Source organism: Xenopus laevis, chromosome 4L (assembly GCF_017654675.1).
Source record: "Xenopus laevis strain J_2021 chromosome 4L, Xenopus_laevis_v10.1, whole genome shotgun sequence".
Taxonomy (NCBI): Eukaryota; Metazoa; Chordata; class Amphibia; order Anura; family Pipidae; genus Xenopus; species Xenopus laevis.
This window is the reverse complement of record NC_054377.1, coordinates 1-72,089: the sequence shown is the minus strand read 5'-3', so window position 1 is coordinate 72,089 and position 72,089 is coordinate 1. Positions and strand designations below refer to the sequence as shown.

General features: G+C 41.7%; 2 protein-coding genes and 1 long non-coding RNA gene across 6 annotated transcripts; 2 read left to right on the top strand and 1 right to left on the bottom strand.

Moving 5' to 3' along the window:
- Positions 1 to 10,197: 10,197 nt before the first annotated feature.
- On the top strand, positions 10,198 to 11,937 carry phlda2.L (pleckstrin homology-like domain, family A, member 2 L homeolog). The gene is given in 2 exon segments (NM_001097737.1): positions 10,198 to 10,672; positions 11,546 to 11,937. A coding segment is annotated over 1 exon segment (378 nt). The 5' UTR covers positions 10,198 to 10,289; the 3' UTR covers positions 10,668 to 10,672; positions 11,546 to 11,937.
- Positions 11,938 to 14,409: 2,472 nt separating this feature from the next.
- slc22a18.L (solute carrier family 22 member 18 L homeolog) lies at positions 14,410 to 31,363 on the bottom strand. 4 transcript variants are annotated; one of them, XM_041589619.1, is made up of 10 exons: positions 31,081 to 31,355; positions 30,157 to 30,254; positions 28,542 to 28,687; positions 24,718 to 24,850; positions 22,035 to 22,150; positions 21,844 to 21,954; positions 20,211 to 20,311; positions 18,614 to 18,715; positions 15,083 to 15,221; positions 14,410 to 14,687 (listed from the first exon to the last, which is right to left on the bottom strand). In XM_041589619.1, exons 1-10 carry the CDS (start codon positions 31,168 to 31,170, stop codon positions 14,506 to 14,508), a joined length of 1,218 nt encoding a protein of 405 aa, XP_041445553.1. In that variant the 5' UTR covers positions 31,171 to 31,355; the 3' UTR covers positions 14,410 to 14,505. The 4 variants fall into 4 exon arrangements, with proteins under 4 accessions (XP_041445553.1, XP_018112691.1, XP_041445555.1 ...); XM_018257202.2 differs by having other exon boundaries at positions 15,101 to 15,221; positions 31,081 to 31,346; XM_041589621.1 differs by lacking the exon at positions 28,542 to 28,687 and having other exon boundaries at positions 31,081 to 31,363.
- Positions 31,364 to 35,001: 3,638 nt separating this feature from the next.
- On the top strand, positions 35,002 to 56,480 carry LOC108710553. Its single transcript, XR_005966836.1, has 4 exons — positions 35,002 to 35,797; positions 53,998 to 54,047; positions 55,952 to 56,034; positions 56,337 to 56,480. It is a non-coding gene; the product is annotated as an uncharacterized LOC108710553 (long non-coding RNA).
- The last annotated feature ends 15,609 nt before the right edge of the window (positions 56,481 to 72,089 follow it).

Sequence of the window (72,089 nt, the reverse complement as noted above, 5' to 3'; positions counted from 1 at the left end):
TAACAAGGGGGCACCTCTGGGACAGGAATTGAATATAATGTGTGACACTTGGGCAGATAAGAGGCATGACCATGCATCCTCACTTTTTTCCTTTCAGGTCTCCATTCTGCTTCATTGCAGAGCCCTCCACTCAGGTAGGGGTGCCACCTTTTCTGGAAACAAATAGGAACCTTCCCATATGTTTATCTTTCTGACTTAACATATGCATCAAGCATTATTTTTACAGCCAGGCCAGTAAACCCTACACCCAGGTGACTGACTAATGAGTTAATAATTATACCCCCCTCTGTTGGAATTGCCTGGCTAACTTAGTAGTATGGGGCCCTGTAATTCCTGATGATGGGCCTGCCTCTGGATATGAAATAGGATGACGACATCTCGCTCTTATAGGAGCATGGGGCAACACAGGTAATGAAGGTGCAAGGCTTTTAGCCACATTTATTGTACAAAAAGAAAAGTACACGGCTCGGGGTACTAACCCCTCCGCTTACAAAAAGTAAAAGTGTTATTCTGGATACGGTTGGACTGGAAGGCCCAGAGAGGAATTTTTATGGAAGGTCAGTTATTATATATGCTGCCATATTGCTACCTCTAACCCACTAGTATGCCCTACATATTTGTAGTTAGTTATTTGTTGTAGTGTAAACACCACCTGTGGGTGAGCCATGGCCAGACATGGGGCTCAGAACCATGTGTATCAGGGCAGCCAATTAGAGGAGCCCTATTTGGGCACACGAGAGAGAGAAATGTAAGGGGTGCAGCTAGTTCACTATACAGTGCAATTGTGTGCTCAGACCTATAAACTGACACAAAGTTGGCTTTTAGGAATATTGAGTGGAACTAGGCAGTTACTTATTTAATTTGGGTGGAACCTCCAAGTGAACCCCAGTGCATATGTATCACAAAATAAATAGACCCATCTATATGGAGTCCGGAATATCCCTAGATGCAGGCCAAGATTTGTGGAAAGCCCACCAAGGCCCGGGCCTAGGGCAGCAGGATTTTAGGGGGGCTGCATGCTGCTCAACCACACCCACATTTTTCAGAAACACTGGGAAATTGTTGGGAAATGAGGAGAGCACTCGGCAAGCATATCAATGCTGTGGTTTTCCTTTCATTAGCCGACTACTTGTACACAACATGTTTCGGGCCTGTGTGACCTTTATCAAGTGTGTAATACCACCTGGTCTGTTTATTCAGTGTGCAAACCCTCTCTATTTTGATTCAATAAGGGACAGCCTGCACTCCTCATGCCAAGTTGCCAACTGGTTATCCCTTCACACGTTCACTACATTCTACAGTTTGCAGGTTATTGTGCACGACCAAAATACTTTTTTTCGGGTGTTTTGCCACATGTATGAGAGGAAAGTTTGTTGCATGAAAAAGTGGCCCACATGTCACTGCCCAAAGGCTAATATCATATGTGCCTTTTTGTCCATGGGCAGAGGCAGTTGGCAATGATGGCCGCAAGTTACAGTCTAAAATACATGTGAAATGACTGTAGGGGCCAGTGGCGTAAATACATATCACTGGGCCCCACAGCAAATTATTTTTTAGGCCCCCAAAATGTCCTGTTTTACCAATATTTATTGAAATTGTATATAAATGAAAGACTCATGGGGCCCCTATACCTCTTGGGCCCCCCTGCAGCTGCAGGGTCTGCTTCCTCTGTAGTTACACCCCTGGTAGGGGCCCATAGGGGGTAAATTTGCCCCTATGGGTTTAAGGCCCTACCCTTTTCTTTAGTTAATAGGCAAAAGCCTATGTCTATCTGGGGTGTAGATATCCCAGATTGGCGTTACATAACTCCGAAAGAAAGTAAGATATTTCTTTATTCTTTTTATTTCTTTGATATATTCATTCTATATTTATTTATGGCTCGTGGGATGAACACTCACGGGACAATGTTGCTCCAGGGACTGCCCCACTTGCCATTATGGGATCAGGCAATTTGGATACAGCCTCTGCTTTTCTTTTGTTTTCCTGGATCAAGTAGAAGCTAGCTGGGAGTTATATTGGCTGGGAGTTATCTGAGCAAATCGATCAATATTTCCTCTCAGACCTTTTCGTTAAAGTTTGTGCTAGAGATCCTGCTTTGTTTCCCTGTGGCAACTATTTGTGACCCTGGACAAATCCCAGCTAATTAGTTTGTCAGTAACTTGTTGCCCCACAGCTATATTCATATCATTATTTTCCCCATCATGTTATGTTACTGCCTCACCAAGAGAGTGTAGTGTTGCAACTCTGCCAGTAGTAGGCAACAGAGGGAACATCATCACATACTGAATGTTATGTCCAAGTGTAGTGTAGTGTTATATCCAAGTACTACTATTTCATATTCACTTATCCCACACGTGTCATACTTCATTTATACCACTGAAATATGCACACACAATTAAACCATTCCCTACCTGGTACCTGCACAAGTTACTTACAGTCCCACACTACAGTACACACTACTCACCTAAACTACTCATACGCAGCTGAACTACCCGTGCCATATTAATAGGGTTTTGGTCCGGAATAGGACTAACCATTCTGCCAGTTGTTCTGCATTATATTAATAGAGTTCTGTTCTATTAAAGGAACCTTCTTATTAACGTAGATCTATTTAATAATGTATTGGTGTAGTATTTTATGTTTGTATTGTATTATATAAATAGGTTTATAGTTATTTATTATATAGCCAGCAGGTTATTCAGCACTTTAGGTTCTGTTTATTTCACAGTCAGGTCCATCAAGGAGACTCTGGCGCCAGTTCTCTGTTGTTGATCTCAGTAAGTATATTTAGCTGGGAGGGAGAAGTTCCCCTTTGTTTTTAACTCCTTTGCACATTTCTTTGTGTAAGTGAGAAAATAGCGTGACTAATTCTTCCTTTTCTCACCCATGTGGAACAAATAACGTTCAAAGACTTCCAATTCTCCATGAACTGTAACCTGCTCATTCTTGTGTCTGAGAGCCTCAAGCAAAAGCTCTTCATATGTCGCAAATGGGTCACTTTGATGCTTAGCGAGAACTGTGACACAAGTTGGAGCAGAACCTTAATATGAGGTCTCAGTCTGAAGTAAGTCCTCCGCACCTCCTAAATATGAAGTAAGGCCTTTGTACCAGCCTAAATATGAAGGGGGGCCTCAGAGCAATCCTTTGGTACTATAAGACGAAGTCCTTAGTATGGATTAGGGATTTGCCGAATGAAGGATTCGGTTAGGTATTTGGCTAAATCCTTGTGTCTGGCCAACTGAATCTGAATCTTTAAAATCATGCAAATGTGTTGTATTTCTACATATGGGAGGGAGCTGCCATACAGCACATGACAGTGTAATGGTATAGGGAATTTCATAGTAACCATATACCAATGTTCATTGACAGACCTCCTTATGACTGGACTTACTCTGATGATAGTGGTTACTTTTGCTCATGTTCTCTATGTGACCCTTAAACAATTGACAAATGAGTTAAAAGTAACTATACAGAGATTTCTGTACTTTCCCAGGGGTGAGACACACCTTTCTCCAGCCGGTATGATTGTTACACAGGCCTTACCTCATGCACATTCCTCCCTTTGCTTCCTCATTCCTCTCTGACCCAACTCCTATCAGTTCCAGACCGGGTGCTGGGCTTCATTACAATGCCGGGAAGCCCCAATTTGACATGTTGAATCTCAGATTCCTTTAGGGCTCTTACTGACGAGCGTTTTTACCTGCACTCCCCTGCGTTTCGTTCTTCTGCGTTCATCCGCAGGGGAGCGCAGGAATAGACGCATTACATTTTTTCCAATGGGGCTGTACTCACACAGGCGCGTGTAGGTGCCTACACGCGCCTGTGTGAGTACAGCCCCATTGGAAAAAATGTAATGCGTCTATTTCTGCGCTCCCCTGCGGCTGAACGCAGAAAAACGGAACGCAGGGGAGCGCAGGTAAGTAAGAGACCTTACAGATCCAGTCTCTCAATTTGTCTTGGTTTTTTCATAACCAGATCAGCCTGGCCTTATTAGTATAAAAAGATGGGAAACTCCGCAAACACCACCTGTCCCTTTTTTATACACTGCAGGTTCTGGTGCTTTAAAAGTAGCAGGAGTCGGGGAATAAACACAAAGCATCACCTGTGTAAACTGGAGATGTGACTTCAGGAGATCTGGGCTACATTGTTTTGATAATCAGAACCAGCAGTGTTCAGAAAGGAACAGACAAATGTAGCGGTCAATTTCAATTACAAGTAATTAAAAACCCTCTGAGGATGAAGAATGAAGGAATATTAGGAAGTTGTTTAGAATTATATTTTCATTAGTTGTGGAAAAAAACACTTATTAAGTGGAGTTCCCCTTTAAACTGCCAAAGTAAAAGTAAAGCTCACAGGGCAGAGTTCTTCCTTGACGTATTTTGGGTTTGAGGTAAAAGGGAACAGGACAAGGAAGTGTGGCCCCGTGATTATATCACAGCTGAGCCCCGTTTCCTTCACTCTCTAAGGAAAGAATATTTTCTCTCTCTGGAGCAAAAGCCCCAACTTGCCAGTGAGGTCCTTTGTCCCTTATAGAGAATTGGATCCTCTGCCACAGACAAAATGTTCAACTGTCAGGAGTATAAATGGGGGGTGGAGGGGAAGAATTGGGAAAGTGTGGGATAAAAACACATTTCTCTCTCCCCTGTATGGAAAGTTATATATACACTGAGCGCTGAGTCTGTATCAAGTATAAACAGGGATAAACATCCGCAGGAAACATTTGGTGTTTGTAGCAATAATACAGAAACAACGTCATCGCTGGGACTGGGCCCCTTTTCCTTTTGACTATGTATAAGCACCCCGGAATGACACCCTATAACAAGGACACGCGCCCCTTTGCTCTTTATTCACTCTTAGTCATTTTGCTGCAATTTCCCTGGAAATGACTTCACACCCAGTAACTCCCTGTAACCCTTTCATTTTAATATCACATGGGCCTTGCTGTTTTCTTATTGGTTGCTATGGTTTACTGCACCTGGGCAAACTTAGTGCCTTTTATTAAATACAGGGTTAATCAATGGTAAAACAATATTCTGTATTTTTCATGTGACCCTGAAGCAGCGTTGAAGATTCTTACTGGATAAAATGGCCAGTAGCTGAGGTTCTCTCCCTGGTTTGTTTCATGTTTCCCAACTCCATGGGTTGCTGACTTAATAAAGTTACAGCCAAGTCAATCGCTGACATGAGAATATCATAGACACTGATGTGTCCCCAGTCACAATGTAGATTGGGGCCTTGTCTGCTCTTTCATTTGGAGACTTCCCAGTGCCCAATTGATCTTTGCTTTTTCTTGCCATTCTGGGGCAGGGGGGCAGCTGGTTCTCATGGAGGCAGAACCAGCACATTGACACTAACCCTTACCTAACAAAGTCACGTGACATTTTGGGTGTGTCGCTGGGTATTGGGTCTTGTTTTATTTTCCAGTGGTGACCAGAGTGAAGGGGCGACAATAGATTAGTGAGGGAAGCCCCCCCCAGCTAAGAGATTTTATCATATATGATGGGTAGGTGGAGGTGATGGGACACTTATAAAGCGGATGGGTTGGAAAACAGGAGCTGATAATTATATATCCACTTATATTGCCTGAAAACAAATACCAAAGATATTCCAGTTACTCATCTGCTGAATAAACGTCATGGTTTAGTTTAATCTTTTCCCCTCCTGTCCCACTGAACCCACAGTATATGCACTGGATGTGCCATAATGTTCATCCAAGTAGTTCTCCCAACATTAGTAACATATATGTATGTGTTTGTTGTGGGACACAGAGCTGATTATTAATGAGTTAGGGTTATAGGTAACTAGAGAGTTGGGCGGGCTCAGTAGATTTGGCACATCTCTATGGAAGGTTAAAAGTCAGATCCCTTTGTATTGTTGTAATTAGTGTAACTAGTGTATTTACTATACCATGAATATATGTAGCAAATCTTGGCCCCCTTCTACCCCATTACCCAACTCTATTGTACCTGGCTGTAAGGAATACTTACCTCCGCCGTTCGTTTGGCGCTGCTACTGCCGCTTCCTCCTGCCTTAACATGGCGGTGCCTAGGAAGTCTATGCGGCCTGATCGGACACCAGCATCAGAATGGAGGCGGTGTTGTGACGCCAGTGTCGGAATGGACGCACAAAATGTCTCTGTCTGAAATATATTGATAATGGGTTGAGTGCAGAGGACTCTTGTATTTGTCTATATGTATTTTGTGGTCACAGCCTCATTGCACCGCCGCCTAATGGTTTTAAAAATGAGTGGTGAGCAACTTTCCCTTGTTTGTTATAGAATGGACGCATCGTCATAACGACAGCGTCATGACGTCATCACGCTTATTTAAGGTGCCAGAACACTACAGTCATTGCCTTAAATATACTGTAGGTTCTACCTTGTGTGTTCCTGGGTACGCTTAACTGAATATTACTACTGATTCCTGTGTTTGACCTCGGCCCGTTTAATCATCTTTCAACCTTCTCTGCCTGCATTGACCCATCTGCCTGGACTTGACTATTCTTCTTCTTGACTATTCTATCAATCCCACTACTTGCAGCACTTTTGAGGCAGAAGAACAATCTTGATGACTAACAAACCTTTCCAGAGATTTCCATAAGATCTTTTCGATCAAAGGGTGTTGCCGTCATGAGCTTTCAAAGTCCAACTGCCCCGTGAGTCAGAGACTTATCTAGTTAGTGATTATCTTATTCACACACACTGCTCACATCCTGCCAGTCAATCATTCACCCATCAAACACATTCGATTTCTACAAAGGGAATATTCCTGATGTCATTTGCTGCAACAGAAAGGACACCATTTTCATGGCATTTTTTCTTTATGACATCAACCAACATTTCTATAGGAGTCAGATTAGCCGAGGAAGAGGCTGGTATGAATGCGGGGATGGTATGGGCCTACTGTATAAATGTGTGTGTATATATATATATATATATATATATATATATATATATATATATATATATATATATCATTCTGTATTCTGCTTATTAATAATAAGTTAGGTATTTAGTTTTTGACCCTCCTGCAGGACAAATCAGAGGTTAAGGGGACACAGGGTTAGGGTTGGTGGTAAGTGGAGTTATTGTTGTTTCCATCCATCAATGTATAGGATAATATTTAGTCAAATTGTCATACAATCTGTTATCTTAATTAACCAATAAAATGATTTATAGTTCTTGCTGGAAGCTCCAATGTAACCAATGTTCGGCATTTGAAGGAGCATATTGGGGCATCACTCGGTGCATCTATATGAGAGTCATTTTGAGGACCCCTGCCCCCTCTGCACAAAATTTTGTGGGACCCACGACAGGAAACATTTGCAGTTGACCTGCGATCTTCCCCCAAAATCTTTTCCCCCCACACTCCTGCCCCCTACTATGTCTGCTTCCTCTGTAGTTACACCCCTGAACCATTTTGTGATCCCCACAGCTTTAAACAGAAATGGCAGTGAGAATTGAGATTCCTCTAGCTACTGGCAATGACCGACACAAACATTTCTTGGGTTCCATTTAGTGCAGAAATAAAATTCAAATTTCAGAGGAGAAGAGAGAAGGCGTGGGAGAAGGAAGAAAATTCCTGCAGGGGACATGTCCTTACATGCACAGGCTGACGGATCCCATAGCCCATTACAATCAATAGGAAGTATTGTGTCTTTGTTTGGGCTCACGCTGGGGAATCTCTCAAATTCCTCATTCACTGTCCCTTCAGCCTGTACCACCATGCCCCCCACACAATGAAATAGCCTCATAAACAACATTACTAATGCCTATATGTGTGTGTATGTCTCTGTGCATAAATACCACTCTCATCCTAACCCTGTAATGCTTCATTGTTCTCATATTTTTCTGGCAGAGCCATTTCAGGTATTCGGTCTCCCTTCCTCCAGTTTGTGCTGGACTAGTGCTGGTTTCCAGTTTGGGCAGTGCCTGTATAAAAAAATGATAAATTGAAGCGGGGGGGGGGGTTGTATTTTATTTAAAGAATTTTCCTGATCAAGTGCGTCTTTCAGTTGGTCTGTGATAAGCTCATGAAATCCACAACAACTGATATCAATATTTGTGTGATACAGATCATTATCCCCAAGGTTTGGGGGTGCAGGAGGGACAGTGGGGTTCCTGACTGATGTACAATATCAATATATGTGTGAGATACAGATCATTATCCCAAGGTTTGGAGGTGCAGGAGTATAGAGGGACAGTGGGGTTTATGACTGATGTACAATATCAATATATGTGTGAGATACAGATCATTATCCCAAGGTTTGTGGGTGCAGGAGTATAGAGGGACAGTGGGGTTTATGACTGATGTACAATATCAATATATATGTTTGAGATACAGATCATTATCCCCAAGGTTTGGGGGTGCAGGAGTATAGAGGGACAGTGGGGTTCATGACTGATGTACAATATCAATATATGTGTGAGATACAGTTCATTATCCCAAGGTTTGGGGGTGCAGGTGTATAGAGGGACAGTGGGGTTCCTGACTGATGTACAATATCAATATATGTGTGAGATACAGAGCATTATCCCAAGGTTTGGGGGTGCAGGAGTATAGAGGGACAGTGGGGTTCATGACTGATGTACAATATCAATATATACTGTATGTGTGAGATACAGATCAGTATCCCCAAGGTTTGGGGGTGCAGGAGTATAGAGGGACAGTGGGGTTCATGACTGATGTACAATATCAATATATGTGTGAGATACAGTTCATTATCCCAAGGTTTGGGGGTGCAGGTGTATAGAGGGACAGTGGGGTTCCTGACTGATGTACAATATCAATATATGTGTGAGATACAGAGCATTATCCCAAGGTTTGGGGGTGCAGGAGTATAGAGGGACAGTGGGGTTCATGACTGATGTACAATATCAATATATACTGTATGTGTGAGATACAGATCATTATCCCCAAGGTTTGGGGGTGCAGGAGTATAGAGGGACAGTGGGGTTCATGACTGATGTACAATATCAATATATGTGTGAGATACAGTTCATTATCCAAAGGTTTGGGGATGCAGGTGTATGGAGGGACAGTGGGGTTCCTGACTGATGTACAATATCAATATATGTGTGAGATACAGATCATTATCCCAAGGTTTGGGGGTGCAGGAGTATAGAGGGACAGTGGGGTTCATGACTGATGTACAATATCAATATATGTGTGAGATACAGATCATTATCCCAAGGTTTGGGGGTGCAGGAGTATAGAGGGGACAGTGGGGTTCCTGACTGATGTACAATATCAATATATGTGTGAGATACAGATCATTATCCTCAAGGTTTGGGGGTGCAGGAGTATAGAGGGATATTGGGGTTCTTGACTGATGTACAATATCAATATATGTGTGAGATACAGATCATTATCCCAAGGTTTGGGGGTGCAGGAGTATAGAGGGACAGTGGGGTTACTGACTGATGAACAATATCAATATATGTGTGAGATACAGAGCATTATCCCAAGGTTTGGGGGTGCAGGAGTATAGAGGGACAGTGGGGTTCCTGACTGATGTACAATATCAATATATATGTGTGAGATACAGATCATTATCCCAAGGTTTGGGGGTGCAGGAGTATAGAGGGACAGTGGGTTCCTGACTGATGTACAATATCAATGTATGTGTGAGATACAGTTCATTATCCCAAGGTTTGGGGGTGCAGGAGTATAGAGGGACAGTGGGGTTCCTGACTGATGTACAATATCAATATATGTGTGAGATACCGATCATTATATACAAGGTTTGGGGGTGCAGGAGTATAGAGGGGACAGTGGGGTTCCTGACTGATGTACAATATCAATATATGTGTGAGATACAGATCATTATCCCAAGGTTTGGGGGTGCAGGAGTATAGGGGGGCCAATTATACAGGTTTATATTATATTATCCAGTCACTATAATATAATATCCAGTCATGGGGCCCCAGACAGATATAGAAGGGCAGTAAGGGCAGTGCGTGTGAATGAATGAGCAGAAGGGGTAAATTTGCTGTTAGGAGGGGCCCCAGTGTGTCTGTCGTTCCAGTTCTAGTGAATGGATGAAAGGCTGTGGGACAGTGAGTGGGTGAGTCAGCGAGTCACCGCATTCCTGAGGCGTCACCAGGGGAAGGGAGTGGGTTGGGAGCGGCAGGAGGTGAAATAAATTCTAACTTATATTTCCATTCTGCCCAGTCACACGGGAGGAGGCAGCGGCAGCTCCAGGCAGTGGAAGGAGAGGGTTTAGCCCTCCACTAGCAGCACCTAGATCCCACAAGGCACCTAGAACCTTAAGCAGAGCCCAGAATGAAAATGCAGCCAGGGCAGGCGGTGATCATGGAGGGGGAGCTGGAAAAGCGCAGTGACAATTTGCTTCAGTTCTGGAGAAAGAAGTTGTGTGTCCTGACCAAAGAAAGTCTCAGTCTGTTCCCGGACGCACAGAAAAAGTCCAAGTGCAAAGAGCTCAAGTTCCAGAGCATCAAGAAAGTGGACTGCGTGGAGCGGACCGGCAAGTACATCTACTTCACCATCGTCACCACCGACAACAAAGAGATCGATTTCCGCTGCCTGGACCAGAGCGCTTGGAACGCAGCGATCACTTTGGCGCTGATAGAGTTTCAGAACAAGGCGGCCGTGCAGAGCTTCAGGTCCCAGCAGGGCACTAACACCAGGGTGGCACCGTGTGTGTGAGGCAGGTGAGGGCACCCTCTTGTCTTTTACCCCAGGCAGGTGAGCCTGGAGCCATAGTATGAGCTAGGGAGCAGCACCCACAAACAGACGTGTATTGGACCTTATTCTAATTATTTCAGCTTATCTGCTCTTGTCATACAAAGTGGGCTCTGATGTGACATTAGAGATTTTATTCTAAATCTATATCTCCTACACAAACTGACCTTACAGGGACCATATGGCAGCTCCTACTGCTACAATGGTGCCTTTCTATATAAATGCCCTCAGAGGTTTCATTTTAAATCTCTTACCTGCTATGCAAAGTGCCCCCCCCTGGAGTCCTGAGTCACAGCCCCATTGTATAAGCTGCATTAAAGCTCAGAAACAATCCCTTTAAGGTTGCAGGGAATAGTTAGGGTTACACTACCTCTCATTCAGATAGACTTTGCCCCTCAGCCACAATTTATTCAGTTTTAAATGTCATTCAGATCATGCTGCAGACTGCACAGATTTCTCCGTTGCTGTGTACTAATTGGCACATACAATCCGGACTGGACTGAGAATCAAAATAGACCCTGGCATTTGAGGTATACAGAGGCTCAAACAGCCCCCACTAGCCCAATACATAGTGAGTGTCTATGGCATCTTACAGCAGCCCCTCTGGCATGTGCCAGAACCCACACATTAGCCAGCCCAGGCCTGCATGCATTTATTGCTCGTTAGTTCTCAGCATAGGGATTTGATTTGTGTTAAAGGGGTGAGTAGAAAGCCCTAAGCTAATTGCCACCTGCCCCTTTACTTTACTCTTTCTGCTGATTGTGTGACATTAGACTAAAGACACTGACTACATTCCATGCCAAGTTGGAGTTACTAAATCAGTCCTTCTGTCTGTCCTTCAGGTTGAACTACTTTGCTATGGACCAAATGAGAAAAGGCTCTGGGTAGCAGTATGGCAGCACACGCAGTTTCTGCTCAAGGAAAACAGGAGGAGTAAGTGAAGCATTTGCACTTGGTTGGCCGGAATGTGCTCTTATGGCTGCAGACTGGAACAACAGGCCAAACATTGGCCAAACCTGCTATCGGACTATTTCATTTATTTATTAGTGGGAAGCATTCCGCAATTGAGACTGGATTTGTCCAGATAATTTATTATATGAAGCCTTATTGATGCATCTGTATTTATTCCTATGGCTTTCTCCTTTCAGATATATATATTTTTATGCTATATTAAATAATTATAAATACGTGTTATATTAATTAATTTATTAAAGTGATATTTTTATAAACTTTTCCCACATGTCCTGTGTGTTTTACATGAGCAGATAGTTGTACCATGTTAGCCAATGGTCAGAAAAATAAACAAAATGGAATATTTTTTGTGGAATGGTGACATTGTTTCTTGGCCAGTGATATATGTGACTTATACATAGAAAATTACAACTTTTTATCCTGTAGCATACAAGATGGATAATATACTATATTATAAATAGTATACGCATACTCTAATTATACTGTAAACATACACTTAATACATGCATTCCATATACTGTACACATACCCTCCATACACTGTACACATACCAATTCTATACTGTACATATACATTCCATATACTGTACACATACATTCCATATACTGTACACATATATTCCATATACTGTACACATACCCTCCATATACTGTACACATACCATTAATATACTGTACATATACATTCCATATACTGAGTGTAAGCTCTTGTAACCCAAGACTAAAAAGAAACAAGTCAGTCATATTGAGACCTACCAGATGAGGGTGCAATTTGTGCCCTGGCACTAACAGACCTATTGGAGGAAATTATGGGGAGAGAAAGGTTTGTATGTTCTAATGGTGAAAGTTACTCTCTCTGGGGGAATAACAATCAATGAAAATAGAAAGAGAACACGTATCCAGTGTCCAAATTAATGGTGCTGAACTGTTCTTTGAGCTCAGTTGTGGCCATTTTGTAAGAGTTAAGTGCAGTTGTATAAGAACCAAGGGCTGCGAGTGCTGTCAGAGCGGTCGGGTGCAAGGAAGCCCTGTACTTAACACTTGCCATTGTATTAAATGATATGCACGTTAGGAGCGTTCTAGGGGTACAACAAAATGCGACCATTGTCCCACATTGTCTGACTAACCACTACTAATCAAGTAGCCCCCCAGAACCACAGGGGGCTCCATCTTGGGGGACATGGCAGCTCCCTTCCTGTTCCTGCAGCCACTTTTTACTCTCATACAACATACTCCGTTTTGAACATAATTTTTTCAAGGTGGGGGTTGCTTACACACTCAGCACAGCAGACAATTTGAGAAGGCTCGTTCGCAAATATACAATTCTTTCACATTTTTGCCCTAAGGGCAACATAACCCTAAAAGTGTTTGACTAACCTGTCTGCAACCCGAACCCTATGCACATTGAATACAACCAGTGTGGAAGACCCTCTGGAGTCAACTTACTTTTAGGGTAACCCTATTGTCACAAAAACAGGACTCTCAACCACACATAACTCTTGGGTTTAGCTATAAGGGGTTACACTCAGTCTCTCAATCACCTTACACACAGGTTAGACTAACATCAGACACCCCAAAACATACCAACACCCAGAAAATGAATTCGCTGCCACCATCTATCATTAACAGGCAATAGAAACCAAATGTGACTATTCCCCTGCTTTCTATCACAGTATCACACTACAACAATGCATCAAACACTCTCTCCTTTGGTAGATAGTCAGGGTTAGATCCTACTAATTCAACAAGCACTCCAGCAGCCAAGGGGTTAATTTACACTCAAGCACACTCTCCTGCTAGCCGTACTAGTTATTCAACATATAAATAGGCAACTTTCCCTTTCCACACATATTAAGAGTTAATACACTTAGGCACAAGCATTTATATGGGCGATGAGTTTGGTAGAGCACAAGGACAAAAGTTATTTAAATGTTATATTTTAATATTACCGCAGTAACAGTGCATGTATATAAAAAAATATGTAATTCAAGGAAGACATACATAAAAAAATTGCAAAAACAGTAAATAAAATAAAAGGGAGTAAAAATAGAGAAAAACCTTTGTACTTCACCAAGTTTAGAAATTGCTGTTGTGTCCTCTGATGCAAGAGTTAAGAAACACTGGGCATACAATCCAAGGATATGGAGCCTCCTTGCATCTCATTGGGTACTGGGTCTGTCACCTTTTTATTGCCTGCTGGGACATTCTCCTCATTACCTTATGCACGAGGGAGGAGTGCCCAGGAACTTGTCATTTACAAGGCCAGATTGGTACTTGCCAGTGCCCAATATTGTAGTGAAAATATGGGCATGACATCATCCATACGTGGGCGATCAGAATGATACCAAACATGAGGGTTGTCTCATGTTCCAGTCCTCCAGGAACCATCCCTCCTAACTGGTGGGTATAGGCTGGCCCTGTTTGGTATCATTAGGAAGCAGGACACCTCCCAAATGGTGTGACTCCAAATTGTCTCAGAAGGCAGATATGGATGTCACCTTTTCACAGCACCTTGGTGGGATATCCAAACAAGGGTCTCTTTGTGAGCCTAAGACCAAATATTTCCCGTGTTAACTCTTATGATGCCAGAGCAATACTGCCCTGGCATGACACTTATAAACATTCGCATCCAACTGTACACAAGTAACAGTATTTAACACAATGTGCCACCAATCCCAAATGAAAGACCAGGGCTCATTTAGGTCTACGTTGGAAAGAAAAAATAAACAAACCCACTTATTTAAATTTTTATTCTAAATTTCATTTCAGATGTTTATCACTTCTGCAAGGAAAATTGTCCAAAGCGGTTACTGTTCATTCCTGCTCAACTTTTATTTCTTCTTTCTTTGGTTAACTTGATCTCTTAAAAGGTAGATGACTAAAATCAGGCTAATTATAACATTTACACACCCAAAAGATGGGACTCCGTAGTGTTTATATAAATATCCTCCAATGGTTGGTCCAATGGTGCGTGTGAAAGGCTGGACAGAGGCACAAATACCCAGTATTGCACCTGAAATAGAGAGAAAATAAGATTAAGATGATATTTGCTTATTTTCAAGTATTGAAATTCCTGGGTATCTATACAAAACATTACAAATTCTTTATACAATACACTGTACAGCCCCATTAGCACATGGTGCCCCACAGTACACTCTAAGCCAGGAGCTCAGTGTCTGCGTGGGGGGGGGGTTAATGGGTTCCTGCCCTGGAGCAGTACAGAAGGCTATGGATATGGTTACACGGGGCAACCGTATTGAACTGTTAACATAGTGAGGCCACATTTATGACAAGTTTCAGTCCCCCTTTTACAAGAAAGGTGGTTATTACTGTATCACATTAGTCCCAACATAATCATGTCCCTGTCTTCCTATCCAGAAATGATAAAGCTGAGGCCAACACCATTACCTGGGCAGGATGACTGACCTGTGTCAGAGGGTGGAACTGCTTTGGTTAAGATGCTGTCGGTGATAACCCCAGCCATACACAGGGTAAATACCATTGGGATGGCGATAAGGCAGAAATCAAACACGCCTGTCATTAGTATCTGGAAAAAAAAACATTTTCATTTCAAAGTTGCCGTGGCCCCTAAATGGGACTTTCTCCCTAAAACCTTACACTTCTGTGACTTGCCAAGACTGCAAATAAATGGATTTAGCACCAATTAAATGGCTGTTATTACTATTTTTATTATAGTGGCCTCTGAAGGCCCTTTGAATTGAACCACATGGTTCTTGTAGCTTTATCGTGCACATTTGCAATATAACTTACTATATATATTATTATACAGCCAATTCCATGTGCTGTGTTTCATAACTTAATAGCTGCTGCTGAGGGAAATGGATTTCAAATTTATATCAGGGCAGTGCTGAGTGCCAGACAGTGACTACAGAGGGCAATAGCTCAATAGTATTAGGGTTCACCTTGATAAAAATCATAGATTAAAACAAACTTTGAGTTTTGGATATAACTCTTTGCACCTATCTACAAAAATGCCATGGAATTCCCTAATTCCACTGCTTTTACTGTAACACAACAGCACCAGCGAGTTAACCCCATGGCAGTTGTTGGGGTGAGAGGAAAGAAAGAAAGGTTTTTCTACGGTAAGGTTTGGCTTCGACCTGAAAACAGTGAAGATGTTTAGTGCATTGGTACATAATGTGATTTTCATTCTGAAAAGGTTCTAATCGGGTTTCTGATTCTCTATTTCTTGGTTAACATGAGCCTAGCTACTGAATGATGTTATTCTCAGTCTCTCTCAAATTCAGTCCAGCAGTCAGTGGATCTTTCAGTGGACAAATCTGCAGCCTGACGTATTGCTTGCTTGAAAATGTGGGAATATAATGGAATGAACTGAGATGTATGACTGTGGGTTTCCTTTTATCTTACATGCCTGTAAAGCAATCATAAGGGTCAACATTCATTCCTAACTATCTTCTATAGAGACAGCAAGAATACTCTAACTGGAAATATGTCAAAAGAAAAACATCATCAAGTGACTTTATTTAAAGCAAATGAAATGAAAGCTACATTGGCTCCAAGCTGGATATTGCTGGTCACCCTGCAGCCATTATAAAGAAGAATGTTTAGAATGTTACATGGTTTGGTGCTTGTTGTGTTGCACTAATCCTTTGTTACAGTAGCACAGGTTTCTTATTATTATTGTTACTCTGTTTCTAGTCAAAGAAACGTCACTGAGATTCTATTTCTCAATTCATAACAATAATATGAAGAGAATTCTTCTATAGTCCTGGTTATATGGGTATCTCTTTAATTCAAATCAGTTATCCATGGCAGCTCTTTCCTTCCCACTCCCCTGCGTCCTCTCCCTCTAACTGCACCCACATTCCTCTCTGTCCGTCTCACTATACAACATCCAATGGAATAGGGGGCTTACATAAACTGAATTCAAGTTGAAGACTCCCCAATCCTAATGCCAGCTGGCACCTATTCCAATATGATAACAAGGATGAAAACTGCAAATCAGAGGTGTCATGAAAATAACCTAACTGAAGCATGTAGAACACATAGGAGAGTAACCACGTGGCAGTTTGCAATTTATTTTGTAAGGTCCAATGGCAAAACAGCAGATACAAATCCTCCTATACAAAACAACAAATGCAGTTCCGGAATCTCACACAAGTCCATTCAAACTCCAAAGAAGACTCCAAGTATATAATAGTGAAGAGTAGTATAGTAGTAGGTCTAATGTGCAGGAGTCTTTTCCGCTGTCCCTGAAGACTGTCTCCCAAGTCTCTCCTGGTGGCTCCTTTTATGCCCCTATTGGCCCAACCTCCCAAGTAAGCCCCTATTGTTCCAAAAGAGATGAGTGTAGACATATTGGAGCCTAGGTGACAAGATTATCTTCCCCAGCCAACTCTGCCTATTGTTCTTTTGGTGATATGCACAGACATGTTGAAGCCACTAGGGTTTAAGAATTTATTGCCATTTCTTTATAGAAACTCAAGTTTTTGTTTAGAAAGAGATCAAATCATTAGTAGTGTTCACATATCCATCACAAGTGGCTCTGTTGTGGGTGCAAGAAAGGTAAAATATTGAGGAGACAGTGAATGAGAGGATTAATCTGGTCATAGCCGTGCAGAATATAGCCTATGTCAGACGAATGATTGTAGTCAAGGAATTTCGGTTAACCGCACACCAACACCACCCTTCAAGTAATAATCACCTGGTGCACAACGATAGAGGTTTCGGCCACCTCAAAATTCCATAGAAAAGACTTTCACTGGCACACAGGATTTTTAGCTGCAGGGCAAGCCCTTGCAATTTTTTAATGCAGTGCAGGTGCAACGTTTCAGGGCCACGCCCCTTTGTCAAGCCTCCTGCACTGCATTAAAAAATTGCAAGGGCTTGCCCTGCAGCTAAAAATCCTGTGTGCCAGCGAAAGTCTTTTCCAGACGAATGATTGCCCATTCCAATCTTCTGACCTGCAACTTACCATTCAGATTAAGATAAAGTAGTAACATGAACAAATCACACAATGCTAGGGTCATGAATCGACAAACAGCAATCGTGGGAACGTTATGTCTAACAAATAATATTGAGAGTCTGCCATTGATATTGTCAGATACAGGCAATTCGTGCAGAGATAGTATTGTTAGCCAATATACTGTAAATCATTTAACTTGTCTGATGAACTAAATGACCAATCGCCATGGTATGAAAAATGTCAGGACCCTCTACATGTGGTCCAAAAACGTATGAACCTTTGTTTCATACGATGGTATCTTTGCGTCTATGGCAAGCTTAAGAAACCATTTTGTGGGTGGGACTTTGTCTCCCTAACCCTAATACTCCTGTGTCTGGAACTCCCCACCATTTGCATCCCACGTCACACTCAACTCACCCTAACCTTAATAGGGTGCTGACTGGAGGGTGAAGCAAAGGAGTTTCATTGGTGAGACTGTACCTCATCCATCCTAACTGAAATTCTATGGTCCCTTTGCACCTTATGCCAAACAGACAAAGCCAGGCCTGACCCAACACATCCACAACTGTGAACTTACTACTGAAAGCAGAAGTGAATGCCAGAACCCTTGCACCCACTCAGTGGCTAGATTACACAGTTCTGTCAAACTGGACTCAGCTCTTGGTAAGTTGTCTGTAAGATTTAAGTTACAACATGCGTGTGTGCGTGCAGGGGGGGGCAGTCGTACTTGCAAGTGTGGGCGGACTGCCACAAGCATCCTGTGGCCTGGGGGTGCCCAAGGCAGAAAACTGGGCTTGTGTATAATAGGGACCTTGGACTCTTCATTGGGGCAGGGACTGATGGGAATGATGTATGATCTCTGTACAACGCTAAGGGATATGCTGGCATTATATAAAGAATAATAATAATGAGATGGAAAATGTGATCTGGGACTTTACCATTCTGACTTGGAGACTATAGTGACAAAATATTATTACATCTCAGACTCTTACCATTCCAAATCCAACTCCCACAGAGATGATCATGCTCAATAAAAGCAGAGTTTGTTCTGAATATCGACTAGTAAGTATTCCAACCAAGAAGCCCTGAACAACCTGAAAAATAAGTTACCAAAATAAAAAATCTTCTTAAATATTTAGCCCCACCACTGCCCAGATATCTTTTTCAGCAAGAACGGCTTTAAGTAAGTAGGCACCAGATCTGGATACTTTTTAAGCAAGATGCCCACTCTCTGTTAATGAGATACAACCCTACAGCATCATGTCACGACTAACATACTCCACCAATATACTTACTAATTGTACCGACATAGTTATAAAATCTCAGTACAGTACTATTACCTTCCATTTTTACCGTCTTTTGGTGCAAGTACTTTAAATGAATGGCTACAATACACATGCAACAACTGGGTCAGACTGCTTCATAAACGCTAAAGCTGATGCCACATGGAGGCTTTCTCCACTAGTGGTCGAAAAAGCAACCAAAACAGAATACCAAAGTGACTTCAGTAAGAACAGCTTGAAACTGCTGGTAAACTCCAATGCTGAGTTTTAAAGTGAGGGAGTTTAAAGTGTTTTGAAAACTCGAAGGCTCCCTATAAAGGAAGATATGCATGCTGTGGCCCTTCAGTTAGGGTTAGCAGAATTGTAACTCAGTAGCAAGCATAGGCATCTGCAGTGGATTTTCCAGGGGGTTAAAATCAAAAGCCAATACATTTTACCAGTGCAGCATTGCCTTCCTGGACTGTCAGTTTAATCCAGCTCCATTTTAAGAAAGTTTTCCACTATATATATATATATATATATCTGTATCGTTATTCACAGGGCCCACAATCCTTTCCTGTGTCAGGCCCTTCATTGCTCATTGAATCAAATATTCTGTACCTTTTCTGAAATAACCAAGTTACTCTTCACTATCCCCATCTCAGCATCTGTCTCTCTTCATACTGGTGTCAGGAGTTTAATTTTGATTGACAGATCCAATATATATTCTAATACGCCAACCTAGCTGATGTATTAGAGGTCACTCAAACACCACACAAAAATATCTCTCAAAATAACTGACTCAAAATCCTGCACATAGAGAGACAAGATTTCTGGTGATTTTAAGAGTGATCTCTAATATATCTTCTAGGCTTTAGAAACCTGCCCTCTTTTGAGTTAAACAGAGCTCAGAGGAGCTCCTGGCAGTGTTCTTCCTGACTGATAGCCACACATTTTATGCTCAGAGGAGCTCCTGGCAGTGTTCTTCTGTAAGGCTGATGTGCATAGGGTAGGATAATAGCTTCAGCCAGATTCCTGACTGATAGCCACACATTTTATGCTCAGAGGAGCTCCTGGCAGTGTTCTTCTGTAAGGCTGATGTGCATAGGGTAGGATAATAGCTTCAGCCATGAAACCAAAGTTCAAACACATTTGGCACTAAATATCTCCTAAAGGCTATGTAATACAAATAAACTGCATTTGGAGTTGTTTTTTTTCAGTGTTTAACTCAAAAGAGGGCAGGTTTCTAAATCATTGCTTTGTGACTACATAACCAGCTGCTTATTGTGGCTTTCATTAAGATACATTTCATTTGAGATTTTCTTACCAACTGCAGAATTCCAAAATATGACATTAAGTACCCAGAGGAGGCTGCATTCAACCCAAAGAAATCCACTGAGATTACGGAGAACATTATCATGAAAATCCCTGTGAGATAAATGTGAGTGGATCAGAATAAGGCCCGGCTCCAAGTTATGCACGAATCTTGTATGAAAGGATTGGAGGACAACTTAAGTCAAATAATAATAACAATAAAAACATTCTGCACAAAAAAAATTCCAATACACCTTCATTCAAAAATTGAAATTGTAATCTGTGCAAGGGAATATCTTTTCAGCCTTAGGGGTAAATTTATCAAAGAGTGAAGTTCCGCCAATAGAGTGAAAATCCGCTCTCAATTCATTTCTATGGGATTTTGAAAGGCGTATTTATCAATGGGTGAAAGTGAAAGTTCACCCTTTGATAAATACCCCTATAAAAATCCCATAGAAATTAATTGAGAAATGCGGAATTTCACTCTATCTCACTCTAGTGGCGGAACTTCACTAGTAACTTCACTCTTTGATAAATATACCCCATAGTTGTGTGTTATCTCTCTGTACAGACTATGAGCAAACTTAGGGACTGTTCCTGCTGAATTGTGCTTAGTACAGGGAATACCTATGCTGCCATAGTTTTATGGGATCTCTCTGTACAGACTATGAGCAAACTTAGGGACTGTTCCTGCTGAATTGTGCTTAGTACAGGGAATACATATGCAGCCATAGTTTTATGGGATCTCTCTGTACAGACTATGAGCAAATTTAGGGGACTGTTCCTGCTGAATTGTGCTTAGTACAGAGGAATACCTATACTGCCATAGTTTTATGGGATCTCTCTGTACAGACTATGAGCAAACATATGGACTGTACCTGCTGAATTGTGGTTACTACAGGGAAATACCTATGCTGCCATAGTTATATGGGATCTCTCTGTAGAGGCTATGAGCAAACTTAGGGGCTGTTCCTGCTGAATTGTGGTTACTAAAAGGAAAATACCTATGCTGCCATAGTTTTATGGGATCTCTCTGTACAGACTATGAGCAAACTTAGGGGCTGTTCCTGCTGAATTGTGCTTAGTACAGGGAATACCTATGCTGCAATAGTTTTATGGGATCTCTCTGTACAGGCTATGAGCAAACTTGGGGGACTGTTCCTGCTTAATTGTGCTTATTACAGGGAAATACCTATGTTTCCATTGTTGTATGAGAACTCTCTGTACAGACTATGAGCAAACGTAGGGGACTGTTCCTGCTGAATTGTGCTTAGTACAGAAAACATCATGCAGCAAATGCCAAACAGCTAGGGGTTTCAAAAGATTATATAAATGACTAAATCACATGAAAATGTTACACAAAAATACAATAATGTATTTGTTGCCCCTGAGAAAGACCCAATCAATTCAAAATATGTTGGACCATTCACTAATATGTAGTTAAAATAATTTTTTATAATTTTATTAGTGTGCAGACATTCTACTTTCTCCAGTACTATCAGGTATTCTCCATTCCACTTCGATAGTTCGAAGAGCAGGAAGGGCCCACACAATCTGCAGATGACACTTGCCGTTTTTCTACGAAAAAACATGTTGCTGATAAAAGCCCTCCCTTAATCAGGAACAGCCTCAAATATCGACTTTACCTATTGGAAATCCAGAAAGGACTTTCATCATGAAAACTGGCATGACGTTTGGAATGCTGAGCAGGCGCTTGAGTTCCGTTAAGCTAAACACCCCAGAGGACTCAGATGTGTCTAAAAAACAAAGCTGTTGTTTTTGTCATGTTAATAAAACAAAGAGATATGAAACAGGTGAGTTGCAATGAGGCCCCTACCTGGCCGAGCGCTTGGTCTGTCCTGTCTCCTCTTTGTCTCTGCAGGAATTGAGACCATCACAATCACACAGCACAGGAGATTGGCTGCCAGGGCCACCCAAGTAGGGGTATAAATCCTGCCACAGGAAACCCAAGTCAAGCAAAGAATTGCCAGAGATAGACACCAAACTGCATATCCACCAGCAGTCTGCAACCATTGCTACTTACAAGTTCATACACAGCCACACTCACTCACACAAAAGCTCACAGACTAATACTGATAATAATGATACTAAATTGTGCAGAACTATAGGTTCCATGCAGGATGCTGCCACTTTGCAAAGTGATCTGTCTAAACTGGAAAACTGGGCAGCAAACTGGAAAATGAGGTTCAACGTTGATAAATGCAAGGTTATGCACTGTGGCAAAAATAATATAAATGCAAGTTATACACTAAATGGCAATGTGTTGGGAGTTTCCTTAAATGAAAAGGATCTAGGGGTCTTTGTAGATAACACGTTGTCTAATTCTGGGCAGTGTCATTCTGTGACTACTAAAGCAAATAAAGTTCTGTCTTGCATAAAAAAGGGCATTAACTCAAGGGATGAAAACATAATTATGCCTTTTTATAGGTCCTTGGTGAGGCCTCATCTGGAGTATGCAGTTCAGTTTTGGACTCCAGTCCTTAAGAGGGATATAAATGAGCTGGAGAGAGTGCAGAGACGTGCAACTAAATTGGTTAGAGGGACGGAAGACTTAAATTATGAGGGTAGACTGTCATGGTTGGGGTTGTTTTCTCTGGAAAAAAGGCGCTTGCGAGGGGACATGATTACATGTACATGTACATTAGAGGACATTATAGACAAATAGCAGGGGACCTTTTTACCCATAAAGTGGATCACCGTACCAGAGGCCACCCCTTTAGACTAGAAGAAAAGAACTTTCATTTGAAGCAACGTAGAGGGTTCTTCACAGTCAGGACAGTGAGGTTGTGGAATGCACTGCCGGGTGATGTTGTGATGGCTGATTCAGTTATTGCCTTTAAGAATGGCTTGGATGATTTTTTGGACAGACATAATATCAAAGGCTATTGTGATACTAAACTCTATAGTTAGTATAGGTATGGGTATATAGAATTTTAATTAAAAGTAGGGAGGGGTGTGTGTATGGATGCTGGGTTTTCATTTGGAGGGGTTGAACTTGATGGACTTTGTCTTTTTTCAACCCAATTTAACTATGTAACTATGTAACTATATAAATGGCTTATTGTGTTTAGTGCAGTTGCAATCACACAAAGTTTGTTGCAATAATCACATCAAAGACTAATTGCATTTTTGCATAATTTACATCCCATACCCTCTTATAAATAAAGCACACGGTGACCATTGGAGCAGGGAAACCCTACAAAGGTGTACAATAACCTGCTGTATAATAAACAACAGCCTGATGCAACAAGCTTGTGTTTTGATGGGGTGTTTTGGAAATGATAACATCTGAACCCCAAAGATTTTCAACACCATTATGTCTAACTCGTGTCAAAGTGCATGCACAGCTCTGCATGTTTTAACGCATAGCTGCAACAAGGGCACAGGCAATATTGCTCTGGATTCCATATTTCTCTAACCCCAACCCTAGAACCATGATGGTGCCATGTGCCAAAATTGCACTTTGCAAACACAAAAAGTAGTGCTACACAATCAATCTCACCGCTTTTTGTAGCGTCAGGTGCTGACTGGGACACTGTCTGCTCAGGTCCAATCTGAATTCCAAAACATATTTCAGCAGCACTCCAGTCCAGTGAAAATATAATTTATTTGTGCAACAGGTGAAGCAACGTTTTATGCATAACCAGCCCTTTATCAACCTTCTAAAGGGCTGGTTATGCTCCAAACGTTGCTTCACCTGTTGCACAAATAAATTATATTTTCACTGGACTGGAGTGCTGCTGAAATATGTTTTGGAATTCAAAATTGCACTTTGCCCACTGAGGTTATAGTTGTAAATGACCCCGTAGATTTGTGCACTCACAGATACTAACATATTCATCCAAAAATGTTGCTCTCTGCCGTAAATACACCAGCAGAGAGCAACTCATCTGCCATTAGCCTTAAGGTGGCCATAAACACACAGATATTATCATGCAAAACAACATTTCATATATTCAGTATGTGTATGGCGGGAGACGAGGCAACTGATCAGCCAAGATGGGAAATTTTGAAAATCGGCAAGGGGATACTGCTGAATTGTCAGATAAAGGTAGATTTCTATTGTTTATACCTGTATATCCGACAATTCAGCTCTTAATGTTTGTAATGAAAACAAATGATATTTCCTGCGACCAATGGTACTTTAACGTGTATGGCCACATTAGAGACAGATCAAGCAAATAGAAGAATAACCAAGCTACAAATCCTAATCAGAGAGGGTAATTTCTCCTGTTCTGCCCCAAAAGTGATGTGCTGATGTAACTTGTTGGTTTGGGAGGGTGAGTTAAAGGCGCAATGAATCAGGCAAAGAGGCAAGAGGTCACAGATAAGAAAAGAACCCTCTCAGGCTGGTCAGGCGATTCTGTTTGTAGCAGCAATAGAGCTTGTGAAACAATAGTGTTAGCACATAGAAACAGGGATGAGAAGGACTAGGTTAGTGACTATTCATGTGAATGTAAAGACCCAGTCCATGAGTTTTTCAGGCCAGTATAACTCACCCAAATCGGGAAGCAAGAAATCCACCCAGAGAGGATCCAGTGATTATTCCTAAACCAAAACAAAGCCCAAGCTTTCCCAAGGCACTGGCTCGTTCCTCCACTGGGGTCAGGTCAGTTACGACCATCTGAGCACCTACAAAACAAGAACATTATTGAATGGCAAACATTAAGTAAAGACTCACAGTCTGCATGGTAATGAATCAGTGTATAAACCATATGAAATAGTGGGCAACAGGATCTCGTGGAGGGTCTCTAAATGACATACCATCATTTGTACAGCTCTGAGGCACATCTAGCAGCTTCCTTCTTTATAATACAGATACAATGCCTCTTGCAAAAACAAGAAAGGGATGTAAAAACTAAAAGGGAAAAAAATATCTGACTGTATAAGCAAAAGAATGGGAAAAGATAGAAATTCTGGACTGGGCAACATCATGGGGCAATTGGGATTTTTTGCTTCCCACAGGTGCAGTGTGAAAAGTAAATTTAGGTGTGAGGGGAAGATCCAACGGACACAATTGCAGACAAAGAACTGAAATTTGTGCAACTGTGCTTGTGTTTTGATGTGAATCATATGCAACTGATGCGGGTTGCTATGGGAATTCTGAACCTTCAGAGGTTGCAGTAGCTGAAAGTCCCCTCTGTATCAATAGGTGCCCTGCGCTCAGTTTGGAACATGAGGGGGGACAGTCCAAGTGGAGACTATATAGAAGGGCAAGGAGCACATTTTGATACAAGTACCTTTAATTAGTGGATTTATATCTGAGTAATAACTGTTGGAAAATTGCAGGGTTACAACTGCACCTGTGATTGTAAATAACTCTTAATAAATTTGGCATTAATGTAGCCGTCTTTAAGGCAGGTCTAACAGAGACAAACAGAGGGAAAAGGTTACTGAAAGTGTATATCTTTAGTTATGGCTGAAAGACCTACATTCTGTAGTGCAACAATGATCTGCATACATCCCTATAACAGAGATAGCAAAGAAAGGGGTTTTTGGTAAATATGAATTACTGCGCTGACTTAGTTGTTGGGTTCCATGCCTAATGGCATAGGACTGCCACTGTCTCAGCTTTTCAATTTTTATCTTCCCATTTTATACAAAACAAGCTTTTCCTCTGTAATTCTCTTGCTGGGTGCTATTCTCACATCTACCTCTAGAAGTGCATATTTAGCACAGAAGATTTATGAAGCAATTTTCACTTGAAGAATACTGACACCTTAGCCAGCATTCAGGTTGTCTGCTTTTTGGAAGGGTAAGGGGGTGTCTGGGGAATCAGGATCCATTATTGAATATATTTTGTTTAATGTACAAGCTTGTTTTGAGAGACTGAAGCCTCAAACATCCTTTCCACTTCATATTAATGTAAATTGATCAGGCCTGACACGGCAGGTATAGTGGCTCTTGATCTAAAATTTTACATTACAGCATTTTAAGAACCATCTGTGGCATACAGGGACTTTTGTCATCTGGTGGTCAATGGCTGCTAAATTTCCCCTGTGACCACTCCACATGGACAGGTGCATAACTACAGATGCGGGAGGGGTGGGTGAGGGGCTGAGAGGGCGGGGGGCTGAACCACAGGATCGGCTGCAGTGAAATTGCTGCTCCCCAGTCACAGTCCTGGAGTAAAATGTCTATACACGCTCCAGCAGGCAGGTGGAGAGGGGGCTGTGTGTGTGCAGGGCTCCTCCAAAGTTTTTGTGGTAGGCAGGGATGAAAGTTTGTGCCAACATGCTCACTGATTTACTTATTGTGTTAAAATGTAAGAAGCAGTCTATACACTTTTAAATAATTTATATGTACCACATTCTTGTGTTGGCCCCAGAACAAGTGGGGGTTTTATAACATGTGACATGTTGGGCTATTTTATTTGCTGCAGTATTCAGATTGGGCCAAAAGTATTATGTAAGTGTTTAGTAGGAACATAGCTATATACATAAGCTCATCTACTATAAAGCTCTGGACAACTGAAAACCACATTTTTTTCTTCACAAGTGATGCAACTTGAATATGTAAATTAGGGTTTGAATTTGGTTCTGTATTCTGGAGGGTTCTAAGAATGATGTACACTGATGAGCGGCACCACCAGATTTGTAAGGTCAAATATAAAATGTATCTTTCTAAAAGGTAAACTACACCACTTACACTTTTTATATCATACTTAAAGTTCATAGTTACATAGTTACATAGTTATATTGGGTTGAAAAAAGACAAAGTCCATCAAGTTCAACCCCTCCAAATGAAAACCCAGCATCCATACACACACCCCTCCCTACTTTTAATTAAATTCTATATACCCATACCTATACTAACTATAGAGCTTAGTATCAGAATAGCCTTTGATATTATGTCTGTCCAAAAAATCATCCAAGCCATTCTTAAAGGCATTAAAGGCATTAACTGAATCAGCCATCACAACATCACCCAGCAGTGCATTCCCCAACCTCACTGTCCTGACTGTGAAGAACCCCCTACGTTGCTTCAAATGAAAGTTCTTTTCTTCTAGTCTAAAGGGGTGGCCTCTGGTACGGTGAACCACTTTATGGGTAAAAAGGTCCCCTGCCATTTGTCTATAATGTCCTCTAATGTACTTGTAAAGTGTAATCATGTCCCCTCGCAAGCGCCTTTTTTCCAGAGAAACAACCCCAACCTTGACAGTCTACCCTCATAATCCAACCAATTTAGTTGCACGTCTCTGCACTCTCTCCAGCTCATTTATATCCCTCTTAAGGACTGGAGTCCAAAACTGAACTGCATACTCCAGATGAGGCCTCACCAAGGACCTATAAAGAGGCATAATTATGTTTTCATCCCTTGAGTTAATGCCCTTTTTTATGCAAGAACTTTATTTGCTTTAGTAGCCACAGAATGACACTGCCCAGAATTAGACAACGTGTTATCTACAAAGACCCCTAGATCCTTCTCATTTAAGGAAACTCCCAACACACTGCCATTTAGTGTATAACTTGCATTTATATTATTTTTGCCAAAGTGCATAACCTGCATTTATCAAAATTGAACCTCATTTTCCAGTTTGCTGCCCAGTTTTCCAGTTTAGACAAATCACTGTGCAAAGTGGCAGCATCCTGCATGGGACCTATAGTTCTGCACAATTTAGTATCATCTGCAAAAATAGAAACAGTACTTTCAATGGCCACCTCCATGTCATTAATAAACAAGTTGAAAAGCAAGGGACCTAGTACAGAGCCCTGCGGTACTCCACTAACAACACTGGTCCAATTAGAAAATGTTCCATTTACCACCACTCTTTGTAGTCTATCTTTTAGCCAGTTCTCTATCCAGGTACAAATACTATGTTCCAGGCCAACATTCCTTCATTTAACCAGTAACCTTCTGTGTGACACTGTATCAAATGCTTTAGCAAAGTCTAAGTAAATCACATCCACTGCCATCCCAGAATCGAGGTCTCTACTTACATTCTCATAAAAAGAAATTAAGTTAGTCTGGCAAGATCTATTACGCATAAAACCATGCTGGCACAAACTCATAGTATTATGATTTGCTATGAAGTCCAGTATCTTATCCTTTATTAACCCTTCGAAAAGCTTTCCTACCACTGACGTCAGACTAACTGGCATATAGTTTTGAGGCTGAGAACGGGATCCTTTTTTGAATAGAGGCACCACATTAGCAATTCGCCAGTCTCTCGGCAATATGCCAGTTCTCAATGAATCCTGAAAAATTAAGTAAAGAGGTTTGGCAATCACAGAGCTAATACCATCTGGCCCTGGACCTTTGTTAATCTTAACATGTTCTAGTCTCTTTTGAATTTCTTCATGTGTAGAGGCCCCTGTTTTACCTGGTAGACCGTGCATGAAGACAGACGGGAGGCGGGATAAGAACAGGACTGGTATGTTGTTTGCAAAGATGAGGATGAAAAAGTGCAGTGAGCCAGACAAAAAGGAAAGGACAAGAGCAGCTCGTGCACCATACTGATCGGAAAACCTGCAAGGGAAAAGCTTCCTGTTAATGCGCACTCCCTGGAGATGTAGTGAGTCCCACCAAATCTTCTTTCATAATAGCATATGGAAAAGCCTGAACTTAAGTCATTCATCTTTTGTCAAGTTTTTTTTTGCACCTACAGGCACATCCCATAGTCCCTCTATGAATAAAAGGATGAAATTTAGGGGCGTATTTGTCAAAAACTGAGGTTAAAAAAATATCACAACACTTTTTCCTCATTTGCTTTTTTTTTACCGTGATTTCGGGCACATTTATGAAAAATCCTATCCGTTAATGTTAAAGGTGAACAACCCCTTTAAAGTAATATTGACTAATCAAACTTCCCACAGCTCTTTCAAGCAAGTAGCTATATTAAAATCCAAAACAAATACCACCTACATATGCCAAGAATGCAGGCATCTATGTATTTGTTTCTACAACTGGAACTGACAACATTAAAGGAAAAGTAACACCAAAAAAATTAAAGTGTTTAAATTAATGACAATATAATGTAGTGTTGTGCTGCACTGGTACAACTGGTGTGTTTGCTTCAGAAACTCTACTATAGTTTATATAAACAAGCTGCTGTGTAGCCATGGGGGCAGCCATTCAAGCACAGGATACACATTAGATAACAGATAAGTACTTCTATAGTTTATATAAACAAGATGCAGAGTCGGACTGGGACGACGGGACACCAGGAAAAAAACAGGAGGGCTCCCGGCTCTTGTGGACCCTGCCCTCCAGACCCTCTCCCTGCACTAATCTTCCTGCGCATGTGCGGCGCAGCTGGGGAACTAGCGTTGTAGCCAATCATGGCCTTCGGGCAGCCATACAAAGCTGAAAAAGGAGAAAAGGCACAGGATACATAGCAGATAACAGATATGCTCTGTAGTATACATTGGGATTCTTCAGACCTTATCTGTTTACTGTGCTTGAATGGCTGCCCCCATGGCTACACAGCAGCTTGTTTATATAAACTATAGTAGTACTTATCTGTTATCTACTGTGTATCCTGTGCTTGAATGGCTGCCCCCATGGCTACACAGCAGCTTGTTTATATAAACTATAGTAGTACTTATCTGTTATCTACTGTGTATCCTGTGCTTGAATGGCTGCCCCCATGGCTACACAGCAGCTTGTTTATATAAACTATAGTAGTACTTATCTGTTATCTACTGTGTATCCTGTGCTTGAATGGCTGCCCCCATGGCTACACAGCAGCTTGTTTATATAAACTATAATACAACGTATCTGTTATCTACTATGCATCCTGCTTGAATGCCTAACCCCATGGCAGTAAGTAACTAGGGTGTAGAAGGAACCAGAACTTGGGGAGGGGTGATAGAGTAACATATGGGGGTGCAAGTTAATGTAACAGGAAGAGCAGGGCAGGCAATGAAACCACCATAACCCTAACTCATTGCTTCCTGTTTGAGGATTGAAGTGGTCTAATAAAATAATGAATCTACCTGCCAAAAACTGGTCCTCCAACAAGCTGCAGAATCCCAAAAACAGTCTGCAGGTAACCAAACCCAACGGTGTCCAAGCCGAGACTCTTTGCCAGATACTGAAATGATAAAAACAATGATGTCTTTAACCAAGACGTAACTCATTTTAATCACTAGCCCCTCACCTACCTGCACACCAACCACCCACCTACTGTAAGTACACAATAACCCTAACCCACTAAACAAATCACTAACTTCTCTCAAGCAAATATTCTCTTAGCCACACAATAACACCTCACTAACTGCCCCAACACTCATGGAATTGTATCTCTTGGAATTGTATCTCTTATTTCTATAGTGCTGACAAATTACACTGCGCTGTACAGACATTGCACATCATTCCCATCAGTCCCTGTCCCAGTGAGCTTACAATATAAGGGCCCTATCAGATTCCCATCAGTCCCTGCCCCTGTGAGCATACAATCTTTGGGACCTATCACATTCCCATCATTCCCTACCCCAGTGGAGCTTACAATCTAAGGTCCCTATCAAATATACACTAGGGGCAATTTTGTAAAGAGCCAATTAACCTACTGGTAAGTTTTGGGGTGTGGGAGGAACATGGTGCCCTGGGGAGAACATCCATACGTGGGAGAACATTCAAACTTTTTTCAGTGCAAAAATATACATTCACTCACCTCCTACTAAGCACACCCCAGCTATGCATATACAGGCAACTACGTTGTTAGTTCATGGAAAGACACACATACAGCACTACAATTACATGCAGTGGCTTCATTTATTCCCCTACCCCACATGTATCATTTTCTATATTACTGGTGACCCCACTGGTGCGATGTCAGGGTGATATTGATATTGGGTGTGGCCCAGGGAGACCAAAGATGGGTGGGCCCAAAGCAGATTGTGTTGGGAGGGTACACTCACCGGGGTGACAGTAAACTGCATGAACAAACAGGAGACATCCAAGGCTGCCAGGAGATAAACTGGCCTCAAAGTTACAGGAGCCATTGCCATTGGTCCCAAGCCAAGTCCTCACCCGTCCCTGAGTAACAAACAATCACCCTCTGTCGGGTCTGAATAGGGAAAAATTCAGAAGCACACCAAAAAATTGTTGCTTTAGTGCAATAGGTGATTTATTTAACCCATAAGCCCTCTGTCGGGTCTGATCTGCCCTCAGGGGCAAAGTCCATGATGTGGGTGGCTCAATGCCTGAATTCCAGCCCTCCCTCTTACAGTGCCGGATACAGGCCATCCCACACATTGCCACAGCCCTCTGTATAACCCCCACTGCTGCCATTGAGCTGCAGACTCAGGTAGGGAGGTGACAGTTGGGCTGCCGGCATATTCTTTCCATACACAGCATTCTGTACTGCTCCTCTTGTCACAGGTAAAAGCTGCATAGCGACTGGATGGCCTGGGGGCAAAGTGCAAACATTACTGTCAATACTTCTAATCCCTGTGCAGCTGGACTGGGGCTTACACTTTTATACACTTAGGGTGTTATTGATCAAAGGTCGAGTTAATTTTTATCCCAAAAATTCCAGTTTTCAAGGGTATTTTTCAGTCAAAACTCAAATTTAAAGGAAAAAACACTTGAATTTTTCGATATTTATTATACCCTGAACATGGAAACAGCTTGAATCCGAAAATACTACAGCTAAAACCTGTTGAAGTCATGTAGAAGTCAATGGCAGAGGGCCCTTCAAACATTTGAAGATGTTTGTAGCCTTCACGATGTTAGGAGTTTTTTCAGTTGGTTTGCCTAAAAACTTGATTAATTCAAGTTATTTTTCCCGCAAATTTGATTAATTTGTGTTTTCAGGTTTTTCTCCCCAAATTAAATGATTTGAATTTTTTCTTAAATTAGGAACTATTCAAGTTTTGAGTTCATTCAAGGTATAAAAAGGCTCACAAACCTCTAAAACTCAACCTTTGATAAATAACCCCCTCAGTCCTTAGGTTATCAGGTTTGGAGACTTTCTGGCTAGGAGTTTTCTGGCTACATACTTGGAAACCACTTGGCCTCAATAGTTGATGTGACCTGTTTTTTCACCTAACAATATGCCCTAACTCTATAGCCCTTGTTAAGTTTAAGACAAATAAATCATCACATTTCTCAAATAAGCTCTTCTATTCTACATCCATTTATTACTATAACCTTAGCAAGTATTCTTCTGCTTCTAACTAAAAAAAAAAAAAGCTCCAAAAGGATCAGTGCATCTCCCATGACTTCTATGGGACTTCAACTACTTTTACTTACAGACCACATGCAGGCACAGCATAAAGAACACCCTAAACCCTGTTTCACTCCTGGTTCAGTAGTCAAACTGTGCACAGGGAAAGGAGGATGATGGGAAAGTGGGTGGAGCCTGTATACAGTGCCGGGCCACGCTGGGCGAATTTGCGCTCACGTGCGCATGTGCGAATTTGTGCATGCAAGAAGCAAGAAGAAATGCAAAGTCGGGCAGAGAAGGGAACCGGACTTGGGGTAGGCGAGAGGAGGTACATGCCTGGCGCCCTCCCAGCTTTGCACCCTAGGCACGTGCCTACTCTGCTTACCCCTAGTTCCTGCCTGAATAATAGGTGGGGCAAGATAATAAAGGACATGATAAAGAATTCTTTATATCTATTATATAAACAAAAAAACTAAGTAGGGGGTCTGGTAGGGGGAATCTGGCTTACAGAAGCAGCACAGGGTAGAAGGGAGGGTATGGTATGGAGGGAGAGGAGAAGGGGGTTAAACATGTGTCATTGCTGCGTGTGGACCAGCTTGGATATGGAATGTGCCAGAGCTTCTTGCAGAGAGGAAAAAGAAGGTATAATATATGAGTGTGTGCCCCCCATATTCTTGGGGAAATGATGGAAATTGTGTAAAGCAGCTCATATCATATAGATAAGCCCCATGAATATTTCTGTGGGTGCCCATGATCAGTCCCACCTACCAGGTGCTGTTGGCAGTGAAAGTGGGTGTCCTTGTAGGTTAAAAGAATGGGGTGACAGTGAATGTCCTGTTGGTTGGGAGAATGGTGTGAGAATGAGGTTCTGGTTGAGAGAATGGTAGAGAGAGGAATTAAACCTTCATGGGCATGGGAGGGATGGCTAACAAAGTAGTCAGCTACAAGGGAAAGGCAAATTTCTAGGTAACAGGTTGGCATGTTTCAGCCAATGACTGTCAGCGCTGTGGTTGTTGAGGGGCTTTTGGCTTAGAGCTACAAACAGAGTAGTATGTTGTGGCAGGCTAGGAGAGAGGCTATAAAGGATAATTGTAGAAAATGGAATAAACAGCTTCAAGGCAGTGATTTCAAACTTTTAAGTTTTGATTTATTATTAGCAGTGTAAAGCATTACATGTTTCGGTTAAAACCCTTTTTCAAGTGTGCAGAGCGCAGGATATTAAGGGAATAAATACCCTCTCCAAAACCAGGAACCTCCTTCATTCACCTCTTGAAGTGACAGACAAAGTCTATACATTGTAGTACAAAATGTTGTGGAAATTACTGAAATGTTCCAAAAATTTCCACATGTTCATAGTAATTTAGTTCAATCCGATTTGGTATGTCCATGTGATGACATATATATATATAGTTATTACTATAATATATATATATATATATATATATATATATATATATATATATATATATATATATATATATATATATATATATATATATATGTAACCATCTTGTTAAGATGTAGCTCCTGTATCATTTATTTACACAATATTTATTTATTTACTTACACAGCAGGAGTTTGTGAAATCAAGGGCCAGCTGGTTCTTAGTACCTTTTGGTTTTACACATATGTAACCCTTAATTAGGCTTTCTCTAGGGATAGGCCAAGAAAGGCAATTTCTCTGTTATGGACTTAAAAGACTTGTAATTACACACATTATAACGGATGGATCAAATTGACATACCAAATTGAACTCAATTACTATGAACATGTGGAAAGTGTTGTTTGGATTTTTTTTAGTAATTTCCACAACATTTTGTACTACAATGTATAAAGTTTGTCTGTCACTTTAAGAGGTGAATGGGGGAGGTTCCTGTTTTATTCCCATAATATCCTGCTCACCTAAAAACGGGTTTTACCCGAAACATGTAGTGTTTTACACTGCTAATGATAAATGAAAACTTGCAGTTTGAAATCACTTGAAGCTGTTTGTTCCATTTTCTACAATTATCCTGATGACTTTAGGGGTTACACAGACTCCTGGAATTTTTTTTTTACAGCTGCACAAACTTTCTATTGGTTACTTCTGAGCCAACATGTTGTTTCTGAGAGGCTATATAAAGACAGGCTGCAGGAAGCCTCTTCATCTTGCCATGACCCACCCACTCTTCAGATATATATTATATATTATATGTGTGTGTGTATATATATATATATATATATATATATATATATATATACATTTTTTTTTTTTAACATAACTGTCACAGTGAATGTTGGTGTTGATGATGTGATCTAAATAACGCACTTGAAAAAGAGCTACCTAGCTTGAAACATGTCGTGTGATAGTGAATACAGCTTTACAGCTTTAAGCGCTTTTTGGTATTCTTTCCCCACCTCGTTTGCTTTATGTAAATAATGCTCTTGGCCAGGCTGTTCAAGGCAGAGTAAATACAATAAGGCTGCTGTGACATGGTCATACTTGGGCTAGAGAACTATGCTGGTGCTATATAAATAAATGTTAATAATAATAATAATATTAATAATAGCTTGCAAAGCCTCTGTGTAATGGTTTGTCCTCATCCACATACAATAAAACAGCCCCTTGCGGATCTTGATCTCCTGTGAGTTCTCGAGCAGGGACAGAGAAGCAGATCAGAGAAAGAATTGACAAACTACAGCTCCCAGCAACCCTTTGCCACCTCGATAGCAAGAAATGTAACAGTTCTTTCAGTGCAACTGAACTCCAAGCTATTAAACTAGAGTTGCCAGAGAGTATGAAACTTGTCAGTGTTACTGCCCCCTGCTGACAGGAAAGCGCATGGGATGGAAGGTCGCAAGCAGAAAGCCCTGGGCAGTGCCGGAGGGAGGGGATCATTGCATCGCCTCCTACATAAACAATTCCAGGCATTTCCCGGGAGTAACCCGGGACCCATCAAGTCACTCCGTCTCTCTCGCTCACTCTGAGTTACTTCCGCAGTTTGCACAGAGCCCGGTCCGGAATCTTCTTATTCTACTCCCCGCCAATCTCTAGGCAAAAGCATCGCAGCGTCCCTAGAAACCATCTTTTCCGCCCCGCCTCCTCCTGTCCCACGTGTTGGTTTCGGAAGCCAATGCGCCCACTGATGACGTCATAACAATACCATGTCCGCGCGCTCAGCAATATTTGCTACAATTGTCCCATCATGCGTTCCATAAACACACTGCCGGTTAGTTCGGGCGCGCAGAGAGTGTTGTCCCACCTGCAGGAGGTGGAGCATGTGCGGGGGGACCGGCGGCAGCTGCGGGCACAACTTGGGGTGGGATTAGAGGGTCACGTAGGAACTTGAGCTTCTGCTGAGAAGTGAAGGCTTAATGGGGGCGCAGTGCTGTGTATACACGTGTGTCATTCCGCCTCATTGTGGATGTGAAGAGGAATGAGAAAAGAGAAGCCCCGAGGTCCCTCAGCAATGGCCGCTGTCCAACAGGTAAGTGACAGTAAAGGGAAGGGGGAGACAGCAGGTAAGTGACAGTAAAGGGACGGGGGAGACAACAGGTAAGTGACAGTAAAGGGAAGGGGGAGACAGCAGGTAAGTGACAGTAAAGGGACGGGGGAGACAACAGGTAAGTGACAGTAAAGGGACGGGGGAGACAGCAGGTAAGTGACAGTAAAGGGACGGGGGAGACAGCAGGTAAGTGACAGTAAAGGGACGGGGGAGACAGCAGGTAAGTGACAGTAAAGGGAAGGGGGAGACAACAGGTAAGTGACAGTAAAGGGACGGGGGAGATAACAGGTAAGTGACAGTAAAGGGACGGGGGAGACAACAGGTAAGTGACAGTAAAGGGAAGGGGGAGACAGCAGGTAAGTGACAGTAAAGGGACGGGGGAGACAGCAGGTAAGTGACAGTAAAGGGACGGGGGAGACAGCAGGTAAGTGACAGTAAAGGGACGGGGGAGACAGCAGGTAAGTGACAGTAAAGGGACGGGGGAGACAACAGGTAAGTGACAGTAAAGGGACGGGGGAGACAACAGGTAAGTGACAGTAAAGGGACTGGGGAGACAACAGGTAAGTGACAGTAAAGGGACGGGGGAGACAGCAGGTAAGTGACAGTAAAGGGACGGGGGAGACAGCAGGTAAGTGACAGTAAAGGGACGGGGGAGACAGCAGGTAAGTGACAGTAAAGGGATGGGGGAGACAGCAGGTAAGTGACAGTAAAGGGACGGGGGAGACAGCAGGTAAGTGACAGTAAAGGGACGGGGGAGACAGCAGGTAAGTGACAGTAAAGGGACGGGGGAGACAACAGGTAAGTGACAGTAAAGGGACGGGGGAGACAACAGGTAAGTGACAGTAAAGGGACTGGGGAGACAGAAGGTAAGTGACAGTAAAGGGACAGGGGAGACAGCAGGTAAGTGACAGTAAAGGGACAGGGGAGACAGCAGGTAAGTGACAGTAAAGGGACAGGGGAGACAGCAGGTAAGTGACAGTAAAGGGACAGGGGAGACAGCAGGTAAGTGACAGTAAAGTCACGGGGGAGACAACAGGTAAGTGACAGTAAAGGGACTGGGGAGACAACAGGTAAGTGACAGTAAAGGGACGGGGGAGACAGCAGGTAAGTGACAGTAAAGGGACAGGGGAGACAGAAGGGAAGTGACAGTAAAGGGACAGGGGAGACAGAAGGGAAGTGACAGTAAAGGGACAGGGGAGACAGCAGGTAAGTGACAGTAAAGGGAAGGCGGAGACAGCAGGTAAGTGACAGTAAAGTCACGGGGAGACAACAGGTAAGTGACAGTAAAGGGAAGGGGGAGACAACAGTTAAGTGATAGTAAAGGGACGGGTGAGACAGCAAGTAAGTGACAGTAAAGGGACAGGGGAGACAGCAGGTAAGTGACAGTAAAGGGACAGAGGAGACAGCAGGTAAGTGACAGTAAAGGGAAGGGGGAGACAGCAGGTAAGTGACAGTAAAGTCACGGGGAGACAACAGGTAAGTGACAGTAAAGGGAGGGGGGAGACAACAGGTAAGTGACAGTAAAGGGAGGGAGAGACAACAGGTAAGTGACAGTAAAGGGACTGGGGAGACCGCAGGTAAGTGACAGTAAAGGGACGGGGGAGACAGCAGGTAAGTGGCAGTAAAGGGACGGGGGAGACAGCAGGTAAGTAGCAGCGCATGACCCTATGTCATGGGACTGGCCCACTGATAGCAAAGAGGGACAGGGGAGTGAACAGGTAGAACACAAGTGTCTGCCTGAGGATCAAATTCCAGGGATAAAGCCAGTCCTATAGAAATGACTGATGCCCGTAGCACTACACTCTATTGACCACAGCCAAGTTGTGTCTGGAGCCTAAAGCAAGGCCACTGCTGGAGACAAGAAGGCTACCTATGATTAAGGGATCTAATCCCACAGCAGTTCACTAAAATAAATATTGTCCAGAAGTGCCGTCTGCCTGTGGAGTGTTTTGATGCACTTACAGTGGGGACAGAGCACCTGGCCAAGGGGAAGAGCCAGTGAGTTTGAGCGGTCGTTTTTTTGATTCTCTACAGACAGTATATTACAGACCAACTTCATTTTCTACTGGATAATTAGTGATGACCCCTAAGCTTAGCTGAGGGGTCTGAGCATGTGAGTGTCACAGACGCTTTCCAAATTTATGCAGTTTGTTGTAAACAGTCCAATTTGTATAAATTCTTGGTTATACACTAAATTATACGGCATGCTGGGAAATGTTGTCACATTTGTACCACTATTTCCTAATATCACTTGGCTTATGTACCCATATAACCGCTCACTTTTCAGTATCAGCTGTAGATCACTGACATTGCTTCTGTTGATAAATAATCATGTATGCAAAAACTTGCATTAAAGAGAATGTTGGGAAATGCTATCCAATTTGATACAGCATTTCCTATTATACTTTGCTTTATGGAGCTTTCTGGGAAACATATCAAATGTTTATTAGCTCTTCCAGTTATATACTGTTTATAGAGCATGCTGGGAATTGTAGTCCAATGTGTATGCTCATCCCATGATCATTTGGTTTATGGGGCTTGCTGGAAAGCGAACCCAACTTTTATTAGCTCCTTCAGTTATATACTGTTTATAGAGCATGCTGGGAATTGTAGTGCAATGTGTACACTCATATACCATGATCATTTGGTTTATGGGACTTGCTGGGAAGCAAAGCCAACTTTTATTAGCTCCTCCAGTTATGTACTGTTTATAGAGCATGATGGGAAATGTAGAATTTGTTCAGCCATTTCCCATTCTACTTTGGTTTATGGAGTTTGCTGGGAAATACAGCCAACTTGTACTTGTTCTTCCAGTTGTGTACTGATCTATAGAGGGTGCTGGGAAATGTAGTCCATTGCTAGTGACGTTGCTTTGGTTGATAAATAGCCATGATTACAAAAAAAATAAATAAAGTAAAACCCATATTGTACTACCATTTCCCATTAATCCCTGGTGTATAAAGTTTGCTGGAATGGCTAGCCCAATTTTATCAGCACTTGCAGTTATGATCTGGCTTGTTGAGCCTGCTGGAGAATGTAGCTCAATTTCTACCATCATTTCTTAACATACTTTGTGTTTTACTATTTGCTGGGAAACAGAGGCCAACTTGTATTATTTCTTCCAGTGATATATGGAATAAGAGAGCATGCTGGAAAGAGCAGTCCAAGTTGTACCACATTTTACCATTATCCACTGCTTACTGTGTTTACTAGGATGTCTTGCTCAATCTTACCAGCACTTCCTATTGTCAAATGTCTTGTTTAGCATGCTGGGAAGTCTATTTTAATTAGTACCATTTCTCACTAAGCTTTGGCTTATTTACTCAAGTTGATCACCTCACATGCTGGGAAAAATGCTGGGCATGCTGGGAAAAACAACCTATGTTCATTTATATTGCTTAAAAATAAAATCATGCCTGCATTCTTCCTGTCAGTGTAACTTGTGCCCCTGTGACAGAGAATACTCACTGCTTTTATTTCTTATTTATCTTTTTGTACTAAGCACCACTCATTTGCTATGTGTATAATGCATAATACAGTGTGTCTCACCCCACTTGTACTATACTGGCTCAAGTTATACTAACTGCCTTTATTATACTGAGCACCCTCATATTATATGTGTATTATCCATGCTACAGTGTGTCTCACCCCACTTGTACTGTACTCGCTCAAGTAATACTAACTGCCTTTATTATACTTAGCACCCCCATATTATGGGTGTATAATACATTCTACAGTGCGTCTCAACCCAGTTGTACTGTACTGGCTCAAGTAATACTAACTGCCTTTATTATACTTAGCACCCCCATATTATGGGTGTATAATACATTCTACAGTGTGTCTCACCCCACTTGTACTGTACTGGCTCAAGTAGGGCCGCCATCAGGTGTCACAGGGGGGATAGTTGTCCCGGGCCCGCAGGATTTTGTGTCTTAGCGGGGCCCGACCATGCTTCACTTTAGCCAGGCCCCCCTGTCTTCCACGTGTTGCACAGCAGCTCTGTGCACAAAGCGTTTCTCCTATTAAAATTTCCTGTAACCTCATTGGTCCTTTAAGAATAAATCCTGGTAAATCTGCATTGGGATTGAATCCCTTTATCTAATCCCTGTACAGCTTTACTGGGACTTATTCTTAAAGGACCACAAGGGTACAGGAAATCTTAATAGGAGAAACGCTTTGTGCACACTGTGCAGCACACCGAACACGGGGGACCGGCTAATCAAGTAAGTGAAGCATGGCTGGGCCCTTAGACACAAAATCCTGGCAAGCAATTTTTTTAAAAAAAAGGGGGGATCTGGACAATTTTTTTTTATACTTGCAGGGGGGCCCCTGATCACCAATGGCTTTTTATAACTTGGGGGGGCAGGACATCAATTTGTTTTTTACTTGCAGGAGGGCCCCTGATCACCAATGTTTTTTTTTTTTTTTAACTTTTATGGGGGGCCCTGGCGCCCAATGTTGTTGTTTTTTAACTTATAGGGTGGCCCTGATCACCAAATTTTTTTTTTAGCCTGTAGGGGGGCCCGACCACCAATTTTTTTAAAAAAAATTTGGGGGGATCTGGCCAATTTTTTTCTTTATACTTGCAGGGGGGCCCTGATCACCAAAGGCTTTTTATAACTTTGGGGGGGCAGGCAGGCCATCAATTTTTTTTACTTGCAGGGGGGCCTCTGATCACCAATGTTTTAAAAAAAAAACAACTTTTATGGGGGGGGCCCTGGTCAACAATTATTATTTTTTTTTAAATTGCAGGGGGGGGCCCTGATCAACAATGTTTTTTTAAAAAAAAACTTTTATGGGGGGGCCCCTGGCACCAATTTTTTTTGTTTTTTTTTAACTTATAGGGGGCCCTGATCACCAATTATTATTTTTTTAAATTTCAGGGGGGCCCCTGATCACCAATTTTTTTAAAAAAAATTGGGGGGATCTGGCCAATTTTTTTCTTTATACTTGCAGGGGGGCCCTAATCACCAAAGGCTTTTTATAACTTGGGGGGGCAGGCAGGCCATCAATTTTTTTTACTTGCAGGGGGGCCTCTGATCACCAATGTTTTTAAAAAAAAAAACTTATGGGGGGCCCTGGTGCCAATGTTTTTTTAACTTATAGGGGGGCCCTGCTCACCAATGTTTTTGTTTTTTTTTAAAAAAAAACTTTTATGGGGGGGGCCCTGGCGCCAAGGTTTTTTTGTTTTTTTTAACTTATAGGGGGCCCTGATCACCAATTCTTTTTTTTAAAATTGCAGGGGGGCCCCTGATCACCAATTTTTAAAAAATTTGGGGGGATCTGGTCAGTTTTTTTTATACTTGCAGGGGGCAAGTTCCAATGGCCAATGACTTTTTATAACTTATGGGGGGGCGGCCATCAATCTTTTTTTACTTGCAGGGGGGCCCCTGATCACCAATGTTTTTTTAAAAAAACTTTTATGGGAGACCCTGGCACCAATGTTTTTTTGTTTTTTTAACTTGTAGCGGGCTCTGACCACCAATTTCTTTAAAAAAAAATTATGGGGGGCCCTGGCTCCACAGTTTTTTTTAATTTATAAGGGGGCCTGACCATCAATAGCTTTTTATAACTTTTGTGTGTGGGGAGGGGCTACCTTTTTTAGCACTGATGTCTGTGTGTTCTTTTAACTGTAGTGTGGAGTGGGCTGGATCTGGGGTGGGTGGGGCCCAGGATGCCTTGAACATTTTGTTGTACGGGGCCCCGTGATTTCTAATGGCGGCCCTGGGCTCAAGTAATGCTAACTGTCTTTATTATACTGAGCACCCCCCTATATTATATGTGTTTTATGCATGCTACAGTGTCTCTCACACCTACTTGTACTGTACTGGCTCAAGTAATACTAACTGCCGTTATTGTACTGAGCACCCCCCATATTACAGGTGTTTAATACATGCTACCGTTCGTTTCACCCCCACTTGTACTCCACTGGGTCAGGTGATACTAACTCCATTTATTGTACTGCACACCCCAATATTATGGGTGCATAATGCATGATAAATTAGGGGTGCATAATGCATGTCTTGCCCCCTCCTTGGGTCATTTAGTATTAATATTTTTTATTCTTCTCATTGCTACAGTGTCTCATCCCCTCCTTGGGTCAGGTAGTAGTAATTATTTTTATTGTTTTGAGAACCCCATTATTATGGGTCCATGATGCATACTATAGCATGCCTCATCCCCACTCACACTCTACAGGGTCAAATAATGCCAATGCCTGTATTGTACTGAGCACCCCTATATTATGGACACATAATACATGCTACAGTGTGTCTCATCCCCTCATACTCTACTGAGTAAAATAACAAGTGAGTTTGTACTGAGCACCCCAATGTTATTGGTGTATTATGCATGCTACAGTGTGCGTCACCCCCACTTGTACTCTACTTGGTCAAGTAACACTAACTTCTTTTATTGTACTGAGAACCCCCTTATTATGCGTGTATAATACATTCTACAGCTTATCTTACCCCCACTCTACTGGGTATAGTAATCAGAAATGGCTTTCATTGTACTGGGCTCCCCCATATTATTGGTATATAATACATACTACAGTGTGTCTCATCCTCATTTGTACTCTACTGGGTCAATTTGTACTAACTGTTTTAATTGTACTAGGCACCCCCATGTTATGGGTGTATGATGCATGCTGAAGTGGGTCTCACCCTTACTTGTACATTAACCCTAATATACATGCTACAGCGTGTCTTAACCCACTTGTACTCTACTGGGGCAAGTAATACTAACTCCATTTATTGTACTGCTCGACCCAATATTACGGAGGCATAATGCATGATATAGTTGGTCTCACCTCCCACTTGTACTCTTCTGTTTAATGTCATGCTAGCTGCTTTTAATGCATTGATCACCCCCATATTATGTATGTATTATGCTACAATATGTCTCACCCCCTCCTTGGGTCAAGTAGTACTAATTATTTTTAGTTAATTGCTAGATTGGTTTATTTTACTCAAATTTTATTGGTTTAGAATTTATACTGCAGCATCTCACCCCCACTTGTACTCTACTCTGTCAAGTAATGCTAACTGCCTTTATTATATTGAGCACCCCCCATATTTTGGGTGTATATATTACATGCTGCAGTGTGTCTCACTCCCACTTGTACTCTAATACCTTTATTGTACTGGACACCCCATCATTTGGGTGTATAATACATGACGCAGTGTTTCTCACCCTATTTGTACTCTACAGGGTAATTTAATAATAAAGTGGCTTTGCTTGTAGTGGGTACCCCTTATTATTGGTGTTTTGTGCAAGCTACAATGTGTCTTACCCCCTACTTGGGTCAATTAATACTAATTGCTTTACTGAGTTCCCTGATATTATGGGGGTATATTATATGCTATGGCATGTCTTATCCCTACTTACTGTTTGAATTCTTTATACTAAAGTGTTGCTCACTTGTTTTCTTATTCCAGTTTATTTATGATATAACACCCATAATAAATACAAGGTATAATGAGGACCCTGCCCTCATTTGATTTTGGATTTAATGCAGATGGGTTCCCACACTAAGCCACAAAGTAATTTTTTAAGTTGCCTTGTGGCACACCCTTAAACCTGTGTAAACAACAATAAATAATAATAATAAATAGACATGCTTGCAACAACTGCTGCCCTTACAAACATCTCAGATTAAGTGACAGGATGAAGTTAGCAAACCCAGCCTCCCCGCCCACTTTGCAGCACACCAATGAGCTCATTCCAGCTGACATCATTTCTGTGTGCCATTAACAGAGCCAGTAAGCTGTAAGGGAGGCGGGGCAGGCTTTAGCTCACTAACCACACCTCCTCCAATCAGTGCCATTCCATCCTTTTTATTTGAATTCATCAGCCAATGTTATTGCTGCCTGTGTGTATTCTGTGCATGTAGAGATACTTCCCAGTCACATGTAGCCCAGTCTGTAGCAGCACTTTCCATTTTCTACCAGCTATAGCCCAACTTGTACTAATATTACAGTCCATTGAATAGCAGAGCATGTTGGGAAAAGCAGTCCAATTTGGTCCAGCATTTCCTATTATACTTTGGTTGATGGAGCTTTGCTGGGAAACATATCAAATGTTTATTAGCTCCTCCAGTTACGTGCTGTGTGTATAGAGCATGCTAGAATATATAAACCAGTATGTACCAAAATTGCTCATCATCCTCTAAGTTATGGAGTTTGCTGGGAAACATATTCAACTTGCATTCATTTATATAGTGATTTATAGAGCATGCTGGGAAATGTGATTCAATTTGTACCACCATGTCTCATTATCCTTCCAATAATAAAGGTTGCTTGGAAACACAGCCAACTTGTAGAAATTCTTCCATTTGTGTACTGATTTATAGAGCATGCTGGGAAATGTGGTCCAATTTCTTCCACCATTTCACTTCTGATTATGAGTGAATTGTCCTTAATGGTTGTGGTCGTCCAGTCACAGCACACTCGCCCCACTCCATTCTCTGTGCTCCTATAGGCGACTGTTCTGTGACTCCTCCACCCCAACCACACACGGGCATGTCTCCATAATGCAGTTATGTAGCAACATATACCTTTGCATTATAGCATGTTTGGTTAAAACAAACTCCCATTTGACTTAAATCATTATAAATCCAAACAATAAAATGCATGTTTAAAGTACCACTTATGGGACAGAGCTGTCCCTATCACTACATAAAATATTTATATATATTTATCTATTGATATGAATAGAGTTAGTCATGCCAAATCAAAGCTTGCCATTCAGTGACAAGATTAGTAATATTTTTGTGTAAAGTTATTGTTTACTGTGAATCTGTATTATGAGGAAAATGTCATTAATGGCTGTGGTCATCCAAGGCCAGTACACTCACCTGACTCCATCCTCTGTGACTCCTCCACCCAAATCACTTACCAGCGTACCTCCATAATCCAGTTCTTTACTAATGTATACATTTGCATTCAAGTACTCCTAAGTTGTTCTGAATCAAGAACAAATCTTTTGAAAGCAAAAATAAAATGCATTGTAAAAATATCAATCATGGGACAGATGTCCCTATCCATACTTTAAAATATGGTAAAGTAAATAGTGAAGTTTTTGCCATAAAGGTTGCAGGGAGTTCAAGGGTTTAGGTTCTGTTGGCTCTTTTGGCAGACGAATAGGGTAACATAGTTTTTAAGTTTCAACGAGTTTAGCATATAGGTTTTGTGTATCTTATTTTTTTTTCTACCTTTCCAAGTGCTGGAGTAGTTTTACTAGAACAAACAGTATTCTCGTCACTATCGGCGCTGATCCAGGACACGGCACACAGACAACGGCATCAATGCAAAAAGGTTGGCTTTATTTGAACACACACATGCGGTTGTGGATTACAGCGGTGGAAGGCTGTCTGACTTACGCGTTTCTTGCCGGATCACCCGGCACTTCCTCAGAGTCAGTATAGATCACATGACTCGAGACTTAAATAGCTAAAGTGATTAACATCCGTGTTAAAAATACAGGTGCATTTAAATTATCAGTATATAAAAATTATAAACAGTGCATATTACTTTTATGTATTTGTATGATATCTTTAAGCAAACAATTAAATTATTGTTATATTATTAAAACAAATGAATTTAATAAAAGGTGACCAAAAAAACAAGTGATATGAATTAATTATTAAAAATAAAAATAAAAATAATAGAATTATCCGTGTTTCTCAATCTCCTTGTTCAGATCAATGATATTGTAATAAACTGTGTGTTTAAACATTTAAAAACACTAAATGCACTTCGGCATGATTATAAAAACATATACACATGACTATAAAAAATAATTATGTTTCCTATGAGGACTAATTTTGTTACTATATTGAATAGAGTTACATTTTTCGTTAATATTAGTGTATCAATTTAATCTAATTGCTGTCAGTCATATTGAGCAATAGGAAACAATTGTAACTTCTTAGCTATTTTTTTAGTATCTAAAGTCATTCTATTATTTTTATTTTTATTTTTAATAATTAATTCATATCACTTGTTTTTTTGGTCACCTTTTATTAAATTCATTTGTTTTAATAATATAACAATAATTTAATTGTTTGCTTAAAGATATCATACAAATACATAAAAGTAATATGCACTGTTTATAATTTTTATATACTGATAATTTAAATGCACCTGTATTTTTAACACGGATGTTAATCACTTTAGCTATTTAAGTCTCGAGTCATGTGATCTATACTGACTCTGAGGAAGTGCCGGGTGATCCGGCAAGAAACGCGTAAGTCAGACAGCCTTCCACCGCTGTAATCCACAACCGCATGTGTGTGTTCAAATAAAGCCAACCTTTTTGCATTGATGCCGTTGTCTGTGTGCCGTGTCCTGGATCAGCGCCGATAGTGACGAGAATACTGTTTGCTCTACACTGAATACCGGCAGGAAGTGGCCGGCGTCTCGCACGGGCTGCGACCGGGAAAACACAGCGCTACTGGGTGAGCTCCGATGCGGATCGCATCATTCTTTGTATTATTACTTGTATTGAATGACTTCAAGGGTGCGATTTACTTAGAGGGAGACCCCTGTATACACTGGAGTATCTGCATATGCCGACCTAATGTTTTATAATTGAAAACGCTATACGGCAATGAACATTTGAAAGACTCCAGTCATTATGGCTAATAACACACACGGGAGTGGAGCGGTGGGGGCTGTACCAACTACACAACTCGAGCAGGAAAATTTACAACAGGCTAAGACAGCTAGATGGGAAAAAGCACGGTCCATTTTTGCAGAACAATGTGCTCCAGATCCCAATGGAGAACCCCGGTTATTACATGAGAAGGGGAAATCTTCCACGGATATGCATATGCTCTTCAAAAAATTACAAAAATTAAAAATTAAAGAGCTGAAATTAGGCTGGGAACAAATTACTTTGCAGAATTACATTGATGTTAAACGGATCCCGAGGGGATTGCGTATAAAAAAATTCCCAGCCTTTGAAATACAAGACAATATATTAATGGAAACCTGGTATAACACTTTAGCAGATTGTTCTTTCAAATTGATGGACATACTGATTAACAAATATGATAAAGAACAGGATAGAATACATTTGGAAATTACAGAACTATGGAAAAATTTGGAATCTCACAAAGATTCATTGGATTATGAAAAATACATTATAAGAATTAATAGTGATGTCGAAAATCTGGAGAAAAAAATTATGGACATTAAACAAAAAAAATTTCTCAGAGATAAAGCAGATTATGAACAAAACAGAGTGTTCTCTTGGGGAATGAAACTGAATCCGCAAAAAGGCAGATGGGAGAGATTGAAACCAGCAATAAAAACCCGTGGTCCTTACAAATCTCCCTTCAGGGGCAACCAGAAAGACTATGCAAATTTAAATGATGATTCAGATAATACTTCTGTCAGTGTTTCTTTTTTAGCGACATCCGGCAGCGATTTGGAAGACACCCCAGAAGAGGAACCCCAGAAGAAAATTCAGATAACTTCGAAGAAAAAATCAAGAGAAGAAAGAGAGGACAGAGAGGAGGAAGGAAAACCAACAATGAATATAAAAGGAACAAGATCAAAGACCAACAAGAAATACAGATAGAAGATGATCGAAAAGAACAAGAAAAACAAGAGGACTTGGTAATTAATCTATCTGACTATGAACTGTCTAATGATGAAAGGACTGTGCTGAATAAGGGTTTGACTTTTTGCCCATCTAACCATTTCTCTTTAACGGAATCTATTATGGATGTAAATATGCTAGTTAGATGTTTAGCGCTAAAAAGATTTTTTCATATACGTAGTAAGGATAAAGAATTACAACCTGTGGGTCCAGATAGTAATTTCTTAACTCAGGATGTGTTAGAAGCTATTGACCAATTAGATCTATCAAACAGTGTTGAGAATACATATATACCTGTTGAGACAGGGGTTGTAGAAAATATTAAAATAATACATACAGATTTAAAGGTAAGATCTCACTTCAATCCCACAACACAACAGGGACCGTTTGTGGAGAGATTTTATGACTTGGTGACCTCGGATTTGAAAAAATTATCTGAGAAACGTGTGACTATAAATAAGAATAATTTAAAAAAACGAGAATACCAAGCAATAAATTCCCTCAAAACGAATAACAATATAGTTATAAGGAATTCGGACAAAGGGGGCTCCATAGTTGTTTTGAATCGTGAATATTATGAAACAGACATCAAGGAACAACTTAGTGATACTAATAACTATGTCAAATTAGAAGGAGACCCCACGTCAATATTTCAAAAAAAATTAAATGATTTCTTACACTATGGTAGAACTGAATGTATATTAAATGATAACGAATTTCAATACTTACAAGTGGAATATCCTAAAATTCCTATTTTTCATACCTTTCCTAAGGTACATAAAGATCAATATAGACCTAAAGGACGTCCCATAATTGCAGGGATTGGATCCCTAAATGAAAAATTAAGTGAATACGTTGATAAATTGATACAACCAATAGTACTCACATTGCCCTCATATTTGAGAGATAGCGGGGATGCAATCAGCAAATTAACTGACATGGAATGGAATGAGGGATATACCTGGGTCACAATGGACGTCTCAGCCCTATATTCATCCATATTACATCAAGATGGCTTACATGCTTTATATTTTTGGTTAAATGAAGCAAAATTGTACAACCCACAACAAAACCAATATATACTTGATGCAGTAGATTATCTACTAAAACATAATTATTTCATGTTCGATGGGCAGCACTATTTACAGAGACGTGGCACAGCGATGGGGGCAAAATTTGCCCCATCCTATGCCAACCTCTTTATGGGGTGGTTTGAGACACATTATATATATGCTGAGAATAATCCCTACATAAAACATATTAAAAGATATTATCGTTATATCGATGATTTGATCATCATTTGGGATGGAGATGAACAACAACTAATAAGTTTTGTAGATTATTGCAATAATAATAATAATAACATACAGTTTACCTATAAGAGTGATCAACTAACGATGGATTTTCTTGATATACAATTTACCACTAACGAGTCACACATTCTTACTGATGTTTATAGGAAAACTATAAGTAGGAATTCATTATTACACAGACAGAGCAGCCATCCAGAACCACTGCTGAGAGGTGTACCGACTGGTCAGTTCATCCGATTAAGAAGGAACTGTACCACTTGGGACACCTTTCACCAGAGATCAATGGAACTCTGGGACAGACTTATATCAAGGGGCTATGAAACAGACTGTGTAAAAAAAGCCTATGAAAATGCAATAACAAAAAATAGAACAGATTTGTTAAAAACATCAAAAAATAGTAGAAATGAACAAAAAAACCCAAGGGTAAGATTTATAACAACATTTAGTACAGAGGCAAAACAAATACAGAAAATAATTTACAAACATTGGTCCATACTTGAAAGAGACCCTATACTATCCAATCTGGACCTCAAAAGACCACAGATAGTATATCGACGTAGCCCCAATCTTAGGGACAAAGTGGCACCTAGTATGCTACCAGATATTAACAAGGTAGATAACAGTAATTGGATGAAAGTAGTGGGCACCTACAGGTGTGGAGCGAACATATGTAAGTGTTGCCGCTTTATTAACAAATCTGATCAATTTCAGAGCACCAATACAAAAAAATATTATAAAAATAAGATGTATGTAAATTGCAAAACTATGAATGTCATATATCTGGCCACGTGTAAGTGTGGACAACAATATGTAGGTAAAACTACTAGGAGATTGAAAGATCGTATATTAGAACATCTGGCCTGCATAAATAGAAGGGATATTTCATCAGCAATAGCTGAGCATGTAATAGAAAAACATCAGGCAAATGAGCAATACATAACCTTTCAAGCAATTGAGTGCATTAAACTAGGTAAAAGGAAAGGAGATTTAGAGGAAAAACTCTCTAAGAGAGAATTCCATTGGGTACTGACCCTGAACACTGTGAAACCGAAAGGACTTAACAAAGAAGGAGACATTAAGTATTTCATAAGACAGTGAGATAGTAGTGTTTACTTAACTCTTATATACAGATTACTCTCTAGAAAGAATCGGTGTGTAATGGGTTTCTTTCACATATTATTATCCCATTGTGAACAACACCATATTCCCCAGATATTTTGATTAATCCAAATGAAATAATAAAACATTAATTAATTTTTTAAAAAACAATTCTCTATATTTTTCATTATATTTTCTATCATATTGCAATATCATTGGGTTCAATTTATTGTAATAGTGTGACTGATTAAAAACATACTTAAATATTGGAAATGGACTGAATGATACACAATATGATATATATTAGATCCCCAATTCTGGCCTACTATTTACTATTTGCTGAGATATATAGATGTGTATGTGGATATGTGCATATATACATATATATAGGGATATGTACAGTTACCAATTAACAAAGATATCACAGCAGAATAAAAAATAAAAAATAAAAAATAAATAAAAGATATAAAGACATTTCATTTAAATAAATAAAATATTTTCCTGCTCTACAAATGACTTTAGATACTAAAAAAATAGCTAAGAAGTTACAATTGTTTCCTATTGCTCAATATGACTGACAGCAATTAGATTAAATTGATACACTAATATTAACGAAAAATGTAACTCTATTCAATATAGTAACAAAATTAGTCCTCATAGGAAACATAATTATTTTTTATAGTCATGTGTATATGTTTTTATAATCATGCCGAAGTGCATTTAGTGTTTTTAAATGTTTAAACACACAGTTTATTACAATATCATTGATCTGAACAAGGAGATTGAGAAACACGGATAATTCTATTATTTTTATTTTTATTTTTAATAATTAATTCATATCACTTGTTTTTTTGGTCACCTTTTATTAAATTCATTTGTTTAATAATATAACAATAATTTAATTGTTTGCTAAAGATATCATACAAATACATAAAAGTAATATGCACTGTTTATAATTTTTATATACTGATAATTTAAATGCACCTGTATTTTTAACACGGATGTTAATCACTTTAGCTATTTAAGTCTCGAGTCATGTGATCTATACTGACTCTGAGGAAGTGCCGGGTGATCCGGCAAGAAACGCGTAAGTCAGACAGCCTTCCACCGCTGTAATCCACAACCGCATGTGTGTGTTCAAATAAAGCCAACCTTTTTGCATTGATGCCGTTGTCTGTGTGCCGTGTCCTGGATCAGCGCCGATAGTGACGAGAATACTGTTTGCTCTACACTGAATACCGGCAGGAAGTGGCCGGCGTCTCGCACGGGCTGCGACCGGGAAAACACAGCGCTACTGGGTGAGCTCCGATGCGGATCGCATCATTCTTTGTATTATTAGTTTTACTAGAAGTAAACTTTCTTTTTATGGCTACAGGTCATACTATGAAATTCCTTTTTTTTTCTTTATTTGTCCCTCTGTTTGTGAGGTTTTTAGACTAGGGTATATATAGAGTATGTTTGTTGGCAGCATGGCCAGAAGGTTTTCATCAATTGAAGATGGTGCTGCTCTATTCATGGCATCTAGCTCAGATGAGTTTAGTGACTCTGATTCTGAGTATGTGCCCCCTGCATCAGACAGTGACTCCTCTACTGATGAGTCACCGTCTGACAGCTGTAGTACTGTTACTGCCCTTGAGGAGCCAATGGAGCTTGAGCAGGATGTGGTTGATCAGGGTATTGAAGATGAGCAAGAGGGCAATAGGGCTGATACTGCAAATGGAGGAGAGCCTATGTGGGGGCCTCTTTGTAATTTCTCCCCTTAGATCCCACCATTTACTGCAGTCTTAGGTGTAAAGGTGGACGCTAGGAATTTTGATCCAGTTGATTTGTTACATATACAATATACAAATGTATATGCAGAGTAATATCTTGCCCAAAATCCTGCTCAAGCACATGTGTGTGGGCCTCGCTTAAGCAATGGGTAAAAGCAAATTCTTTGGAAACCTACTGGGATACCATTACTGCAATGCATATCCCTATTTTTTCAGCCACGATATCTAGAAACCAGTATCAGCTACTGCTCTGGTTTCTACATTTTAATAATGCTGCTGCTGTACCCCCTAATGAGCCCAGATATGGCAGGCTGCATAAATTGAGGCCCCTTATAGACATCCTGTCAGAGCGCTTTGGAGAAGTGTACATCCCCTCCAAAAACATTTGTATAGATTAATCACTTCTCTTCAAAGGGCGCCTAAAATTCCAGTAGTACATCCCAAGCAAAAGCTCTGCAAAAGCTCAGGGTACACCAGCTATTTTATGATTTATGAGGGCAAGGACTCCCAATTAGACCCCCCTGGTTGTCCCCTTGACTTGACTGTCAGTGGCAAAATTGTGTGGGAGCTCATCACTCCGCTTCTGGGCCAAGGTTACCACTTATATGTGGATAACCTTTACACAAGCATCCCCTTATTCAGAACCCTTTATTGTTTATACCCCCCCAACCTGTGGAACACAAATTGTAACCGAAAAGGAGTCATGGAGAACAGGACAGGATGAGCCCAGAGACAGGATGAGCTCCTTACCAGGCCCCAAATTATCCTATTACAAATACCAGTTGCAGATACTCTCTGCCCTGTAGTTTGGTGGCACTGAGATTCCAGAGATGCCTGCATGTAACAATGTGGCCCGATTGATGGGTGAAGCATTTCAGAGACATGCTTCCATCCATTTCTGGCAAGCGATTCACCCAAAAAGCTTGCAAAGGGGGTATCAGACAAGATACACTGTACTTTTGGCCAAAGTGCCCTCGCAACCTTGGGTTATGTTTAAACCATGTTTTGAAATGTACCATACGCAGCTACACTATTGAAAGATACATTGTTGTGTGTACTGATTGGCTATACTGTATAACAAGAATTGTTGTATTGTTTACATCTGGTTTATATGTGTTCAGGGGCAATAATAGAATTTTTCTGTTGTGTTTAGTTTGGTATTTTTTCCCCCCACTGCACTGGAAGGCGTAATTATTTGACGTGTAGGTGAAGGACAAGGGCGCCTAAAAGTGTGTGGTGCATGAGATAATTTCATCTTGCCTACTGATGATTTCATCTCTCTGATGCCACGATTTTTTTTACTGACACCTCATCAGCTCTAACCCTTTCACTACAATTGCTAAGTCGGTATTTCTGGGCCAAATTTTCAAGTTTTACTAGTAAATTAGGTCTCCCTAGAATTTTTTTTAGTAAGGGCTTCAGTTTGCTTTGGAAAGTGTTCTTGGCACATGGGGATATTTTTCATTTCAAACATTTAGTCTAGATTTAGGTTTTAGGATCAGCTTCCTCTACATCCACTTTACTCTTTCATTTACCACTTTGTTATACCACTTTATAAGACAATCAGGGTACTTTCTCTGAAAAGTCAATAGCTCAGCTTTCAATGCATTTACTGAGGATATTTTTATTTTTGTGAGATATATATATTTTGTACTTGGTATAGGCATTCAGCTTTTTATAGAATTGAGGTTGACACAGCTATGGTTTTTGTGTGCTCATGCCACAAATTAAAATATTTATGCTGTGGTGGAATGGCCTACTAAATTGGGTTGATTTGGGTTGACAGTGACTATTTGGTGGCAAGATATTTTTTCCATAAATGTACTGATTTTCAATCTAAGGTCCCCATAAAAGCAAAGATTTTTATTTGGTGAACGATTGATTTTAGTGAAACCTGACCAATCCATAAAATTATCATGAAGCCAGTGGGAATCAAACGATTGTACATCTTACGATTTTTTGTCTGACATCTGTCAGAAAATTGATCGGCCAAGTTAAAAAAAATGTATTGGTCCCAGTGCAATCTACCTATGCCAAGCAGGCAGCTACCCTCAGTTTTCCTGGCAATATTGCCTGAAATGGTCTTTTTAGTTGATGGACAAATTGTACATTTAAACGATCATTTTGAGATAATCGTGGTCTCACAATAACGAAAAGATTTTTACATCTATGGCCAGCTTTAGTGTTCTAACGGTACCATCCCCCCCCAAACAAACTATGAAAAAGCAGCACTTTCAAAGCAATTGAGTACAGATGTAATGAAAGGGTCCAACGAAGCTCAGCTAAACTGATAATGTTAAGTAGAATATTTAGCAAGTGTTTATTACTTGTTGGGGAATTGGAGAGAAATTTTGTTGAATCTGTTCTTTTTTTTCTTCTCCTGTTTTCTTAGGAAATGTGCATTTCTGCAAAGAATAGCCTCCAGAATTTTGCATGCTGAAGGTGTGTATGTTCAGTACTTATACAATTTGTGGGGTATTTCACAGGTACAGGGGGGAAATCTGCAAGTTTTGATTTTAGAACACAGCTTCAAATTTACCTATTGCCCCAGTTTTTGAATGCTTGGTGGCCGCATCTTCAGGTGCACCAATATATGTGGGGTATCTTTTTGTTCAGGACTAGTTGAAGACAGACCTTTAGTAGGCTTTTTAGTTGTCATGGCAATTTTGGGGAGAAATCTAACTTTTTGGTTTGACCTGAAATAAAGAAAAGTTCCCAAGTTAAATTTCTCCCCTAACCCTAACTCTAACTAAAAAAACCTGCTAAATATCAATCTCCAATTTCTCCCAAACATGTATGGGTACACCCAAAGACACGGCCTCCAAACACCCCAAAACAGGGTTAATACACAAGCAATATCAGCTGGAAAGTTTGGGGCTGTGCTTAAGGGGCACACCTTGCAGTTCTTCTGTCTAAACACCCCCTTACCTGTGAAATAGTCCCCACAAACTATATTTCTCCTTGGTCTGCTTGGGGGACACAGGAACAATGGGGTATAGCTAACACCACTAGGAGGCAGGACACAACAAAAAAGAAACTAACCCCTCCTCCTCCTGCTATACCCCAGCTCCCAGGCGGAGCCAGATCAGTTTTTAGTTTTTGTTTTTCTCTTTTATTTATTTTATTATTTATTATTCTTATTCCTTCACTGAGGCCTGGAATGGGCATCCACACTGCATGCTTTGCCTTCATTCCCCCTCCAACTGGATGTCTCCGGGGTATCTTTGTGCTCTGGCACTGACCACCCAGGCTTAGGTTTTATCCCCCTTCAGCTACAGTGGGAATGAACCATCTGGCCAGTTAGATTGTGCAGAACTGGGCAGGTAAGCACCATTTTGTTTTTACCTTGCCCTGTTCCCTGGTGTATATCAAGATTGGGTTCACCGCAATTCTAGCAACCTGGCGTTTCCCCTCTGCTCAGCTCTGCCTGCAGCATCGGTAAGGGATTATATACCTCTCCCTCACTGGACACAGCGCACTCCTCACAGCCCTGCTGGTTCAGCACCACACGCCGCATTGGCGCCTCCTTCACTTCCGCCCAGCAGTCCTCCACCCAGAAGTGCGCACAACTAGCGCGTCACTCCGGATAGGCGGTCCCTTCTCTTCGCGCCCTTGCAGAAGTGGGACAGGCATTCTGCGCAGCTTCTGCCTCATAGATCAGCTCCCTGGTGATCCTCCACTTAGGCACACGGGTCTCTCTGGCACACAACCCCTGTCTCCTATCAGTGTGATCTCTCCATTATTCCCCTGCACTGTTTCCCTCAGCTGAACAGCTATGCAAGGCTGCCACATGGACGCCCATCCATACTTTTGGCAAATTCTACCACTTTGATACCTTTGCGGCATCTGACACCCGCTACGGCAGGAAGGTACTTCAAGCTGTGGTGGCTAGTTCCACGTCGGCCTCTACCTCCCACCCAAAATTCTTGGGACAGGTTTGGTATGTCCCCATTGTTCCTGTGTCCCCCAAGCAGACCAAGGAGAAAAGTAGATTTTGTGTACTCACCGTTAAATCTCTTTCTCTCCAGTCGCTTGGGGGACACAGGACTTCCCTCCCTGGTGAGGCCTTCACGTGTTCCTTCAGACATGGTCTCTAGTGTATATTCTTCATGTATATAGTTTTATTGGTAACCTCCTGTTCCGTACTTTGGTACAAACTTTTCAGCTACAATTGCTCTTGTGTATTGACCCGGTTTTGGGGTGTTTGGAGGCCGTGTCTATAGGTGCACCCATACATACAGGGTATCATTTTGTTCAGGAGAAGTTGGAGATTGGCAGTTTTTTTTTCTTGTCATGACAATTTTGGGGACAAATCTAACTTTTGAACTTTTTTTTCTTTTTGTTAGGTCAAACCTCAAATTGCTACGGAGAACTGTGCCCACAGATCTGCATGTAGAAAAGCAAAGATGGTGCATCTGAATAGCTACAGGTATGGAGTTTCCAGCAATATATAGTTTGTGGGGGGTATTTCACAAGTAAGGGGGAGTTTAGACTGAAGAACTGCAAGGTGTGCACATGGATCGCAACCCCAAACTTTCTAGCTGAAATTGCTCTTGTGTATTGACCCTGTTTTGGGTTTTTTTGAGGCCGCATATTTAGTTGCGCCCATACATGCAGGGTATCATTTTGTTAAGGAGAAGTTGGAGATTGATTCTTAGCAGGTTGTTTTTAGTTGTCATGGCAATTTTGGGGAGAAATTTAATTTTGGAACTTTTCTTTTCTTTATTTCAGGTCAAACCACAAACTTCTACAGAGAACTGCACCCTCAGATCTGCATGTAGAAAAGCAAGGATGGTGCCACTGAATAGATGCAGGTGTTCACTTTCAAGCAATATATTGTTTGTGGGGGGTATTTCACAGTAAGGTGGTGTTTAGGACTGAGAACTGCAAGGTGTGCACCTTGAGCACAGTCCCCAAGCTTTCCCAGCTGAAATTGCTCTTGTGTATTGACCCTCTGTTTGGGGGAGTTTTAGAGGGCCGCTCTTTAGGTGGCACCCATTACATGCAGTTCTTACGGAGAACTGCGCCCACAGAGCTGCTTGTAGGTAAGCAAGGATGGTGCCACTGAATAGCTACAGGTGTGGCTCTTTCAAGCAATATATAGTTTTGTAGGGATATTTCACATGCAAGGGTGTGTTTAGACGGAAGAACTGCAAGGTGTGCACCTAGAGCACAGTCCCAAGCTTTCCAGCTGAAATTGCTCTTGTGTATTTACCCTGTTTTGGGGTGTTTGGAGACCGCATATTTAGTTGCACCCATGCATGCAGGATATTTTATGAACTATATGATGCCCTACATGTATGGGTGCACCTAAAGTCATGACCTCCAAATGCCCCAAAACTGGCTCAATTCACGAGCCATTTCAGTTTCAATGTTTGGAGCGGCGCTCTTGTGTATTGACCCTGTTTTGGGGAGTTTGGAGGCCGCGTCTTTAGGTGCACCCATGCATGCAGCTCTACGGAGAACTGCGACAAGAAGATCTGCATGTAGGAAAGCAAGGATGGTGCCGCTGCAGGTGTGCACTTTCAAGCAATTGATTGATTCTTAGCAGGTTGTTTTTAGTTGTCATGGCAATTTTGGGGAGAAATTTAATTTTGGAACTTTTCTTTCTTATTTTTAGGTCAAACCACAAACTTCTACGGAAAACTACGCCCACAGATCTCAATGTAGGAAAGCAAGGATGGCACCAACCGGAATATCTGCAAAGTATTCACTTTTAAGGCATTATATAGTTTTGTGGGGGTTATATCTCACAGGTAAGGGGGTGTTTACGACTGAAGAACTAGCCAACGGTGTGCACCTGGAGTGCAACACAAAAACTTTGCTAGCTGAAATTGCTCTTGTCTATTTGACCCCAGTGTGTTTTTGGGGAGTTTGGATAGACAGACTAGCTTATCTAGCATGCACCCATACAGTGGCTAGCTTATCTTCAGGATAGATCTGCCTAACCCATCTAGCGACATGCTAGGAAAGCAAAGGCCGGATGGTGCCCGCCTGAAGTTTCAGCTTCAAGGTGTGTTCCACTTCACACAAATATTATAGTTTTGAGTGTTATATTTCACAGATCAAGGGATGTTTAGAGCTGAAGAACTGCCAATGTTGTGCAACCCATTGGATGACGCAACACTAAGACTTTCCAGACTATATTGCTCTTGTTGTTATTGACCCTGTTTTGGGGCCTAGGCAATCCTGTATTGGAAGGCCGCATCTTTCATGTTCATCCCATAGATGCCAGTTCTATCAGAGAAGCTCGTGCCCGCGCAGAGTGCACTGTAGGAAAGCAGGAATGCTGCCACGAATAGCTGCAGTGATTACTTTCACTGCTAATAATATTAGTTGTCTTTGGTTGATATATTTCAACAGTGTTAGGTGGTGAGTTTGACTTCAGAAACTGCCAAAGGTGTCCCACTGTCTGAGCGTTCGTGCCCAAAGCCTATTCCATGCGTTATAATGCTCTTGGCTAATCTTGACTCCTTTTTGGGGTGTTTGGAGGGCTGCGTCTTTAGGTGCATACTCCACACATGCAGTTTGCTTAATGCGTTAGAATCTGCTGCCACAGACTCGTGCATGTAGAAGCAAGGATGGTGCCGGCTAAAATAGCTGCAGGTGTGCACTTTCAACAATATATAGGTTTTTGGGAGTATTTTTCCAAATGTTAAAAGGGAGAAAGTTGCGCTGTTTTTAGGATGGGGTAAGAGACTTGCGAAGGGTGATGCAACCTGTACACCACAGCCCAAGGCTTCTCAGCTGGAAAAAACATGTGCTTCTTGTGTATTTTGACCCTGTTTTCGGGGTGTTTAAAGGGGCCGCATATTTTAATTTGGTCACCGCATATAACATGCAAGAGAGCCTGCGTCACGGTATCATTTTGTTGTTAAGAGAACGGTTTAGGATTGTATTTCGTTAGCAAGCTTAGTGTTTTATTGTTTACATGGCAATTGTCTGGCGCTGAGAAATTATCTTGTGGAACTTTTCTTCATTCTTATTTTAGGTATCAAAAAATACCAAAAACGTCTTACGGCAGAATCTGCGCCCAAAGGATCTTGCATGTAGGAAAGCTGAATAGCGTACAGGTGTGCACTTTTCAAGGTCGAATATATAGTTTTGTGGGCGTATTTCCACAGGTAAGGGGTGAGTGCATGTCACCTCTTGCACCTGTAGGGTGTTTAGACTGAAGAACTGCCAAGGTGTGCCACCTGCAGCACTCACGTACCTCAAGCTTCCAGTTCTGAAATTTTTGCTCTCTTGTTTTTTGAGTTGACCCTGTTTGGAGGTTTGGGAGGCCGCGTCTTAGGTGCACCCATAGCATATGTCCATGGGAGAGCACTATCTTTTTGATGCAACTATAATGATGGCCACGATTGTCATGGGTCCACTCTTTAAAGTCTGACTTGACTACCACAATGCGTCCCAAAACTTGGCTCAATTCTACGAGCCATTTGCAGTTTCCAATGTTTGAGCGGCGCACTTTGTGTATATTGAGCCCTGTTTTGGGGAGTGGTTTGGTGCGGAAGACACGGCCGCGTCTTTAGGTGTGCCACCCCAGCATGGCAAGCTCCTACCGGAGAACTGCGACCAAGAAGATTCTGCAATTAGGAAAGCAAGGATGGGTTTTATTTAATATATTCATATATTAAACCCTGCAGTTGTGCACTTTCAAGCAATATATATAGTTTGCTTGGGAGGGTTATTTCCATCAAGGTAAGGGTGGAGGGTGTTTAGACTGATAAAAACGCAAGGTTGTGCATCACTAGAGCGCAGCCCCAGCTTTTTCCAGCTGAAATTGCTCTATGTGTATTTGACCCTAGATTTTTGGGTTTTTGGGTGAGGATTGCGTCTTTAGTGCACCCATACATTGCCAGAGTAATAATTTTTAGTTTGGAAGAAGTTGTAGAGATGATACTTAGCATGTTTTTTTTTTCTTTCCGGTTAGGGCAATTTTGGGTGAGAAATATAACTGTTGTAACTTTTTCTTTCTTTTGGTCAAAACTCAAAACTTGCTACGGAGACTGCATCCCACAATCTCCATCGTTGGAAAAGCAAGGATAGCGTCCCTTGAAATAGTGCTTACAGAGTGTGCATCTTATTAAGCAATATTATTTGTGGGGGTAAGGCGGATGTTTAAACTAAAGAACTGCAAGGTGTGCACATAGAGTGCTGCCCAACTTTTCAGCTAGAACTGACCCTTCTGTATGCCCTGTTTTTGGAGGACATTTAGAGGCCCACTTCTTAGGTGCAACCCATACATGTGGAGTTCTAATATGTTTTCTCAGGAAAATCTTGTTATTTGATATTGTAGGTTAATTTGAAAATTTTATTTGGAGATATGTTTTCCACAAAATTCACTTACGGACTTTGAGACTTTTTGGTAGGATATTTAAAAATTTTAAAAACTTATAATACCAATAAAATTATGTTAGATTTTTTTAGAGGTGATCTGGATCTAATGATGTAGACATCTAGCATTTATTATAGCACACACCAACCAACCCCAACTCTAAAATATACATAAGGATCGATTGTGGATTCGTGAGAAATAAATTATAAGGAGGTTATGTTCATTTCTATCGTTGATTATGCTTTTAGGTTTAACGCTTAATCAAAATTGGTACCTGCTTTAATCGTATTGTGATCTCTAATCCTCTCTCAATGATTTAACATGTGTAGCACAAAGCATTCCAAACCAGCTGGAAACCTAAATTCTCACAAAGAGATTTTTTATATTTTATTAATGCAATGAGTTGCGGTGTCGTATCTAGGACAAAAAATAAGTTAGCGGATTCTTGTATACACAAAAATACATAATCTTACGGTCATTTTGAAGCTTTCCAATCTGTAACTTTTCTTCTTTGAATTAATCAAAATCACTCTCAACATAATTAGTGACTCTTATTTGTTATATTATCACTTGTGTTTTCTTTTTTTTTTTTTTTTTACAGTATTTTCACTGCCGATGTTTTAGAGTCTACCTCGCAGAAGAGAATCAAATTACTCTATCTTGCTTTATTTGTGTTTTTCAGGAAATGAAGATCATATAACAAGTGGCAACTGCGAACAAGTCGATGTTCTCAGTCCTGCACCTGTGAGTTGTAGGGGATGAGTATTTTATGGCTTTGTGTGTTACTGGCTGGGTTGCAGCACCCAGAGCCTTCCTAAAGGAGTCGAAAGACCGTGGATGGTTTGGCAGTGGGAGACCCTCTTGTTGAGTACTGCACAACTGCTCACAAGCAATCCCATCATAATAGAAGCTGCCATTATTATATGGACCATTAAGTTCAATGGCAAAAACCGTGACGGGGGTTTGTGATCACACCAAGGGCCGTGCACCCTCACTGGATCTGACAATGCCGCCTGGACAGGTATGTCTGGGCCATACGATATATCAACTATCATTCAGGAAACTGTTTAGTTCCCTTCCTAATATACTGTGTTAGCTATATTAATTTCTTATGATTAAAATATTCAATATTTCTGGAATTTGCCTTGTCTTCTCTATTTAAAAGTTAATGAAAATGCAATTTTAAATATATAATAGTAAATTCTTAAGATAAGTCGCTGGCTCCTAAGAAGGGGATTCCAATCAATCCATAAATTAAACCGCCAACTATATAAATAGATTCTCCCATTATTGACTTAAAGTGAGGGTAGTGCAATTATCAAGTGGGAATAAACATTTACTTATCAGCAGTCTTTTATTGAGAATTAAACAGCCAGTGCTTTTAAAGAGCAGCCTTCTCCGCGTACCACTAACGTTTTAGAAAATTTTCGAGGGACACAGAACGCAAATTTTTTAACTGTGGACGCTGATCCTTTATATTTTACATTTTTTAAAAATATCTTACTCTTTTCAGCTTTCCAATGGTGCCTGGCTGACTCCATCTAAAGAACAAATGTCTGTAGGCTACACTTATTTCTGTGTTTTGTATTACCTTTCTTTTTAAGTATATTTCACGAGTCTCTCGTTCTTCTTCAACTAGCTCAATATTTTCTTGAGTTTCTTATTTAAACCATGTTGCATTGATGGTTGCTCGCTTGGTGGAGCTTTACAATTGACCCTAGTCACCAGACTTAGATTGAAAAGATTGCCAATTCATGAAGAGACTGCTAAAATAAAATAATCATACTAAACTGAATAAATAGTTAGGAATGTGAAAATCACACGATACTTGTTTCGCTTGTTTACTCTGTCATTTACTTAAAGTTGCAACTCAAAGAGTTGTACGGTTACACAACCCCATATTATTAAAATCTATCGTCAGTAGTCGATTAAGATTTTGGCAGCTGATTTTCATGGCTCTTGGTTGCAAAATTACAGTGTGCTCACCCCTATGTATTAGCTATTTGTGGGATTATTACACATTCAAATATTAACATACCAAACTACCTTATAATTATTACTTGAAACTACAGTCAATTATTTATGAAGGGGCTTTATAAGAGTACAACTCCAAAAGGTCCACGATGCGAATCACTTTTCTCTTGTAAAAAATTGAAAGTAATAATCCTTTATAAATTTTATGAAGTTTAGAGTTATATAATCAGTCTTTTGTTGTCTGAGTGTCTTCAGTTATTAGAGACTTGGTGGAGGCTTCTTTCGGTCATTATCTGTTCATCATATTTACTCCACTGAAATTTGTTGTATTATAATAAATACAAGTACACCCAGTTGTAAAATATTTGAGGATATAGAAGTTAACTTTGAGTTCCATCGACCTGTATAAAAACACTCGGCCTTGGGCCTCTGTTTTTATCGCGTAAGCAATTTCGCGTCATGAATAGTTGGCCCGGATACTTATAATTATCTTTATATTTTACAACGAGGGAGCGTCACTTTATTCACTATATATATATTTACTGATGCCTCCCACTCCCTGTACTCTACTGTGGTAATAATAATGTTTTTTGTTCTGGGCACCCAATATTATGGTGGTATTATGGCATTGCCGTACATTATCAGATAGATGTTTGTCACCCCCATTGTCACTCTACTATATCCTTTTGTTGTATTAACACTTGAACTTTACTCCGCATAAAGTTATTGGTTACGGTTGTGTGTGTATTATAGCATGGTTTAACAGTTGGTTCTTACCCGCGATTTTTCATACTCTCCCAACCCTAACCCTTATACCTAATCCACAACCATACCCCTAATACCTAACCTTAATTCCCTAATACCCAATCCTACTCCCGAACCCTAACCCTAATACCAACCCGTAAAAGCCAACCCTAATACACTAACCCTAATACCCAACCCTAATACCAAACCCTAATAGCCAACCCTATCCCTAATACCTAACCCTAATACCCCACCCTAATACCTAACATTAATCCCTAATACCCTAACCCTAATACCTAACCCTGATAACCAATCCTAATACCCAATCCTGATAACCTACCCTAACACCCACCCCTAACCCTAATACACAATCCTAATACCCAATCCTAACACCCTAACACCTAAACTTTATAACCACCCCTAACCCTAATCCCCAACCCTAATACACTAACCCTAACACCCAACCCTAACTTTATTACATAACCCTATTACCTAACCGTAACCCTAATACCTAACCCTAATCCCCAACCCTAATACACTAACCCTAATACACTAACCCTACTCCCCAACCCTAACCGTAATACCAACCCTAACCCTCATACCCAACCCTAATCCCCAACCCAAATACACAAACCCTTATACCCAACCCTAATACCTAACCCTAATAGCCAACCCTAACCCTAATACACTTACCCTAATACCCAATCCTAATACCCAACCCTAACCCTAATATCCAACCCTACTCCCCAACCCTAATAACAAACCCGAATAGGCAACCCTAATACCCAACCCTAACCCTAATAACCAACCCTAATACATAACATTAACCCTAATAACCAACCCTAATACCTAACCGTAATACCAAACCCTAATAGGCAACCCCAACCCTAATACCTAAACCTAATACCCAACCCTTACCCTAAAACCCTAACACCCAACCCTAATACCTAGTCCTAATGCCCAACCCTAATACCCAATCCTGATAATCTACCCTAACACCCACCCCTAAGCCTAATACCAACCAGTAAGAGCCAACCCTAATCCCAAACTCTAACCCGAATACACTAACCCTAATAGCCAACCCTAACCCTAATAGCCAACCCTAACCCTAACAGCCAACCCTAATAGCCAACCCTAACCCTAACAGCCAACCCTAATCGCCAACCCTAACCCTAATAGCCAACCCTAACCCTAATAGCCAACCCAAACAGCCAACCCTAACCCTAATAGCCAACCCTAACAGCCAACCCTAACCCTAATAGCCAACCCTAACCCTAACAGCCAACCCTAACAGCCAACCCTAACCCTAATAGCCAACCCTAACCCTAACAGCCAACCCTAATAGCCAACCCTAACCCTAATAGCCAACCCTAACCCTAACAGCCAACCCTAACAGCCAACCCTAACCCTAATAGCCAACCCTAACAGCCAACCCTAACCCTAATAGCCAACCCTAACCCTAACAGCCAACCCTAATAATCAACCCTAACCCTAATAGCCAACCCTAACCCTAATAGCCAACCCTAATAGCCAACCCTAAACCCGAATAGCCAACCCTAACCCTAACAGCCAACCCTAACCCTAACAGCCAACCCTAACCCTAATAGCCAACCCTAACAGCCAACCCTAACCCTGATAGCCAACACCTAACCCTAATAGCCAACCCTAATAGCCAACCCTAACACTAATAGCCAACCCTAACAGCCAACCCTAACCCTAATAGCCAAACCCTAACCCTAATAGCCAACCCTAACAGCCAACCCTAACCCTAATAGCCAACCCTAATAGCCAACCCTAACACTAATAGCCAACCCTAACAGCCAACCCTAACCCTAATAGCCAACCCTAACCCTAATAGCCAACCCCAACCCTAATAGCCAACCCTAACAGCCAAACCCTAACCCTAATAGCCAACGCCAACCCTAATAGCCAACCCTAACCCTAATAGCCAACCCTAATAGGCCAACCCTAACAGCCAACCCCAACCCTAAATAGCCAACCCTAACCCTAATAGCCAACCCTAATAGCCAACCCTAACAGCCAACCCTAACCCTAATAGCCAACCCTAACCCTAATAGCCAACCCTAACAGCCAACCCTAACCCTAATAGCCAACCCTAACCCTAACCGCCAACCCTAATAGCCAACCCTAACCCTAACAGCCAACCCTAATAGCCAACCCTAACCCTAACAGCCAACCCTAATCGCCAACCCTAACCCTAATAGCCAACCCTAACCCTAATAGCCAACCCAAACAGCCAACCCTAACCCTAACAGCCAACCCTAATCGCCAACCCTAACCCTAATAGCCAACCCTAACCCTAATAGCCAACCCAAACAGCCAACCCTAACCCTAATAGCCTACCCTACAGCCAACCCTAACCCTTAATAGCCAACCCTAACCTCTAACAGCCAACTCCTAACAGCCAACTCCTAACCCTAATAGCCAACCCTAACCCTAACAGGCCAACCCTAATAGCCCAACCCTAACCCTAATAGCCAACCCTAACCCTAAACAGCCAACCCTAATAGCCAACCCTAAACCCTAAAACAGGCCAACCCTAATAATCAACCCTAACCCTAATAGCCAACCCTAACCCTAATAGCCAACCCCAACCCTAATAGCCAACCCTAATAGCCAACCCAACCTAATAGCCAACCCTTAATAGCCAACCCCTAACAGGCCAAACCCTAACCCTAATAGCCAACCCTAACAGCCAACCCTAACCCTAATAGCCAACCCTAACCCTAATAGCCAATCCTAATAGCCAACCCTAACCCTAACCGCCAACCCTAATAGCCAACCCTAACCCTAACAGCCAACCCTAATAATCAACCCTAACCCTAATAGCCAACCCTAACCCTAATAGCCAACCCTAAACCTAATAGCCAACCCCAACCCTAATAGCCAACCCTAACCCTAATAGCCAACCCTAATCCTAATAGCCAACCCTAATAGCCAACCCTAACACTAATAGCCAACCCTAACCCTAATAGCCAACCCTAACAGCCAACCCTAACCCTAATAGCCAACCCTATCCCTAACAGCCAACCCTAACAGCCAACCCTAACCCTAACCCTAACAGCCAACCCTAATAATCAACCCTAACCCTAATAGCCAACCCTAACCCTAATAGCCAACCCTAACAGCCAACCCTAACCCTAATAGCCAACCCTAATAGCCAACCCTAACACTAATAGCCAACCCTAACAGCCAACCCTAACCCTAATAGCCAACCCTAACCCTAATAGCCAACCCCAACCCTAATAGCCAACCCTAACAGCCAACCCTAACCCTAATAGCCAACCCTAACCCTAATAGCCAACCCTAACCCTAATAGCCAACCCTAATAGCCAACCCTAACCCTAATAGCCAACCCTAATAGCCAACCCTAACAGCCAACCCTAACCCTAATAGCCAACCCTAACAGCCAACCCTAACCCTAATAGCCAACCCTAACCCTAACCGCCAACCCTAATAGCCAACCCTAACCCTAACAGCCAACCCTAATAGCCAACCCTAACCCTAACAGCCAACCCTAATCGCCAACCCTAACCCTAATAGCCAACCCTAACCCTAATAGCCAACCCAAACAGCCAACCCTAACCCTAATAGCCAACCCTAACAGCCAACCCTAACCCTAATAGCCAACCCTAACCCTAACAGCCAACCCTAACAGCCAACCCTAACCCTAATAGCCAACCCTAACCCTAACAGCCAACCCTAATAGCCAACCCTAACCCTAATAGCCAACCCTAACCCTAACAGCCAACCCTAATAGCCAACCCAACCCTAACAGCCAACCCTAATAATCAACCCTAACCCTAATAGCCAACCCTAACCCTAATAGCCAACCCCAACCCTAAAATACCAACCCTAATAGCCAACCCTAACCCTAATAGCCAACCCTAATAGCCAACCCTAACAGCCAACCCTAACCCTAATAGCCAACCCTAACAGCCAACCCTAACCCTAATAGCCAACCCTAACCCTAACAGCCAACCCTAATAGCCAACCCTAACCCTAACAGCCAACCCTAATCGCCAACCCTAACCCTAATAGCCAACCCAAACAGCCAACCCTAACCCTAATAGCCAACCCTAACAGCCAACCCTAACCCTAACAGCCAACCCTAACAGCCAACCCTAACCCTAATAGCCAACCCTAATCGCCAACCCTAACCCTAATAGCCAACCCTAACCCTAATAGCCAACCCAAACAGCCAACCCTAACCCTAATAGCCAACCCAACCCTAACCGCCAACCCTAATAGCCAACCCTAACCCTAACAGCCAACCCTAATAGCCAACCCTAACCCTAACAGCCAACCCTAAATCGCCAAACCCTAACCCTAATAGCCAACCCTAACCTCAATAGCCAACCCAAACAGCCAACCCCAACCCAATAGCCAACCCTAACGCTAATAGCCAACCCTAACCCTCAATAGCCAACTCTAACCCTAATATGCTAACCTAATAGCCAACCCCTAACCCTAATATCTAACCCTAATAGCCAACCCTACCCTATAGCCTAACCCTAATAGCCAACCCTATCCCTAATTAGCCAGACCCTAACCCTAATAGCCAACCCTAAATATCAACCTAATCCTTAATACCTAACCCTTAAGTATCCCAACCCTAATCCTAATACCTAACCCTAATATCCAGCCCTTAAATCCCATAATACCTAACCCTAATAACCAACCCCTACCCTAATACCTAACCCTAATAACCAACCCCCTACCCTAATACCTAACCCTAATATCCAACCCCTACCCTAATAACTAACCCTAATAACCAACCCCGGTACCCTAATAACTAACCCTAATAACCAACCTCAACCCTAATTTAACTAACCAATATACCCAACCCTAACCCTAATACCCAACCCTAACCCCCAAACTTCAAACCCCCAAACTTAACCCCCAAAACTTAACCCTAATCCCTAACCCTATACCGTATACCTAACCCTAACCCCCCAAAACTTAACCCTAATAGATCCTTAACACCTTAACAACAAAACCCTAACACCCCAACCCTCTAACACCCAAACCTAAACCCTAATCTCTAACCCTAATACCTATCCCAACCCTAACACCTAACCTAATAGCCAACCCTAACCCTAATAGCTAACCCTAATAGCAACCCTAACCCTTAATAGGCAACCCTAATAGCCAACCCTAACCCTAATAGCCAACCCTAACCCTAATAGCCAACCCTAATAGCCAACCCTAATAAGGCTAACCCCTATAGCCAACCCTAATAGCCAACCCTAACCCTAATTAGCCAACCCTAATAGCCAACCCTAACCCCAATAGCAACCCTAACCCTAATAGCCAACCCGTAACCCTAATTAGCCAAACCCTAATAGCCAGACCCTAATACCTAACCCCCTAATAGCCAACCCTAACCCTAATAAGCTAACCCTAAAGCCAACCCTAACCCTAATAGCTAACCCTAATAGCCAACCCTAACCCTAAAGCCAAACCCTAATAGCCAACCCTAATACCTAACCCAATATCCAACCTAATCCTAATACCTAACCCTAATATCCAACCCTAATCCTAATAGCCTAACCACTAAACCCCAAACTTAAACCCCCAAATTTACCCTAATCCCTAACCCTAATACCTATCCCTAACCCTAATACCCAACCCTAATACCTAAACCCTAATATCAACCCCTACCACTAATAAATAACCCTAATAACCAACCCCTACCCTAATTAACTAACCCTAATAACCACCTCAACCCTAACTAACTAACCCAAATCCCCAACCCTAACTCCTAATACCACCCCTAACCCCCAACACTTGAACCCCCAATTTAACCCCTAATCCCTAACCCTAATACCTATCCTAAAACCTACATACCCAACCCTAATACCTAACCCTAACCCCCAAACAACCCAATACGCTAACACCTAACAACAAACCCTAACACCCAACCCTAACACCCAAAAAACCCTAACCCTAATCTCTAACTCAACTAATACCTATTCCGAACCCTAACCCTAATAGCCCCAACCCTAACCCTATTAGCTGTAAACCCTAAATAGCTAACCCTAATAGCCAACTCCTACCCTAAATAGCCAACCCTAACCTATAGACAACCCTAACCCTATATAGAAACCCTAACCCTAATAGACAACCCTAATAGCCAAACCCTACCCTAATTCAGCCAAAACCCTAATAGCTAACCCTAATAGCCCAAACCCTAACGCCAACCTAACCCTAATAGCTAACCACTAACCCTAATAGCCAATCCTTAACCCTAATAGCCAACCCTAACCCTAATAGCCAACCCTAATAGCCAACCCTTAATAGCCCCAACCTACCCTTAATAGCCAACCCTAACCCTAATAGCCAACCCTAACAGGCCAAACCCTAACCCTAACAGCCACCCTAACCCTAACAAGCCAAACCCTAATTAGCCAACCCTAACCTAACAGCCAACCCTAACACGCCAACCCTAACCCTAAAACAGCCAACCCTAACCCTAACAGCCAACCCCTAATAGCCAACCCTAACCCTAATAGCCAATTCCTAACCCTAATAGCCAACCCTAATAGCAACCCTAACCCTAATAGCCAACCCTAATAGCCAACGCTACCCTAATAGCCAACCCTAACAAGCCACACCCTAACCCTAAACAGCCCAACCCTAACCCTATATAGCCAACCCTAACAGCCAACCTTAACCCTAAACAGCCAACCCTAACATCCCAACCCTAACCCTAACAGCCAACCCTAACCCTAACAGCCCAACCCTAACCCTAATAGCCAACCGCTAACCTAATAGCCAAACCCTAACCCTTAATAGCCAACCCTTACCCTAATAGCCAACCCTAACAGCCAAACCCTAACCCCTAAAGCCAATCCCTTACGCCTTAATAGCCAACCCTACAGCCATCACCCTAACAGCCAACCCTAACAGCCAACCCCATAACCCTAACAGCCCAACCCTAACCCTAACAGGCCAACCCTAACCCTAAACAGCCAAACCCTTAACAGCCAACCCTAACAGCCCAACCCTAACCAGCCAAACCCTAACCCTTAATAGCCAAACCCTAAATAGCAACCCTAAACCCTAATAGCTAACCCTAACCCTAATAGCCAACCCTAACCCTAATAGCCAACCCTAACCCTAATAGCCAATCCTAACCCTTAATAGCCAACCCTAACAGCCAACCCTAACCCTAACAGCCAACCCTAACCCTTAATAGCCAACCCAACCCTAAGATAGGGGCAACCCTAACAAGCCAACCCTAACCTAACAGCCAAACCCTTAACCCTTAATAGCCCAATCCTTAACCCTAATAGCCAACCTCTAATAGCCAACCCTAACCCTAATAGCCAAACCCTAATAGCCAACCCTAACCCCTATAGCCCAACCCTAACAGCCAACCCCTAAACCCTAACAAAGCCAACCCTAACCCTAAATAGCTAACCCTAATAGCCAACCCTAACCCTAATAGCAATCTTTACCACTAACAGCCAACCCTAACCCTAATAGCAACCCTAACCCTAATAGCCAACCCTAACCCTAATAAGCCAAACCCTAACCCTAATAGCCAACCCTAACAGGCCAACCCTAACCCTAAACAGCCAAACCCTTAAACCCTAACAGCCAACCCTAAACCCTAACAGCCAACCCTAACCGCTAACAGCAACCCTAACCCTAATAGCCAAACCTAACAGCCAATACCCTAACCCTAACAGCCACCCTAACCTAATAGCCAACCCTAATAGCAACCCTAAATAGCCAACCCTAATAGCCAACCCTAATATCTAACCCTAATTATCCAACCCTAAATCCCTAAACCTAACCCTAATATCCAACCCTAATCCTAATACCTAACCCTAATAACCAACCCTAACAGCCAACCCTAACCCTAACAGCCAACCCTAACCCTAACAGCCAAACCCTAATAGCCAACCCTAAACCCTAACAGCGCAACGCCCTAACCCTTAATAGCCTAACCCTAACCCTAATAGCCAACCCTAACCCTAATAGCCAATCCTAACCCTAATAGGCCAACCCTAACCCTAACAGCCAACCCTAACCCTTAATAGCAACCCTAAACCCTAATAGCTAACCCTTAATAAGCCAACGCTAACTTAATAGCCCAACCCTAACAGCCAACCCTAACAGCCAACCCTAACCCTAATAGCCAATCCTAACCCAATAGCCAACCCTAATAGCCAACCCTAAACCCTAATAGCCACCACCTAAAGCCAACCTAACCCTAATTAGCCAACCCTAACAGCCAACCCTAACCCTAATAGCCAACCCTATAGCCAACCCTAACCACTAACAGCCATCCCTAACAGCCAAACCCTGATCAGCCAACCCTAACCCCTAATAGCCAACCCTAACCCTAAAGCTAACCCTAACCCTAATAGCCAACCCTAACCCTAATAGCAAATCCCTAACCCTACATAGGCCAACCCTAACCCTAATAGCAACCCTAACCCTAATAGCCAACCCCTAACCTAATAGCCAACCATCAGCTAACAGCCAACCCTAACCCTAATAGCCAACCCTTACCCTAATCAGCCAACGCCTAATAGCCAACCCTAACCCTAATAGCCAACCCTAACAGCCAACCACTAACCCTAATAGCCAACCCTAACAGCCAACCCTAACCCTAACCAGGCCAACCCCGTAACCCTAACAGCCAACCCTAACAGCTCCAACCCTAACAGCCAACCCCTAACCCTGATAGCCACCGCCTAGAGCCCTAATAGCTCCAGCACTCTGCCCATGTTACGACCTCAATAGGCCTGCACAAGCGCACCGTGAACACTCAATCAGCCGAGAGCCCTACTAGCAGACAATCATATACCGCATATCATACTAGGGATACGCTCCTATACCCGTCAACCCTTCAGATAGCCAACCATAACAGCCAACCCTAACCCTAATAGTCCAACCACTAACAGCCAACCCCTAACCCTAATAGCCGCACCGATAACTTCCGCTAGATACATGATCATCATCCCCTTAACAGCCCAACCCTAACGCCAACCCTAACCCTAATAGGCCAACCTAACCCTAATAGCTAACCCTAACCCTAATAGCCAACCCTAACCCTAATAGCCAATCCTAACCCTAATATGCCAACCCTAACCCTAATAAGCCAACCCTAACCCTGAATAGCCAACCCTAACCCCTAATAGCCAACCCTAAACAGCCAACCCTTACCCTTAAATAGCCAACCCTAATAGCCAAACCCTAACCCTAATAGCCAACCCTAACCCTAATAGCTTAACCCTAACCCTAATAGCCAACCCTAACCCTAATAGCCAATTGCCTAACCCTAATAGCCAACCCTAACCCTAATAAGCCAACCCTAACCCTAATAGCCAACCCTAAACAGGCCAACCCTAACCCTAATAGCCAACCCTAACAGCCAACCCCTAACCCTA

Bases quoted from the DNA above. Each gene is read 5' to 3' on its own strand.
- slc22a18.L (XM_041589619.1), bottom strand. From the start codon at position 31,170: ATGGCAATGGCTCCTGTAACTTTGAGGCCAGTTTATCTCCTGGCAGCC. The intron at 22,151-24,717 runs GTGAGTTATACT...TTCCTGTGGCAG, and splicing joins TTTCTTGCTTCCCGATTTGG to GATTTATACCCCTACTTGGG. The intron at 20,312-21,843 runs GTAAAGTCGATA...TTTATCTCACAG, and splicing joins CCTTTCTGGATTTCCAATAG to GGATTTTCATGATAATGTTC.